At 41.5% G+C, this 72,089-nt stretch overlaps 2 protein-coding genes, 1 long non-coding RNA gene, 1 other non-coding gene and 1 pseudogene across 5 annotated transcripts in view; 2 read left to right on the forward strand and 3 right to left on the reverse strand.

The window, feature by feature from the left end:
* Window positions 1-26,949: 26,949 nt before the first annotated feature.
* On the reverse strand, window positions 26,950-27,717 carry LOC145056260 (18S ribosomal RNA; annotated as a pseudogene).
* Window positions 27,718-28,189: 472 nt separating this feature from the next.
* LOC145050747 (uncharacterized) lies at window positions 28,190-29,691 on the reverse strand. The gene is made up of 7 exons (XM_078998947.1): window positions 29,523-29,691; window positions 29,317-29,382; window positions 29,167-29,236; window positions 28,884-29,125; window positions 28,601-28,778; window positions 28,368-28,526; window positions 28,190-28,283 (listed from the first exon to the last, which is right to left on the reverse strand). The coding sequence occupies exons 1-7, from the start codon at window positions 29,689-29,691 to the stop codon at window positions 28,190-28,192; spliced, it is 978 nt and encodes a 325-aa protein (XP_078855073.1).
* Window positions 29,692-38,492: 8,801 nt separating this feature from the next.
* Window positions 38,493-42,190, reverse strand: LOC145050749 (uncharacterized). The gene is made up of 4 exons (XM_078998948.1): window positions 41,060-42,190; window positions 39,787-39,980; window positions 39,037-39,420; window positions 38,493-38,961 (listed from the first exon to the last, which is right to left on the reverse strand). Exons 1-4 carry the CDS (start codon window positions 42,188-42,190, stop codon window positions 38,493-38,495), a joined length of 2,178 nt encoding a protein of 725 aa, XP_078855074.1.
* Window positions 42,191-43,307: 1,117 nt separating this feature from the next.
* Window positions 43,308-43,414, forward strand: LOC145055990 (small nucleolar RNA R71). The gene has a single exon (XR_013685532.1). It is a non-coding gene; the product is annotated as a small nucleolar RNA R71 (small nucleolar RNA).
* Window positions 43,415-70,230: 26,816 nt separating this feature from the next.
* LOC145051799 (uncharacterized) overlaps window positions 70,231-72,089 on the forward strand; it is a 3,378-nt gene continuing 1,519 nt past the window's right edge. The window contains exons 1-3 of one of the 2 annotated variants that reach the window (XR_013683830.1): window positions 70,231-70,450; window positions 70,569-70,720; window positions 71,826-72,089. The exon at window positions 71,826-72,089 is cut by the window's right edge and continues 42 nt beyond it. This is a non-coding gene — a long non-coding RNA (uncharacterized LOC145051799). Of the gene's footprint in view, window positions 70,451-70,568 lie in introns of both variants that reach the window. The other variant, XR_013683829.1, reaches the window with a different exon arrangement.

Below are 72,089 nucleotides of genomic sequence, written 5' to 3' on the forward strand. Positions count from 1 at the left end.
CTTAGCCGAACGTTAGTGAAGCTAGATTCACATAGCGAGGCGCTTCGAGTTAGCGAAGCGCTGTAGTAGGGCCGAAGCCTTACTAATAAGGATATAATGCTGAGCCAAGGACGCTCCACCTTATCTATAGAAGCAGTCAACTGACTTATGAACGAACTCGCTCCTTGGTTTGGTAATGGCTTAATCTATAGATAGAAAGCCCTATGATGGGAAACTACCACATTAGGTTTGGAGAGAGATAGGACCGGTTATATAATAGGGGGAGCAGATGCAAGCTTTTTCTTTCAATAGTCGGCCAAATGACTACAGGATCATCGGTCTACTCTACCTCAATTCACCATTTTGAACCTTATATAGAAGGTTTTTCCGTAGATGCTCCTTCTACCTATACCGCACTTAAAGCACCTAAGGGAGAATTTGGTGTCTTTCTGGTCAGTAATGGAAGCAATCGTCCCTACCGTTGTAAAATAAGAGCACCTGGCTCTGCCCATTCACAAGGACTCGATTCTTTGTCCAAACATCACATGCCAGCAGATGTGGTCACCATCATAGGTACTCAAGATATTGTGCCTGGAGAGGTGGATAGATAGGACTAAGGGAATAATCTTGTTTGGTTCGGTAATGGAATCAATAGCTTGCCCGAACAGGACCCTAGCTTTATTGCGAGCCAAAAATATTGATAAATTTCCCTTCCATAGGGATCGTTGTAACATGAACTCATTTCTGCCTTTCCTCACCCCCGTCCTACCTTGTAACGGAGACTAATGGGTTAAAGGCGGTGAGGCATGGTCAAAGTGTAGGTTCGAATCCTGCTACCTTTCTTGTGGATCATCCTGAAACCACAGGATGATGGGAATAACAAAGCATAAATTTTGAAATGAGCACGTCAATATATGAATTGTTTCATTATTCGTTATTTCCGGGTCTTTTTGTTGCATTCACTTACAACAAGAAAGAACCACCAGTGTTTGGTGCAGCACCTGCATTTTGGTGCATTCTTCTTTCTTTCCTTGGTCTTCCCTTCCGTCATATTCCTAATAACTTATCCAATAACATCGAATTAACCGCAAATGCACCTTTCTTTTATCAAATCTCAGGGACATGGTCTAATCATGAGGGTAGTATTTTATCATGGTGTCGGATCCTAAGTTTTTATGGATTCCTTCTTTGTTACCGGGGTCGACTCCAAAGCCATAATGTCTCAAAACGAGGAGGCCATAGAGAAAGTCTTTTTTATTCCTTTTTCTCAAACTTCATGAAGAACTCCATTCTATCTCTCCCTAGTTACGAACAAAAAACTGGGGCTACGACCCAGTTGTACACTCCCTTCGTTCTACGAACCCTTGTTGATTCTGAACTTCGTTCGCGAAGGAGCCGGACTTTTGACAGGCCATCCCTTTTTATGCGTTGTTTTCCCAAAGAAGCTTTGTTCCTCTGGGTGCTAGGCGCTTCCGTGGTTCGCGAGAAGGAAAAATGACTCATCCTTTGTTGCATCTGGCGCGAGATGATAAAGAGAGAGCTTCGTCTATCGATGAACAGCGGATTGACGGAGCTCTTGGCATTGCTTTGTTTTTCTCTCCTTTCCTATCGGCGAGTTCCGACCCTTTTGTTCGAAATTTCTTCGTTCGTACTGAACCCCTCCTTTAATTTTACTGAGATCAACGTAGTTGTATGTAAACCCAGAGCAATAGCATGATGAACCAAAAAGTCCCCAAGACCTATTGTTAAGAATAGTGAATTACTATTCTCATTAATAGCATTTAACCAACCCGACAACCATATGCTTCGACCCGCATTGAATGTCAGGCCATTCGTTGAAGATAAAAGTATATCGGACCCATATGAAGTTTTACCATGAGCAGATTGTATCCATTGAGCAAATATAGGTTCGATTAAGATTTGCTTCTCCGGAGTACCAAAGACAAGCATGACATCATTATGAACATAAAGTCCCAAGGTATGGAAACCCAAAAAGAGGCTGGCCCAACTTAAATGAGATATAATAGCTTCTTTATGCTCTAAAATTCGTGCCAATACATTATCCTCATTCTGTTCCGGATTGTAATCCCTAATAAAAAATATAGCTCCATGAGCAAAAGATCCTGTCATGATGAATCCTACAATGTATTGGTGATGAGTATATAATGCAGCTTGAGTAGTAAAGTCTTGTGCTATAAATGCATAAGCGGGTAAAGAGTACATGTGTTGAGCTACCAAAGAAGTAATAACCCCTAAAGAAGCTACAGCAAACCCTAATTGAAAATGAAGCGAATTATTAATTGTGTCATAAAGGCCCTTATGCTCACGTCCCAATCGCCCTCCCGGAGGGATATGTGCATCTAAAAGATCTTTCATACTGTGCCCAATCCCAAAATTAGTTCTATACATATGCCCAGCAATAAGAAAAAGAAATGCAATAGCTAAATGATGATGAGCCATATCAGTCAGCCATAAACTTTGGGTTTGTGGATGGAATCCCCCGAGAAGGGTTAAAATGGCAGTTCCTGCTCCTTGGGAGGTACCAAATAAATGACTACCTGAATCGGGATTTTGAGCATAAAGATTCCACTGACCTGTAAAAAGTGGGCCTAACCCTTGGGGATGTGGTAATACATCTAAGAAATTATTCCATCGAACGTACTCCCCTCTGGATGCAGGAATAGCGACATGGACTAAATGCCCTGTCCAAGCCAAGGAACTTACGCCGAAGAGTCCTGATAAATGATGATTGAGACGAGATTCTGCATTTTTGAACCACGAAACACTCGGTTTCCATTTCGGTTGTAGGTGTAACCAACCCGCTATAAAAGATATGGTAGAAATTAATAATAGAAAAAGAGGTCCAGTATATAGATCTTCATTAGTTCGTAAACTGATTGTATACCACCACTGATAAACACCAGAATAGGCGATATTCACTTGGCCAAGAGCACCCCCTCGAGTAAAAGCTTCTACAGCCGGTTGACCAAAATGAGGATCCCAAATTGCATGAGCAATAGGTCTTACATGTAAAGGGTCCTGTACCCATAACTCAAAATTTCCTTGCCAAGCTACATGAAAGAGATTTCCGGAAGTCCACAGAAAAATTATTGCTAATTGACCGAAGTGAGAAGCAATCCCATCAATGGATACGGTAGAGGAACGAAAGTGGCCGGCGACGGTGTAGAGCTATAGCTATAAGGAGCGAAGCTCACACACACCGGCTGATGTAGGGTGGGATAAAGTTGCCAATGCGAGTCACGCGCAGAGTTGGACACTTTTTTTGAAGCGTGATGCTGATAAGTCCACTCGATAAGATACAACTTCCGGGGCCTTATGGGGGAGGGCCGACCTTGGTTTTAGCTACTGATGACGGGGCTGCATCGGGGACCAGAACAGGGGCACGAAGCTGCTCCGTGATATTCCAGATGAGTTGAAAGACTATGATCCCCTCCCTTGACATCCACTCGCCTTAATTGTTGAGTTGAAGACTCGTTTGAAGATTGCGTCATTGGGCCCATTTGTTTTGTACTCCGGTTTTGGGCCTGTCCAATCGTGAGTTTATTAGGTTTACTATATAAAGATATGCTTGCATGCATATTAGTGAATCGATTTAAGAGAAGTAACGATCATTACGATAGCGGTGTAGATTTCTTTATTGTTCTTGTAAACCTCCAACCCTCTACAGTTGATTTTCTTGATCGAGCTCTTCTGAGGGTTTATTTTATAATCATTCGACACATTTGATTCATCCTTGAGTTGTTCTTTATTTTGCGTTCATTCTTGCTGTTTAAATATTTATTTACCTGTTTAAGATCTGATCGATCTTCCAGATTAAGTTTTAATCTCATCAATTGGTATCAGAGCAGGAGGCTGTGTAATCGATACACTTCTTTTCTGTGAAAAGGTTTCAATTAGGGTTTTTTCGCAATAACTGATATTTATTGAGCCGTCATCTCATTATTGACATATCTTGATATTTATTGTTTTGCCCTAATCTGATTTATTACAAGTCTGATCTTTGAACAGGTTATTCGATCATAATGGACGAGTCGCAATTGAATCCCATCAATATTTCCAACAACATCGGTTCAACCACGAAGATTCCCATCCTATATACCCATGATTATGAAGTCTGGGCACATCACTTCGAAGACTACGTTATAGGATCTGAGGATAATTGATACCTCATATGGGAAGCAATCATTAATGGACCTTTCTCTCATTCTGCAACGTCGAGGATTATTAAAACTCAAAAGGAGTATAATGATCTACTGAAGGATGTCAAAGATATTGCGCAAGATGAAAAGGATAAATTCCAGTGTAATATCAAGGCATTACGATTGATCAGATTCACCCTTCAGTCCGACACCTTCAGGTTGGTAAGCTCATGCACGACGGCAAAGGAAGTTTGGGATAGACTTTGTGAACTGTACTCTACAGACGAGGATCTTGAACACTCTATCCAAACCTTGCTCTTATCTGAGTTTGGAGAATTTAGGCAAGGAGCCGAAGAAACTGTGACCCAAACGTTCGATCGCTTCAATCATCTTCTCAGCAAGATGATCAAACATGACATTGAAAGGAAGCTTATCGAGCAGAAGGTTACGTTTCTAAATGGTCTAAGGTCAGAGTGGAGAGCAGTGGTGTCTACAGTTATAGCCCAAGAGCAGTTTAAATCATATTCTTTGGCGAAACTGGTGGGTATTCTCAAGTCCCAGGAGAAGATTGTGCTGCAGGAAAAGAACGTTGTTTCAAGCCTAGGTTCGGTGGCCCTCTTGTCAAAAAGTAAAGCTGTGATGGAGGACGAAGACCTCAACCTGGAGGAGTATGACCTCACGTCGGAGGATTATGCTATGATGGTGTCTAACCCCAAGAGGTTCATTAAGAAGAGATTCCTCAGCAACAAAAATCGAAACTGGCAGGGAGTTATAGTTCATAAAAGGTTAACAATGAACCGAAGGTTGAAGAGCCCAAGAAGGAACCGAAGGCAGATGTTGATTCTGGAGTAAGCTGTTACTACTGTGGTGGGAAAAATCACTATGCTAAGGATTGTGTCCTCAAAAAGTTGGCTGAAAAGGATGAGGAAGCTTTGCTGCAGAAAAAGCTTGATGAGATAAGGAAGAAGAAATCTACCGCTAACCCTTCCATGAATGCTCTAATTGTGCAAGGTTCGGTTGCTGATGACGAGTTCGGTGGCGTGGAAGTCTGGTCAACCGACTCCGAAGACGATGAAGTGAGGATGCCTTCGCATGGAAAGGCCTGTGTGGCTAAAGAGGAGAGCAGTGGAGGCAGGTGCTTGATGGTGTCTGAAGTATCTCAGATGAGGGGATACAACACTGATGGTGGAAGCAATGAACCGAAGGAGCAGCAGGATATGTGCTTTACGGCCAAACCGCTCAGCGTGCAGTTCAACGAGCTCGATGAACTGATCAAGAAGGTACAATCGATTTTTGTTTCATTTAAAGTACCACAAAGCTCATATGAAAAAGAACTAAAAGGTGTTAACTCTCGAATCTCTCATCTAGATAGTAGTTTAACTCAAACTCGAGTCACCAATTCTAACCTGTCTGATCAATTAAGCAGGGCGTCTTCGAAGAGTGAGGAGCGGCGCATGTGGATCGAGTTGAAGGAGTCTGAATTAGTTAAAATAAAAGACGAAAACATTTATTTACAGAGAGACAATTTAAAGTTGTTAAAACAACGAAATGTTTTTTGTTTGATTGCAAAACGTCTTTATACTAATATTACTCAGCTTCACTTGGATTGTGAGATAGGACAAAAGATTCATTGCATGATTCTGCCCTTCCTTGAGTTTAAGGAGGATGAAATTGATGCTGAAGCCTATAATTATGAAAGTGTAATATCATCTGATGACGTCAATCCGACCTATATGTATGGACTGGACAAAATTGAATCTTTCATTAAATCCAAGGACCATAAAGATATGCTCAAAAACCTTTTAGATGAAAATGATAGACTTAAACTGAGAACCGAAACCATACAAAAATTTGACTCTTTAAACGCCAACTTGAGCTCAGAAAACAAAATTGATGTTGAAAATGCATCTGAGCTTAATGAGGATGACAATATGAGTGAAATTTCTGTAGAGGACACGGTTGACTGCTCAGAATTTGTGAAAAGCGAACCTAAAAACCACAAGAATCTAATTTCAGAAAATTCAGTGGAGTTCGCTCGAGTGTCCCAACAAAAGTCCCCGATCTTAGCAGAAAAAGCCGTTGTCTATCAAAAGGTTAGGACCACTCCAAATCAAGTTTACAAGGTCACAGGAGTAACCGAACATCAGACTGCTGAACTCACAGCAATTGTAAACGAAGACAATGCGGATGGCTGCGATGAGTTCTTCTGGTCAGCTCCAATTGATAATGCACATGAAACGGTAGGCTTATCAGAAAGGACCTCATGGATAAGTAAAGGTAGATACATACCAGATCCCTTGAACAAGCCAGATAATTTCGATGTGCCAAGTACCAGTGGTACGAAAGATATTCCTCTAGAAAATGGAAGTTCGGCAAAAGAAGACATTCCCTCTAGTTCCTCAGTTCAAAGTGAAACTTCCACAGTTCAAAGTGAACCAGCAAAAGAGAAACCGAACATGAAAGCCAATATCCATCATCAACCGAAGCAGATGAGGAATCAGAAACGTGAAAGGAACCAGAGATACAGGAAGAATCTCTCTGAAAGGAAACAATTCTGGCAATCCCAGAATGCATATTTCTCTCATCAGGACAAGAATCTGAAGTTTGAGAATAATCCTGTTAAAAAGCATGAGAGCCACAACAACCAAAAGCCAAGGTTCGGTTCGGAAAAGAATACCAACCGAAAGCAAAGGTTCAGTTCTGAAGATGACTCCAACCGAAAGCAAAGGTTCGGTTCAGAGAACGACTCCAACCGAAAGCAAAGGCTCGGTTCAGAGAACAACTCCAACCAAAAGCAAAGGTTCGGTTCTCAAATCAAAAGAGATCAAAACTCTAAGGTCAGTCCCACCAATAATCAAAAGCAAAAGGGTCACCTAGAGTCTCCAGCCAAGAAGTCATCCCCTTCTCACTCATCTAATTCTTCTACTTCTTCAAATTCATCTCGATCTCACTCAAAAGTTCACTCAACTCGTTCTCAAAAATCTCATTCGTCAGCTGAACAAAAGGGCAAACAGAAGGTTTCTGCATCCAAACCAGAATCTAAACCGAATGCACCTAATCCTAATAAAATCAAAGTTTTTACCATCAAAAATAAAGATGAAACAACACTAATAAAACGAATGTATCTAGTTGACATCTCTCTTACTATTCCTGTTCCTATGAAAGGCTCACGAGGACCCAAGAAACTTTGGGTTCCTAAATCTGCTTAATTTTTGCAGGTTATAAGTGACGAGCAGTTTGACGAAGAATGGTACATCGATAGTGGCTGCTCGCGTCACATGACAGGAAGGAAAGAAGAGCTCAGGGAATACAGGTCTCTTTCAAATGGTGGCAACGTCAAGTTTGGAAACAACTCTTTCGGCACCATAAAGGGATACGGAATGATTACCAATGGTGATTTTACTATAAGGAAGGTGGCATATGTGGAGGGATTGCAACACAACCTCATCAGTGTATCTCAGCTTGTTGGAGGTACAGGTCTTAAAATCTCATTCGACGATGAAGGCTCTGAAATTATTGAGAAGAAGACGAAGAAAGTAATTCTCAAATCAGAGCGTAAGGGTGAAATGTTTCCTCTAAACCTCAAACCCATCAAAGGAAACCCAGCTATATGCTTGTTATCAAAAGCACAATCTGACGAAAGCTGGTTGTGGCACCGAAGACTCTCTCATCTCAATTTTAAAGACATAAACAAACTTGTCATTGGAGGCCATGTTCGAGGTCTTTGATTGCTCAAGTTCGACAGAGATCATTTGTGCGCTGCATGTGAATTGGGGAAGCAGAGTCGTCAAAGTCATCCATCTATAATTAACACGAAAGTTGTTGAACCACTCGAATTACTTCATATTGATTTGTGTGGTCCATCATCTAAAGAAAGCATCGGTGGTAACAAGTATATTCTTGTTGTTGTTGATGACTTTTCGCGATTTACATGGGTGTTCTTTCTAAAGCTCAAATCTGAAGCGACTCATAAGCTGAAAGTGTTCATCAAGCAGATTGAGGTACAACTCAAGAAGGTCGTTCGCAACATCAGGAGCGACAATGGTCTGGAATTCAAGAACAGGGAATTTGAAGAATTTCTGGCAGAAAAGGGAATAAGTCACAACTTCTCAGCTCCCTACACACCTCAACAAAACGGAATTGTCGAAAGACGAAACCGATCTTTGTGTGAAGTTGCCCGAACAATGCTAAGTTTCGCTTCCTTACCTCTTTATTTTTGGGCTGATGCTATTTCTGCTGCTTGTTTTACACAAAACATGTCATATCTCAACAAGCGATTCACGCTCACACCATATGAGATTCTCAACAACAGGAAGCCTAATGTGAAATTTTTCCACGTGTTCGGCTCACGGTGTTTCATCTTTAACTCTAAAGAACACCGTAACAAGTTCGATGTCAAAGCCGACGAGGGAATCTTTCTGGGCTACTCTCTCACTTCCAAAGCATACAGAGTCCTAAACAAGCGTTCGAGGAAAATCGAAGAGACTTATTATGTGACTTTCGATGATAGCTATGTCAAAAAGCTACAGGCCAAAGAAGACACAGCTGGGGAAATCTTTCCTCAAACTAGCCACGTCACAGTCTCGATCGCTAATCTATACGAGAAATTTATGGAGCTATTTGACGAACCAGAGAAAGCTACTCTCTCAGAAGCAGGTGCAGCAGACAACAAGGTAGACCATATGAAACAAATTGTCGAAGAAGCTGCCAGGAGAATGAACGAAGGAGGATCGAATTCTGGTGAACCTCCATCCAATGATGCTTCAGTTGAGGGGGAGCCAAGCTCACATGTTGAGGGGGAGCCAAGCTCTACAACTGCTACCGAAAGTCCAACTCCAACCGAAAGTGCTTCACCAACCGAAGGTGCATCAACGCCTGAAAGCCCAGCACCACAAGAAACCTTTGAACCTCAAGTTTCTCATAGCTCATCAATCGAGGGGGAGCATGGTGATATGTCACTCGACTACAAAAGCCAATCCGAGCCAGAAGAAATGATCAGTGCTGAACTAGACCCAACCTTTGATCCAAACTATCCTCCTCTCACCAAATGGACCAGAGATCATCCTATCTCTCAAGTGGTTGGTGATGTCTCTGAAAAGGTTCTGACCCGATCACAACTGAAGGCAAAACAGACATCCTTATTTTCCAAAGTTGAGTTTTGTATGTTTAACTCTTTCGTATCAAAAGTTGAACCGAAGACAGTTAACACTGCTCTCGATCACTCCGATTGGGTTCAAGCGATGCAAGACGAACTGAATGAATTTGAAAGGAACAAAGTTTGGCGCCTCATTCCAACTCCTCCAGATGCCTCGGTTGTTGGTCTCAAATGGGTCTTTAGGAATAAAATGGACAAGGAAGGGAACGTGATAAGGAACAAAGCTCGTCTGGTGGTAAAAGGATATTGTCAGGAGGAAGGGATTGATTATGAAGAGACTTTCGCTCTTGTAGCCAGGCTGGAATCTGTACGAATATTTCTTGCTTATGTTGCCCACAAAAACTTCGATGTTTTCCAAATGGACGTCAAGTGTGCATTTCTTAATGGAGAACTAGAAGAAACTGTGTACGTGGAGCAACCTCCTGGGTTCGTGAACGAAAAGTATCCAAATCATTGCTACATTCTGGATAAAGCTGTGTATGGACTCAAACAAGCTCCGAGAGCCTGGTATGAAACGCTAACTAAATTCTTAAAGATGTCCAAATTCAAACAAGGTTCGGTTGACCCAACCTTCTTTCGCAAAAAGGAAGGTAACCACCTTATGATAGTTCAAATTTATGTCGATGACATCATCTTTGGCTCAATGAATCCCAGCCTAACAGCTGAATTCAGAAAGCTGATGGAGACTAAATTTGAAATGAGCTCAATGGGTCCTATTAACTTTTTCCTTGGTTTAAATATTAGACAGGGACCCGAAGGTATCTTTATCAATCAGGAAGCTTACATGAAGACTCTCCTTGCAAAGTTTGGTATGATGGGAGACTCCAAAGTCAAAGTCCCAATGGCATTCGGCACCAAGCTAACTCCATCCCTAGACAAACCGGCTGTTGATATCACGCTCTATCGACAAATGATAGGCTCACTGATGTATCTTACTGCTAGCAGGCCTGACATCATGTTTTCTGTGTGTTACTGTGCTAGATTTCAGGCAAACCCACGCGAACCTCACATGCTTGCAGCAAAGAACATTTTACGTTATCTCAAGCGAACTGCCTCCTTAGGTCTATGGTAACCTTCCAACTCAGGCTTCTTCGTTCAAGCCTATTCAGATGCAGACCTTGGAGGATGTGGACTCGACAGAAAAAGCACCACTGGCGGCTGTCAATTCCTTGATGGGAAGTTGGTGAGCTCGCAATCAAAGAAACAAACGTGCGTGTCGTTGTCTACTGCCGAAGCTGAATACATAGCTGCTGCATCCTGCACCTCCCAAGTGATTTGGATCCAGAGTCAACTTCGAGACTATGGACTTAATATGAAGAAGATCCCACTATATTGTGACTCTGAAAGTGCAATTAGGATCTGTCATAACCCAGTGCAGCACTCTAAAACCAAACACATAGAACTGAGGTATCACTTCATCAAAGATCATGTGGAAGATGGAAACGTTGAAGTACACTTTCTTCGAACCACTGATCAACTGGCTGACGTCTTTACCAAAGCTCTTCCTGAAGCATCATTCAACATAATTTTACAAGGGCTAGGTATGATGGAATCAGAGTCAGTACCTCAAACTACCTCTCAACCTCAAAAGTAAGAAGCGAAATTAACCGAACGTTCAGGTTCGGTTAAATTATCTAACTCGCTCATCACCACAAAGGTAGTTTTCTTGGTTGTATATTTCTTGTACAAAGTTTTTTGTATTATTGTCAAAAGTATATTCTGATTGCATGTCTCAATTCATTGGTTTTTCAAAATTTTCCAAAACCGAAACCAACCGAACGCTCGGGTTCGGTTTTTCAAAATTTTCCAAAACCGAAACCAACTGAACGCTCGGGTTCGGTTTTTCAAAATTTTCCAAAACCGAAACCAACCGAACGCTCGGGTTCGGTTTTTCAAAATTTTCCAAAACCGAAACCAACCGAACGTTCGGGTTCGGTTCTTCAAATTTTTCCAAAGTTTTTTTTTACTTACTCTTTCCAATTTTTTTCTTACTTATTTAATTTATGTGTTTGTTCGTTTATGGGGATAAAATTGTTGGATTACTTAAGTGTCCCTAGAAGTATGCTGCTGTATGTGTCCCAAGCCTCATAAGATTCTGAATAATAGCCTTAATGACTTGGTATAAACAAACCTTGTCTTCCCAATTAGGCTATCCCATTTATTCTAATCGTAAGCTACCTCACTCTTTTCTCACATGAGATAAGAATTTTCTGCTTGGTCCTTATTTTTGCAGCGGAGGTACTTTAGTTTCTTCCACCATCTCCATTACATTTCTCCATTACATTCATTTCATCAACGTAACCCTTGAGACTCTCAGAAATTACCACTGAGGTTTATGGTTACACAACAACTGTGTTTATGATCTCAGTTTCGTGCAACTACGAGCTGAGTGAAACCCAAAATTCAACACCAAATCTGAATTGACGGTGAACAATAAATTTGCTCAAGTTTTCACCAACGAATTGACGGATGTATCCTACTGAAATCTCAAATTTTATTTTTGTGTGATTCCCATGAAATTGTTAAACACCATAACATTTCTTTCCTTGGGATCCAGTTTTTAATTTTTTCTGAGATTTTATATTTTCCAAGCCAATTTAAAATTAATTCCTACCTACTTGTTCAACAGACTACACCGGTCTCACAAGTACTACTTTGTTCACTTTCTTTCTTATTTCAAGATAAGAATTGTTGAATCAAAGCGAAAGCCACCCTTAAGTAGCCTTATTAAAAGAAACCTTTCAACATTTATTAATAAATGTTTGATCGTCATTCAACGGGAAACCACACTAACACTTTGAGGTCTCTCTTGATCTTGAAGGAATAGATCCGTGCCCGGGATCATTTGTTTCTTGTCATTATTGACATCACAGTCATTCCTAAAAAGAGTTGCTTTATTTCTTTTCTTTTTACACTCTTCGCACGAAAATCTTTGATTTTCCAAAATTCCGTTACTAATAATTACAGGCTGTTTTATTGATTTGGTGATTAATTATAAAGTTGTGGTCAAAAATCATCCACGTGGGAAGTTAATTCAAAAGATGCCATTTAAAAGATAAGACGAAGGATTGCTGACTCAGGCGGGAGTTAAAAGGATTGAATTTCAAACGATGGTAAAAAGGGAACGCCCATACTTTTACTGACATCATGGACGCGTGTGCGAATTTCAAGCGACACCTCTCTGGCACTTAAAGGCGCGTGAGGATTTGAAACGGTATGTTCTGAAACGGCGCTTGTTGGGCGGCGTGATCCTAGGAATCTGACACTCTCTCTCCTACGTGATCGTCGCATGCCTTAACTGTCACGCATCTGTCATTCCGGAAACCTTTTCGTATTTCCATAGAAGATTTGAAACGATTTTTCTCTCTCCTTTCACCCACTATAAAAGGCAGTCTATACTCCCATTTACCTCTTTACTGCATCCGGAATTTCCAAGAGAGCAAAAACTACCAAAAGCTTCACTGTTCATCTTCTTCTTCTACCTTCAACAATGGCAGAATCATCCTCAGTCCATGCTACCTCACACATCCTTCCCATACGTTCTCAACAATGCTTGGTGATTGACCTCACTCCTCAGTTGTACGATTCCTATATGGCTCCGATCATCGAGTGCCTGAAGTACTCCCAGATCGCTCCAGCACTTTCCAGAGTTGAGTCTGTGCCCATGGAGATTCTATCGCAGGTGTATTCGACTGCACACTATGACAAAGCCGTCGAAAGGGTGTTCTTCGAGGTTGCTGATCACAAGACCTCCATTTCTCGACAACGATTTGGTACACTGCTAGGGTTGGCTGCTGACCCTTCAAGAATTAATCCGGAGACGATTCCGGTTGGGATGCTTTACAACATGTTTTATAACATGGGGTACACGGAGGTCCTCACCTCCGTCGCAAAGTTCAAGAAATCCTGCTTGCCGCCACAATGGAACGGCATGTTTACAGTCCTCTTCAAGGGCTTATCTGAACGGAGCTCCGGATCCGATGGTTCAAGTCGACTGTTCTTGTCGATTTTGTACGGCGTCTACAACGGCGTAAATCTTGACTATGGGTTGGTTCTCTGGCAGCAACTCATCCAGAGCCTTTCTTCCTCTTCACGACACTCTGAGGTGTCGTATGCCCGGTTCTGGACAATCATCACCAAATGGGCGATGAACAAATTCGATATTCCACCTGCTGCTGGTGCATCGATGTCTTCAATCGGTACTTTTCATACCACGAAGATCATCGTCTCTAATGCATCCAATTTTTCTTTCGTTGGTTCTATTCCGGAGACAATGTATGGCGATGTTCCCTCTGACAGCAGGATCATCAGGACCATTAAGGAGTTCAAGGCGTCTGGTCCTAGGGTACTTACACAGGAAATGCTCAAGTCAATCCATGACGCTGACACGCCTGTTCATAGGGGCAAAAAGGCAGAAAAAGGGAAGCAAGTGACCAAAGCTCCTAAAGGTCCTTCTCCCAGGAAGAGGAAACCAACCCAACCTGCCAAGTCCCCACAACCGAAGAGAAGGAAGACTCAACCGAAGCGAAAGCTTATTATTGCTTCCTCTTCGAGTGACTCAGAAGGCGAGAGTTCGGGTTCGGACGGCTCTCAAAGAGGCGAAACCCCTCCCAGAGGCAACACCCCACCCCGATCACCTACCCCAGACATGGAAATTCCTGTCTCACCAATTCCCTCACCTCCTCAAACAATCCCTACTTCCATTCCGACCATAAACCCCACTACCACCATCCCTAAAACCCCTTTCCCTATACCACCACCCATTTTCACAGATACCACTACAACAATTGCAAAGGTAACAACCAACGTATCTGATACGGGGGTTCATACCAGTGCAACCGAAACACCACCTGTAACCGAACCACCTCAAACCGAAACCCAGCATACAACCGAACCTACCCACACTCAACAACCACCTGAAACAACCCCAACCAACACTCAACCTGAACCTACCCACACCTCAACACCTCCAGCTTCCCCACCCCCTCCATCTCCAGATCATGCCTCTGATGGAGACAACCCCTTCCTTGGCGGTGAAAATATGACCTTCGATTCGGTCTACTTTAGTCCGTTTCAGGTTCAAAGTGACGATGAGGACGATGCTCCAGTAACAAAGAAGCATCTAAAGGAGCTAAACGAGAAGGTTGACTTACTTCTTGCGTCACCCTCTAACACTCAATCCTCTCTCTGTGAAGCCGCTCTTCAGAAGATTGTTGACGCCTTCTCCAGGGCTCAGCATGATTCTGTTGCTTCAGCCACAGCCGCCATTGATGCCTCCACAAAAGCCTGTGAGGCTGCGACCGCAAAAGTCGATAAACTATTCTCAGACGCCTCTTCCATGTTGAAGTCCTTACAGGAGAGTGCTGACGCCACAAAGGCAACGTTGGAACCAATCCTTCAACAATTGGCCATGTTCGTCTCAACGGAGTTACAGTCGTTCGCTACACTTCGCCAATCCATAAGCGACGACAACTCGGCCCTTCGTGCCTCCATTGATGAGCGCCTTGTGAAGCTTCAAGAGGATCTCGCTGCCGAAAACTCATTAATGGACGTTTTGGCAAATAAAACAACCGCCCTTAAGGTCAAGAGCACTCAGCTTTCAAACTCTCAGCAACAGATTGAAGCTCTTCGATCCGAACGGGAGGTTATAAAAACTTGTGTTTCGGATGTACACGCTACCCTATCCAACATCCTGGAAGCACACGATCCGATTCTCAATCATTCGGTGAGGCGAACCCTTGCTGAAAAACTTGCTCCTGCCCTGGACCTTCTTAGCAAAATTGAAGGCTTACCTAGTTTCGTGTTCGATCCGAAACAAGGGGGAGAAGCGAAGTCCGGATCGAAACCACCTCCTTCCTCAAAAACTGCTCACACAACCGAACCACCTTCGACTGGTCAAACTTCGGGTTCGGGTGTGAAGGACAAAGGAAAGAACATAGCTGAGGAAGAAGAAGATGATGATAAAGAAACCATTGCTGACTTGCTTAAACGCAAAAACAGTCGCAATGTGAAAGATGATATCAATCGTGTGGCGCGCGAAGCTGAAGAAGCCGAACGAAAGAAGAAAGAAGCCCACGATCTCCTCGAGAGCAGGAAAACTCTTTTCCCTGCTTGGACTCGAGAGAGACTGATTAAGGAGGCCATAGATACTCCTAGCATCCTATGGCTCGAACCGGTGATATCCTTCGACTGCAATAATTCTGTCGATTCGCATTTTGATATGCCGTTGACTCAAAAGGCGTTTATCTTCCACGCCTTCTCCAATATTTTTGAAGTCCCTCATCCTAATTCTGAGGTCGATAAGGAGCTTATCGATTTCTATCTGAAGGCCGCTCAACCACAATACCAAACATGGAGCGCTCAGAAGATCGTGAATGTTCGGGTCTTAAAGCCTTATACCGAAGGAAGATTCATCAACGTTCGGTTCAGGGTGATAAGAGGGTCTGCTAGAACCGAACATCTTATATCATTGGCAGATCTACCGAACCTAAACCCTCATGATTGGATCGTTTTGCACAACATCCTTTTGACGAATGAAGCTGAATATGGTCCAATTATAGACCATCTCAAGAGGATGATTGTTTGTTACATCATGGAGGTCGCCCTAATGGATCAGGAGATAGCCACAGTCTTCAAGAAGAAACCGAAGATAGCTCCTGTGGGATCGGCCAGTGCTCTAAATCAAATGAAGATGGTCAAGATCGACCCAAAGCGTAATACGGTCATGTTCACTAGAGCAGAAGGACAGAAATGCCTCTTTGCTTTAGCGGATAAACATCTTTATACCACTGCTTGTCTTGAGCATGTGATGTTGATCATCCGGCGGTGTAAAGAGAATGCAGCAGATGATGTCAAATACTTCAACGATATGATCCAGTGGTACATCAGATTCAAACGGACAATACTTGCTCTTGTCTCTCGTCTGTTTCAGACTGTGAAGAAGAAGGTACCTGCTGCTGCTGCTGGCCCAAGTAACAAGTGAAGATCTCACTCCAATTGACGCAAAGGGGGAGATTGTTGAGTTGAAGACTCGTTTGAAGATTGCGTCAATAGGCCCATTTGTTTTGTACTCCGGTTTTGGGCCTGTCCAACCGTGAGTTTATTAGGTTTACTATATAAACATATGCTTGCATGCATATTAGGGAATCGATTTAAGAGAAGTAACGATCATTACGATAGCGGTGTAGATTTCTTTATTGTTCTTATAAACCTCCAACCCTCTACAATTGATGTTCTTGATCGAGCTCTTCTGAGGGTTTATTTTATAATCATTCGACACGTTTGATTCATCCTTGAGTTGTTCTTTATTTTGCGTTCATTCTTGCTGTTTAAATATTTATTTACCTGTTTAAGATCTGATCGATCTTCCAGATTAAGTTTTAATCTCATCACTAATGAATAAGCAGGAGAAAACCCATAAGCTTTTATCCGTGCCATGGCCTGCCAAAAGTAGAATCGGGGGAGGCTTTGGAAGAAAGGTTATGAACTAGAGAGGGACCTCCCTACCCCACGGCAGATTAACTAGAGGAATGCCATGTGATTTTTAAAGGAGGCGGTTGAAAGACTGGCCTTGAGAGGACATTCTCTTTCTTGAGCTTTCGTGGGTTATAAGATCGACTAGCACATCCAGGTTACTCTATCGACAGCCCATCCAGATGAAGGATCAAGGAAATCGGGATCAGCTGCCTTTACTTTATTTAAGGGGGTCTTGAATCTCATGTCATCAAAAGTAGGCAGGCTTTGAACAACCAGATAAGAATCAGTTCCACTTTCAAGGGCTTTCGTCCATCTTTCGCGCATCAATCTCCGGATGCAAGCATTGATCTTGAATGGTGCAGTTATCATCTCTCTTCGGAGGCACTACCTCCAGACATGCCCGACTTCCTCAACCTATCGGTCGAGTCACTTCCTTCCACTCGCCTTACAAGGACCTACTGGACTATCGGCTTTAGATAGTCATCTTCCTCCCCCTATCCTTCCTTTTCACTCGCTTCCTCTCGTCTTTGAGTCGAGTAGCTCTTCTCGATTGCTCTCAACCGCTTCTCCTTGAAAAGGAAAGGTAGGAGCACTTTAACGACGGAATGTACATATGCGCGCGAAGGTGCCGGACAATTTAAGGCTCTTTTTGCCTTCAGTATAGCCGGGCAAAACATTGACTAAGCTGATTTAATTTGCATGAGAGGGCTTCGGGACAATCGAGGTGTCAAACATCCTCATTTTGTCTGTTCGCAACTTTCTTTCAATTGTTGGCCGTTGTCCCTGTCGGTGGACCACCCCCCCAAAAAAAATTCCTAGATGTGGGCACTCTTCAGCCTGAGGACAATCTCTCAAATACACATTAAGATGTTGACCATTTTTCTTTTCTTTGCTGATTCCTCTCAATGAAATTTTCCATGTTGCACTAAGTTACTTACGGATGTATGCATGTAGTCCGGGAACACTTTGGGGAAAACACCCATCCAAACAACTCCAACAAGAAAAGGTATAAATATGAAAACTTCTCTACCATTTAGATCGGAGAATTTATGAAGGAAATCCGGTTTTAAATTCCCAGAAACCACACGATTATATAGCCAAAGGGAATACGCCACGCCTAAAATCATCCCAAGCGCTGCTAATGTGGCTACTAAGCTATTTCTTTGGAAAGCTCCTACTAAGATGAGAAATTCCCCGATAAAGCTGCTAGTACCAGGCAAACTCATACTGGCCAAAGTGAAAAAGAAGAAAATGGTAGAGAAATTCGGCATGGTGCTCACTAAACCTCCGTAATATCTAACAAGTCGAGTCTTATGTCGGTCATATAGAACACCAACACATAGAAAAAGGGCTGAAGAAACCAGTCCATGACTTAACATCAGTAGAATGCTACCTCCAATTCCCTGTATGTTCAGACTAAACATACCAATAGTCACCAGATTCATATGAGCTACTGAGGAGTAAGCAATGATCTTCTTAAGATCGATCTGTCTTAAAGTGGTCAGGGAAGTATATATTATAGCAATCGCGCTTAAAGTATAAATGAAAGGAGTGAAACAAAGTGTCGCTTCAGGAAACATGGGTATTGAAAATCTTAAAAAGCCGTTGGTTCCCAATTTTAAAAGAATTCCCGCCAAGATGACAGATCCTGCCGTAGGTGCCTCTACATGAGCTTTGGGTAACCAAATATGAACTGGTACCATAGGCACTTTGACGGCGAAAGAGGCGAAAAAAGCAATCCATAGAAAGATTTGGCGCCGCTCACTAAATTTTGTGGTTAATAAAATTTGTAAATCGGTGGTTCCTGTTTGGAAAAGAAATTCATCTGTAATTCTTCGATTCCTTGGGGTCGACTTTCAATTAAGATTTTTGGAAATCCCATATAGATTATGATTTGGATCAGGTCGATTCTTTTTTGAATCTCTGTACGTGCAATTCCCTCGATGCCAGAAGATGTTTTCATATTTTTTGTACATAATTCTGCTTTTAGGCCATGTAGAAGGAGATAGCTCGACCATTTACTAAGCTCTTTTCGAAATGGTAAGACTTTCCTGCTATATGAGAATGACCTCATTTCAAATGCTTCGCCTCTTTTCCATTGTTCCTTCCTCCTTCGTGCCCGATCCGGTCAGTAGGTGTCAGTGAAGTGAATGTTGTATGCTAAGAGGGGAAAGAGCCTTTATGCCTTGAGCCTTGAGCGAAATCATTGACCTTACGCCTGGTTTGATTAGGACATTGCCGCATTTCATCTCATAGAGGATCTAACTCTTTCTTTTCAGCTTAGCCGAACTACTTGGCTCGGATCAATTCACTCTTTCTTTAGTCAGATCTTCTTGTTTGCCCGCTTTGATTAGGCTTCCTTTAACGGATTTGATCGGCATTTTGTGCCTGTAGTCCTGCTGAATTCGACCTTTTATCAGGGTAGTGTAGTAAGGTTAGAGGCGCAAATAGAACAGTTGGCCCTGTTTCTCTTTTTTGATCAATTCGATTGCAGTCTCCGAAGTCCTTCTTGATCGATGCTCCCCATTAGCATTAGTGCTAATTAGCAGCCGCTTTTTTTGGAAGGCGAGATACTTATGTGTGACTGCGGATTCCACAGTAGCAGTAGTTCTAGCTCTACATTAGGAGCTGGGGGCCTCTATCTAAAGGAGGTACGGACCCCTCCCATAGTACGATACGATGCAGCTGAAAAACTTAATAGGCTACCGCGGATCGCTTCGCTTTTGTTGCGGAGCTCACTGCTTTTGGAGTAGTGCTTGCAGCTTGCTGCTTTCTGTTCAAGCGGAGCTCGCTGTCTACTCCATGAGTCGGCGACTAACGCAAACATGCTATCGTTAACCATGCTACCACAGAGAAAGTAAAGCTGGCTCTTCCAGCTCTCGTATCCGAGGAAAGCTAACTTCATTCCTAAGCGTCTTCTTTTCTTGGTGTGATCGTATCAGCATACGAATCCGGAGTGATGGCATAGAAGGAGCTGCAATTGAATCAAAGAAAAGGTTGTTGTGCTAGAATCCACTGTTACAGAATAGGCAGCTATAGAATCAGCTCGGTCCTTTCTTCCGTTATGCCTTTAATAGCTATCCGATGATCCTATAACTACCACAACCTAAGGGCTTTCTCTCTTTCGCCTATATTGAATTCTGCTACTACTTCTTCGAATCAAATAACTGAAATCTATCCTTTATCTTTCTCCTATGATTCCCAATATCCGTGGGATTTCATCTAAAGCCTTTCTCTTTAGTGACTCAAAAAAGAACCTTAGCGGATGGATGAAAGAAGTAACTGAAAGCAAGGATAATATCTTCTTTATCCCATCTAGGTATAGGGATAGATTGAATATTCCAGCGGTTGGTTGAAAAGATATACAATTATAAGAATAGACTGATTGATATAGCATCTCACTAACTTAATCTCATGACTTTAGAATATCACTTTGTGAAAGTGCTCTCGATATGCCACAAACAAGCCATTAGTGCAAGCTGGTATTTAGCTCACTCCTTAGATAAGCTATAGCTCCCTCTTTCTCGGTCAACCAAAAACAATGTAAAATGTATTAAATACCTATTCTTTGTTCTAATCAGCAAGCGGCATACGACAGCTTCGATAGCATCCTCTCCTCTTTCTGCGCCAAATCCTTACTTTAGAATGTAACGAATGAAGCGAAGAAAGGTGAAAGAGCTACAGAAGCAGGCAACAGAAGAAAGAGCTACAGAAGCAAGACTAAGAACTAGCTCGGCTTATGGATTAGCTAGCTAGGAGTTTTTCTGTATATTCGAGACTTTATCCCTCGGTTCTAAGTGCAAGGCTTCCTTAGCTGCGGTAACCCTGCTATGCAGGAATTCTTACAGTTATCTCAAATCTAAGCTTGGAACGACGAACCGGGAACAAGCTTCCTTCGTTTTTGCTTACCTGCTTAACCATTAGTTTTTAAGGATTAGCAGCACCGTCTACTAGCTAGAGCTGTGAAACCTGAGAGAGCCGGGTGGGAACTCAAGACTAAGGCAGTAAGAAAGAGCTAGGATTAGTAGTTTGAGTTGGTTAGGCGGGATGGGATCGAAGAGACTGTACCGAGAACCGGCTAACTGCCATGAAAGCAGAGAGAGCTAATGAGCAACGGAGGACAGAGGGAGAAAGATCTTGAACTCTTAAGCTTCATCCCTGTATGCATATTCCTATACCAAAAGCAAGATAAGCAATGAATATTTAATGGATATAAGATAAGGAAAGTAGCTTGGACCGAGAGCAAAGAGAACCCCTCTAGTCGAAAAGAAAGAATCACTCACCTCACGAGGCTGGGTGGAATATAAGAGAAATTTCGAATCAAATACGAACGTATTCTTAAAAGAAAATTCCCAGGTATTGGTTACAGACAGGACAATCGAAGCTGAAAGGACAGACATAGATTGACCTACTACTAAGAACCGAACAATCGAGAGACCGGAGAGATATTGGTTTAATCACAGACCAGACAGATAAGCATTTGTCAAAGCCCAGAAAGCCACCAACCATCGAAGCATTAACTGTAAAGCCTAATGGGGAAGAATCCCTCTTCCACATAAACACAGAAAGGAAAGTCAACAGTCCCAGAGCCTATTCTTTCACAGAGCGCATTCCCGCACCCGATTATCTAGCGGCTCTTTCTGTGCGTGGTTCTCTTTTATACTCTTGATCTGGGAAGCAGGCACTCTTCTATAAACCTTCGAGAGGGTTCGTAGCCTTTCTAACGGTTTTCAACCTCACTCAGGGCGAATCTAAAAAAGTTTTTTTTAAGTGTTCATAAATCGTCTATGAACAAATTCAAGAGAAGACATATCCATAGGCAGCAAAAGAAGACTTTCGCTAAACGAGAGAGAGCTTCACAAGAGAAATAAGTCGATTCCTTATTTTCTTCTATTATAGGTAGTGTGCACAGGAAAGAGAGAAGAACGACAATAAGATATCAACAGCCCCAAGGAAGTCAACCTCAGAAGGCAAGAATTTTTCTATACTCCTCACTGGGATAGAAGGAATTTACCTGACATAAGCGAAAGAAGGAGTTGACTGGTATTACCGGATCACAGTCCCTAGCTATCTTCCAAACAGATCTCCTTTTTGCATTGCCTTTTCGATAGCACAAGTAAATGTCTGGTGCGCATAACCGTTGCCATCTACACTTGGAGAACGGGACCGGAAAGAGCCTATTCGAGAATAGTAAGAGCAGGCAATGAATGTACTTGCGTCCTCTTCTTTTACTATTATACCTGCCCATGGAACTGTGCACAACCGATTTGTAACAAGCAAGAAGAGCGGATACGTCGTTCTTTCTCTTTCAAAGAGTGCTCCCGATGGCTAATGTATTGACCTCTTAAAGCATTTCAACAGGCGTGTACAGATAAATGTATCTTTAACCACTTTATAGCCTTGGCAGATTTGCTTTCTTTCCCGCTTTCGACTGGGTTCAAAAGGACGATGGAAGCGAAAAGATCACACCGAAAAAGCCGGAATCGGTGTATTGCCTGGGGATGATAGCCTTGTTGATTGCAAGTGCTATCTTAGATCCATTTTGACAGGTCGGTTTAGTAAGAAATTTTTTCAAGAGAAGGAAGTTTTAAGCAAGGAGACTCATCGAAGAAAGGGTTGTGACTATATGGATGTATCGAAAGACGGATGAAATAGATTCTCATAGCCTATCCCTTGTCTTGTTTCCTGCCTACGTTCCAACCAGTAGTAAGCAGCTAACCTTCCTGCCCATCCGGGGTTATCTCTGCTCGGTTCCGCAATCAATCCCATATCCATCCATTTGAGGGGGGTCAAATTCTGCGCTCTTATAATTTCTTAGATAGAAGGGTTCAAAAATCGTATACTTTTTCGATGCCCTCTATCGGCGATAGTTCGGCGGACTACTTTTGCAATGTCTGTCACATGAAGAAGCTCAGCAAGCCTTGCAAGAAGTAGATGCTTTACTAATGCATAATAATAGTGGTTTGCTGGGTTGGTTTTGCTCTCTACCTTCTCACGGGGATGGAAACAAGAGAGGTCAACTGGAGTGGAAGCCAAACGAAACGACAGAGCCGAAAATCTTTGATCACCCGAAGAACCCTTACCTTGATGCCTACAGAAAAATTGATTTGACAGTGATGGCAAGAATCCGAGAAAGACTGTTTTTTCTTTTTCTTATTCTTGTGTTGTTTCTGAATGGCATCATAGCTACACGAGGGAAAGCGATGTTGCCTACTCTGCTCTGCCGCAAAAGGGGGCCGCTTTCTTCCCCCCAAAAAATGCCAGTTCCACCATCAGGGCCCAGCAAGCACCATAATTCTATTCCGAGGCTGCGTTTCATTCCAGCAACAGTAGTCTATGGTTCGAAGCGCCTTTTCCTTAAGCATTTCTTTCTCCATCTAAGGTTAGGGAGGAACCTGAGGGAAAAACCTCTTTCTTACCGGAAGAAAGAGGGAGTCGCCCGTCCCGGGAAACGAAGTATGCTTTGGTGAGCGAGAAGCATCCATGTATAGGGGAAGGGGCGGTGGGCTTAGTAAATATAGTATATAGTTCCACTTGGTGAATAGTGCCTCGGCTCGGTTGAGTCATTTTTTTCGCTCAGCTCGCAGCGGACTTGTTCTAGTAGAAAGAAATTTTGATCTAGGAAAAAGACATAAGATTTTTTCGCTAGAGCTCATCACTGAAGAATGGTGGCTTTACTTTTTGGAATTAGAGAATAACTTCTTCGCGTGAGCGGCGTACGTACAACCTTCCCCTCTTAGTCCAAGAAGAGCTTCTCCTCCTTCCAGGCCCTAAAAACCTTGCTTCCTAAGCATACTGATAAAGAATTAGCAGAGTCGTCTCCCTCCTCCTAAAAGAGAGAAGCGGGCTAACCCAAGAGAGAGACCAGCCATAATTGCTCTTAAGGTTAGTTAATGGCTTTCAAGGGCTGAGGGACATTAGCCACTCTCCTGCTCGTACCTCGCTAATAACCGTCAACAACCAGTGTTGCAACAACTCCTAAATCAATAGGGCCATAAAGACTAGTCCTACTTGCCCTAGATATTAGTTAATAGCTTCAAAGACCGGCAGGAAGTCATACAACCTAGCTCTCCTTACTTCATAGGGGTCGGATAGAGGGTCTAGTAAACTAGATGAGTCATTCGAGAGGCTTCAAACTTGGCTAAGCCTTCACATAAGCGGGACTGCTTGCATGTCCATCATTAGATTTGCGGGGTAGTGGAGGGAGTGCTTCCTCTCCTTAACAGTCGAGCTCTTTCTTTCCTCTCAAGGAGCATGAGCGGAACGGAACAGTATCAAGTCTATTAGTCGGAGAGGTGGTACCGTCGAGCGAGTTGGGGAGCTCGACTAAAGCCGACCTGAGAGAGGCCTACAACCATCGGTCTAGAAAGCTAGTAACTCTGATCTAGGACTAGGAAGGGAAGGCAACTACCCGAGTTCAGGGTCTATTGGTTTAGAAGTTCTATATTGAAGTTTCGTAGTAAGATATTTCAGTTAGGTAGTGCTTCTTCTCGAATACCAGACTGAGATCACTGATGACTCAACCGCGAAGAATGAAAGAGTTGAGCACTCGACCGCATTGTGTCTCTCTCTTGTTGCGGATGACTATACTTCCACTGCCAGACAAAACTAGTAATAAAGATATGGAATCCGCTTTTCCCATAACTGCTTGACTCCCGGGCATCACTTGAAGTTTAAGCATAAGGACTTGGGCCTTACCTGAACACAAGCACTCGTACGATTGATTCCATCAATAGGAGCTATCTTGTGCCTACTTCTTGCCTACTATATAGTGGCCCCTACGGATACGCCTGCCCCCAAAGACTTCCACAGCACCAATTCCGACTACTTCTGCGTCTGCCACGTCTCTAACGAATTAGCCCTCGAGCTTTCAATGCTAGAGCCATTCCCGCGGGAGAAGAACTTACTATAATAGGGAATCTAGCTTGAAAGACTTGATCGGTAGTGCCAGTCATTCCCTACCTTGCTTGTTCAACTTCTCCTATATTGATTCATATAGCAGAGGGAAACTAGTAGGGATATAAAAGCAATCAAATAAGGCATTCTTCGCTAGAGAAGAACACACTAAGTTTTCTTTCTCTAAACAGATAGAGTTCCGGGATAAAATTAAGCCTAAGCCTGAGTTCAAGAACCTCCCGACTAAATAATTGTTTCATAAAATTCCTTTTGGCACTCACTCTCTATCATGTTCACTATCCCTGATAATAGATATACTAGGTATTATCCCCTAAGTCGCTGGGGGCTAGGTCCCCACCTGTTGTTCCTATCACATAAGCTACCTTACCTGATTCTGACATTCGACTTGAAAGGAAAGCATAAGGAGCCTCAGCATCTTTTCCCTACGTGACAGAAAGAGATAATTTCGTAGTTAAGGCACTTCCCGATCTAGTAGCTATTTCCGCTGCTGCATTCACGGAAGCATTTTATACAGCCTCTCATGAGACAAGAAAGCAGAAGCTTCTAGAGCCGTATCCTAACCTGATTCAGAAACAGAACGTGACGGGGGCCTAGTTGTTGATGAGTGAACCCCATCCGATGAATGAGTGGACTTGGACGCTGGGTTCAGAGGCGAGAGCGATAAACGAAGGCATTCCATGTCCCCTTCCTTGTTCAAGTTCCGATTACTTGAGTTCTAATCAATCTAGTCCAGACTGCCCCGGCATTCGGTTCATTTATCTAAGAAGGAGATTTCTTATCTACTATACTGCTATGACTGCCAAAAAGAAAGCTTCAGCAGCTACATCACCAGTTTCAAATGCACTGGAGCTCTTTACCTCTCGGCTTTACAATATGGATTTGCCAACATGAGCGCCACCAGAGACAGATTGAGCTCACTCTTTTCCCACCGATGATAGACTTGTTCAAGCACTATAGACATCCGTTTCCAGACTTGTCTTCGACGCGGGCAGGGTTGCTTTCTAGACAGACGAGTATGCTCTTTCTCTTCTTGATATTGATGGGGCATCTTTAACTGGCGTATCCAATAGTGTCGCGCAAGACTTGACCGCGTTAGGGGCTTCTTCCTCCGCCTTTAGTGCGACTCCCTAACCTTATTTTCCAGATTCAACTAGAGCTCGAGACCTTCTTTTCCCATCAAAAGGTATAGATGAGGAATCTATCGAGTGTGCCACTAGTGGTCAATATCCATCAACTAGAAAATCGATCTTTTATAGGTGGGACACCAAAAATGAAAACAGAAAAAGCTATCAAAACAGAATAAAAAAGAGACTCCTCAATGGGCGGAGACTCAGCCTCAAGAAATTCTGTTAGTGAGAGACGACCTGGCAGCCTTGCTATGTGATTACCGCCTTTAGAAAGCAATTAAGACAGAATGGGATGAATGACTGAACGAGCAGCCAGGCATGGGCATAGGAAAGAAGTTCCCTTATATAATGGAATCATTGAACTAGGCTAGGAAGAAAGATCAATCAATTCTATATGCGCTTTTGCCATCCGATCCGATGACCCCCTTGATGCCCTTTATGTTCTCTCTCTTGCCATAGAGTAAGTGTGCCGTTACGGGCCCCTATCTAGTTGCTTTGTCTCCGACTCACCGGAAAAAGAAGAAAGAAGGTATGGAAAAAAAGAAAGCATTCACTCATCTTTTATATCTTGCATCTATAGTATTTTTGCCCTAGTGGATTTCTCTCTCATTTCAAAAAAGTATGGAATCCTGGGTTACTAATTGGTGGAATACTAGGCAATCCGAACCTCTTTTGAATGATATTGAAGAAGTGAATGAACGAGCCATGTTCCTAAAAGGAGGGACCATCTTTCTTTTCTTCCCTTTCCCTATCCCTTAAAAGCCCGGTTGGGCGCTAGCGCTTGACTAATAGAAAGTCAGGCTCTTCTGCTGAGCGAAGCTGCAAGCCTACCCTTCTCGAGCCTACAACAATAGCTTATGCTTACCAAGCCTCAAAATAGGGCTACAGCAAGCAAAGCAAGCTTTCCCCCTTCGTTTGTTGTGGGTCGAGCCTCACCGCAGGCACTGAATGAATGAAATGAGTAGAGATCTTCCTTTCCCCTTGCTAATTACCAAGAACTTTGTTGCCACTAGTGGCGAAGAATAATTTCACCATAAAAAAAAAGAACTCGGAGCCTAAAGTAAGTCTACAAGAAGCTGGCAGAGCTTTAGCCATTGGACCACATCGATCTATCCTACCTAAACAGTAAGCCTTTTCTTGTTCATTCTTCGAATGAGGCTAGTGGGGACTAATTCCTTACGGCATGGACTACCAGGGTATCTAATCATGTTTGCTCCCCATGCGTTCGCACCCCAGCGTCGGTAGGGACCCAGAGAGCTGCCTTCGCTTTTGGCGTTCCTTCGTATACTTACGGATTTCACCCCTACACACGAAATTCCACTCTCCTCTGTCTCACTCAAGTGAATTGGTTTCGAGAGCATTCCGCCACTTTTTGGCGACTTTCACTTTCAACCCGATTCACCGCCTATGTGCCCTTTACGCCCAGTCATTCCGAAGAACACTTTCCCCTCCCCCCCCCCCCCCCGTCTTACCGCGGCTGCTGTCACGGAGTTAGCCGAGGCTTCTTCCTCGAGTCTTGTCATGATCGCGCACTCGACGAAAGAGCTTTACAAACGGCATTGCCCTTCTTCACTCACGCGATATTGTTTGATCGGGCTTTCGCCCATTGTCCAAGATTCCCCACTGCTGCCACCCGCGAGAGTCCGGGCCGTGTCTTAGTCCCAGTGTGGCTGATCATCCGAAAAGACCAGCTAAGCATCATTGGCTTGGTCAGCCTTTACCTGACCAACTACCTAATACTACGCAGGCTCATCAAACAGCGCTTTTTAGCTTTCTTCAGGATTTGGCCCGAACTGTTCGGCAGATTCCCACGCGTTACGCACCCGTTCGCCACTTTGTTCTCAACTCTTCTCACCTCCTGGGCGAGACAAGCTACCTTTAGCTAGGAGTTGTGCAAAATGAGACTTTCAGGGAGATAAGGCAGGGAAGCCATTAATGGTATTTCATTCGAAGTGGTGTATTTCAAGTTAGAGAGTTAGGGAATTCAATCTTGGTATTGAAAGTGCGGAATCGTATTGCCGAAGTGGGCTATTTGGATAGGAATGAAATAGGTTTTAGAAGGTACAAGTATTGAAAGAAATCCTGTTTACAATGAGTTCTCAATCGCAAGGTCCTACCCGAGTTACAGAAAGTTGCTGTCGGCAAAGAAGTCTTACCAAGGATAGCCACGACTTTCATTGAAAAAGGATAGGCCACTCGCTGAGCGCCCTAATCAATGACGATAGGTTTCGATGTGGGGGTTTGTACGAGGAATAAGAGGCATATGCAAGAGCAGGTTGCACGAAAGGAACTGACATCTCATCGGAATAGGAAGCGAATCCACTCTTCTATGTGCTAGACGTCGGCATTTCCCCTCTTAGCATACATCATTCACTTCACTGACGCCTACTTTCAATTTGTTCTAAAGCAACTCCAACGTCATCTTCTTCATCATCTTCAATATCAAATAGAAATTCAATTTTAGAAAAACTTAAACTCAAATAAAAAACAAGAATAACAATAATATTGATAGAATAAAAAAAATTATAACCTTAAGAAACTTGGGATTCAAACATTGTTGATTCATTGTAGTTTGGTGGCTCATCTTCAACCATATTCTCCAATTCGGTATAACTTGGTTCACCTTCCGTTATTTCATCAACCACCCAAAACTCAATTTTATCAATGCATTCATAATCAATTGGGTCATAAGACTTTTTGTGATCCTTGAGCCTAGAAAAAAAAATATTAATATACTTTTAAACATAAATAAAGAAAGGGAAAAAAAGTTTGAAAGTATAAGTTACCTATTTTGTAGACGCGAGTTATAATGAACATAAACAAGGTCATTAAACCTTTGATGCTCCAACCGATTCCTTCTTTCAGTGTGGATTCTCTCAAAGACACTCAAATCCTGCTCACACCTGGAAGAAGAAGCTGTTTGGCTTAAAATTCGAATTGCAAATTTTTGCAATTCCAGAGCATCTCCACCATGTAATTTCCATCATTCATCTAATTGAAAAATAACTAAATAATATAATAATCTTTTTACTAAAATTCGCCATTAATGAAAATTTTAACAAATGTTACCTGGGCGAGTAGTATTACGAGAATAAAAAGCAAGTGTTCTACCAAAACTACCTTCATGCTCATGAAACAACTTTAGTTGGTCCATAAGAGTTAGACCACTGACAGTACCATCACTACCGTAACGCTCAATCATATCCATAACCCCCACAACCACCTCTGGTTTCTTACAAAAACTTTCTTGATCATATTGAAAGATCGGATTCAACCAATAAGCCGTAGCATGATGACTCTTACGCAACATCCTATCCCAACGATTTTTAATGATGTTAGTGTAAGATGGTACAACTCTTTGTTGTTGTGAAAAAGTTTCTTAGTTCCTTTTTTTGCCCTATACATCCTTTCGTATACATAACCTATAAAAAAACATCACTAAAAATAATAAAAATGATAATATATTTGTAAACATCACTAAAGAATATAAAAAAAGTTATACCTAAAGCCGGCTTCTCATCCGAATCACAAATCCGTAAAAGTCTCAAAATTGGAGTCATCACTTTTACTATGATACCACAATTATTCCAAAAGTTTTCATTCAATATGATAAGCTTAACTTCTTTTTCTTTTTCCAATCTAATCACTTTTTTTTATAATCCGGGGAGGTGATCATAGCTTGCAAATCATGTTTGTGATCACACAAACTCTTCAATGCGATAAATGCAGTACCAAAACGAGTGACACCCGGACGAATAATCTCAGTCCAACCTAGTCTTTTTCTTAACCAATTTAATGGCCATTTGTGGTTATAAACAAAAATTGTAACTCTCGATGCAAGTGTAACCAAATCAGCAACTTGAGGCAACTCCGACATATCCTTCATAATCAAGTTCATGCAATGAGCTGCACAAGGAGACCATAGAATAGACGACTATTTCTCACAATACTGTAACATCCCAAAATTCAAGCCCAAAAATTTCATTTTTGATTAGTTAATTCATAAAACATTCATTAGAAAACATTGTATAAACACGTCATCTCAAAACCAAGTAGCATATTTAAAACCCACAACCATGAACAAATGTCATATCAGAGTACAATCCTAAAAAACACCATGCGGAAAATCATATGTGTGCGTGATGCCATGCTACGCCGCCTTCTCCTTCCCCTTGGATGAAGAGGTACCTGAAACCAAACACTGAAACCATAAGCATAAAGCTTAGTGAGTTCCCCCATCATACCACATACCATACAATACCATCGGTATCTTTCAACCGGTAATCATCATCGGTATCTTTCAACGAGTAATCGTCATCGGTATCTTTCAACCAGTAATCGTCATCGGTATCTTTCATCCGGTAACTGGGGACTATTCCACCCCCTACCACTAGCATACGATAGCAAGATAAAAGCACACTTTCAGACATATCCGGGTACTGACCTACCCCTTGGTCCTAAGGACCATTATCAGGGAAACTATCCCTATCATGTAACATATCATACAGATATAACTCATAACCAAACGCATACTAGACCAAGATAAATTATCACAAAGACAATTATCCTCTAAATACTCCTCAATGGTGGGTCGGCATTGTGGCCTTACACCCACCCCTACTGGAAGGTAACTCACCTTGTATCTGCTGAACTGTGCGGAAATCCTCTGACTGCTGCCACTGCTGCTCCGGTAATCCACCGGCTAAAATTCCCACAAAATATTTAGTCAAAAGCTGACATCTACCCTTAGGGTAAAATGACCATTTTACCCCTTGACCAAATCAAAGTCAAAGTCAAACTCAACTTCCAGTTGACCTGACTTGCCGAGTTGACTCGTCAACTCACCGAGTCCCTATCCTTCCATCAGACCTCATTCCCGTCTCTACTCGTCGAGTTAGGCGATGACTCGACGAGTTTTCCTTCTAAATGAACACCGACTGAATCCACATCCGACTCGCCGAGTTGTATGAACAACTCGTCAAGTTCATCATCAACTAATACACATGTCCTGACTTGACTCACCAAGTTGTATGAACAACTCGTCGAGTTACTCTTCATCCTATGAACATGTTCTGTCCTCGACTCGCCGAGTCGATGAACAATTCGCCGAGTTCCATGAAGATTGTCTTGGACTCGCCGAGTCCGTTCATGCACTCACCGAGTGCCATGAACTCCCATAACACTTTGCTTAGTCCAGAACACCGGGTCACTCCCCGGGACTCCTAAAACCCTCCCACACTCAACTGGTCCTTATAACCCTCACTAATATGGGACCAAAACCCTTAGACTCGCCGATTCTATCACATTCCTCACTAAAAACTTTGATTGTTTATGTATAACACTTAACCAAATGATATATCTAGGCCCCTAAACTCAATCTAACACGTCAAGTTACAAAATTTACGTGCATGCATGGGACATTAGAGCTTAAAAGGCTCTAAAATGGTTCTTTTGTTGCATGGGGCCTTCCTTGGTGCAAAAAGCAACCTAGATCTGACTTGTGGCTCATAGAATGACATGATACAGAAGCCCAAACCCCCAACCATGTTTGCAAACATGGTTGGCCTCAAAAAAAGGCTTATAAAAGCCCTAAATCACCCCAAAGAGGGATCTAACAAATGAATGAGCAACGTTCAGACTTTATACCTTCTAAAGGTTGAAAATGATGAACCAAACGAATCCTTCAGTCCCTTCTTGATCCTTCTATGCTCTTCCTTCTTCCTTGAGATCAAAACTCACAAGAATCACTCCAAAAGCCTTAGATCTTCACAAAAACGGTTAGGGTTTGCTATGAGGATTGTTTGGGAGCATAAAGGGGGAGAGGAGGGTGCATAAGGTCATTTAAATAGGGTGCAAACCCCTAGATTAAGGTTTTTGCCCAAACAGCGGCTACTCGCCGAGTCCGGGACTCGACTCGCCGAGTCCGCAACTTAATCCCCGCGCCTCATCCCGCTTTTACTCGGCGAGTTAGTCCTTAGACTCGCCGAGCCCAAGGCCAAAAATGCAAAAATAAATGAAGATTTAATAACATAATACATACCAAGAACTAGATGCTACAAATCTCCCCCACTTATTCTAGACTTCGTCCTCGAAGTCTGCCGCTCGATCCTGAAACAGCTCGGGGTAGTGCTCCATCATCTCACTCACCGGTTCCCAAGTCCATTCCGACCCCTTCCGGTGCTGCCACTGCACCTTCACGAGTTCTACTCTTTTGTTCCTCAGATCCTTCGACTTCCGGTCAAGGATCGCCACAGACCGCTCGATGTAATTCAGGCTGCCATCAACCTGAATATCCTCCAAGGGTACCACCGTCGTATCGTCCACTAGGCACTTCCGCAACTGAGAGACGTGGAAGGTGTTGTGGATCTGACTGAGTTTGGTTGGCAGATCCAACCGGTACGCCACCTTGCCCACCCGGGCTACAATCCTTAACGGTCTGATATACCTTGGGCCCAACTTGCCCTGCTTCTTGAAAGGATGACGCCCTTCCATGGCGACACTTTCAGGAGAACCATATCCCTGACCTGGTATTCCAGGTCTGATCGACGCTTATCGGCATAACTTTTCTGCCGACTCTGAGCAGTCTGAAGCCTACTACGGACCTGCTGAATCTTCTCTGTCGTCTTGAGCACTACTTCGGTGCTCCCCAAGACTCTCTGGCCAACTTTGCCCCAACATATCGGGGGCACCTCCTCCTATATAACATCTCGAAGGGACGACAGTCGATACTCGCTTGATAGCTATTATTATACGAGAACTCCGCCAACGGGAGGTAGGTATCCCAACTACCTCCGAAATCTAAAACGCATGCCCGTAGCATATCCTCCCGAGTCTGGATGGTCCACTCGCTCTGGCCATCCGTCTGCGGGTGGAAAGCGGTGCTAAAATACAGACGAGTACCCAGCTCGTCATGAAACCTCTTCCAAAACCTGGAAGTAAACCGCACGTCTCTGTCTAAAATCACCAAAACTGGCACTCCGTGCCACGCCACCACCTCCCTAATATAGATATCGGCCAATTTCTCGGCCGAGATGCTCTTCTGAATCGGATTAAAGTGGGCGCTCTTGGTCAATCGATCCACGATGACCCATATCGAATCCATCCCCCACGCGGTCCTGGGAAGTTTCGTGATAAAATCCACCGTAATATCTTCCCATTTCCAAAGCGGGATATCCAACGGCTACATCTTGCCATGTTGTCTCTGATGCTTAGCCTTGACCTTCCTGCAGGTCAAGCACCGCTCCACGTACCATGCCACATCCTGCTTCATGCAGGGCCACCAATAGTCCATACGAAGATCCCTATACATCTTCGTCGCCCCGGGATGAATGGAGAATTGGGATTTGTGCGCCTCCTCCATCAGGACCTGGCGCACTCCTCCATGATAAGGGACCCACACCCTAATGTGAAGAGTCAATAAACCCCGGCTATCATAGTCGAAATAGGAAACCTGCCCCACAATCTGCTCACTCTTCCGATGTTCCTCCTTCATAGCCTCCTGCTGAGCTTCTCGGATCCGCTCCAGAAGCGAAGTCATCACTGTCATCCTTAGACAGATATCCCTGATCGGCGCTGCCTTGCGTCTAAGCACATCGGCCACGACATTGGCCTTCCCCGGATGGTAGAGGATCTCACAATCATAATCCTTCACCACATCAAGCCACCGACGCTGTCTCATATTTAGATTTGGTTGGTCCATGTGTGTAAAATGCACTTGTTTTATTCCTACTTTTTATTGATAAATTTTGCACACAAAGGCAGTGAACCTATCTTTTAGTGGTATAGTTGGATAAATAGGGTGTCGATCTCAGGGAACAGGAAAATTAAACTAATAGCTAATTTTAACTAAGCAAATAATGAAAGTAAAAAGGTTTTTTCTCTAGTTTTGCAAGACTAGAAACTTAAACACACCATAAAAACACTTAATTAACTAAGTAACTAAAGCAAACAACTAATTCACCAAATTTGATAAAGATGTTTCTATTTAGGTTCAACCAATTCACTCCTATGGTTATTTTGAATTTATGATAAATTAATTGTTATTGGCTACCAACTATAGTGGTTAGGTTCATGTTCATTACTCCTAACGCTTAGACAATTAATTAATTCAAGCGATGATCAAGTGTTTAAACTAATTAATTCCCTATATTAATGATTTGGATTAAATAAGATTTGTAGTGGTTAATCAAATTAATGGTTCAATTAACCTCTTGTTTGTTGGTTTCTCAGACAAGCTCACACATTAATCTACCCATTATCTTGTTAATCTTAGTTTCATATTCATTATTCCTAAGCATATGATTAAGTGTTCACATAGACATATGAGGTTAACAACTAAGAGATGTTTATGCAGCTTAATTGTCTTCCAATTAACATAAAATAGTTGTGATTAATACATAAGGTTCTTTAACAAACTTAATTTAATAAATCACTAATAAACAATCAATCAAAAGCTAAGAATTAAACCATAGGAGTTACTTGGTATTCCCCAAACAGAAACAAAAACATATTTAGCTCATAGTTGCAGTAAAAACAAACACAAAAACAGGTTTAACTAAGCTAAACATACTTAATTCCTAAAGCTAAGTGGAATGATTAACCTAGTTGCCTTGATTCTTCAAGAGATTGAAGATTAGAGTTCCCCAGCGCCTTCAAGGGTTCTCTAATCCCAGATGAATCTCCAAAAAACGCCAGAAAAGTAGTCTCATCGGATAAAGGCTCGGTTTTTATAGCTATCTCAAAACAGGGTGTACTGGGCGAGTGGCAGACCCAACTCGCCGAGTAGGTTCTTAGTTATCCGTCTCAAATTAGGAGTCGTGACTTATCTTCTGGAATATTCTAATGAACTCGCCGAGTAGGCTCGTGTACTCGCCGAGTAGGAAAGCTTTTGTCCCTCAATCTTCATTCTTTGGTCTCTAATTGCTTCCCCTTGTTCCCTTTCACTCCCAAGCATGTCTTTTGGACTGAAAACAAAATTTAAACAGTATTAAGTACCTTTTGTCCACATTATTCACATAATTAGTTAAAAATGAATAAAAATGTATGCTAAATAATTAACTAATTATGCACATATCAAAATACCCCACACTTGACTTTTGCTTGCCCCCAAGCAAAACTAAATTTTAAACATATTAGAACCACATATGACAACTCCACTCTAACCCAGCCATTATGCCAAGACCGCAACGCATGCATTTGTGTCTAAAATTTTCCTAAGCACCCCCATACTCCAAATACTCACAATCCTCATAAACATTCGCCCACTCACCCCGAACTATGCCCATTTTATGCATCCCTCCGAATCCATCCGCAGAAAACCTCTTACCCTCAAGGTATTTTTAGTTGAGCAACCCAAGCATACATAATCTAGAATTACAATTTATGATACCACTATGAAGCTCTTTTGAATTCTTCACTTCCTTGATAATTTGATCTTTGATCTCTTTGAATTCACCACTTTGTTGTTTGATTTTTGGTATCTTCAACTTTTTGAATTTCTTGGAATTTTGATCTTTTGATCGTCACTTTATTTGCTCCAAAATTCTTCAAACTTTTCTTGCAATTCTCTCTCTCTCTCTCTCTCTCTCTCTCTCTCTCTCTGTTTTTACATGTACCTCTCTTTTTTCCACTCAAAAACCTACATGCTTAAGCAGGGGCGCTCAACCTCAACCTTTATTGGCTAACGATAATATTTTTCCTAGATACATTTCAGGTTTAGGCTGCTAAACATATTGCATCCCTCAGGCTGAGCGGGGTCGTGTTTTTGTCCCATGATTTCACTGGAATAAGGAAGCCACAAATGCACTAGAACGTGTATAGGCTCAACTAAACATTTAGGTTTTTATGCAATTATCAACACAATTCTAACATGGAATCCTAATTTGCTTTTACCAAAATTTTCTAAATTAAGTCCTAAGTAATATTTTTGGTATGCAACAATTTTTTTAAAATTAGCCTAAATTAAGATTCTAAATTTTCTAATATATGACCAACCCCCTACCCCACATTTATTTTATGCAATGCCCTCATTGCATATTATACAAAAATAAAAATACAAATATAGAGAGAATTGGAACAAACTCCCCTGGGGTAGCAGTCGATAGGTTGATACTCTTTTCTTCAGCTCCATCTTCACTTGACTTTAGCCATGGGAACAGCTCATCCATGACTTGGGTGTCATGCATCTCGTGTGGTTGACAGCTCGAAAATTTCACGGAACAAGCTTCTTAGAAAAATCACCAGTAACAATTCTTCACAAAAAGTGGATAAATGCTGCAGTGAAAGTGCTCAAAGCAGTTCTGGAAATCGAAAATTGCAACTCTACTCGTCGAGTAGTGATGTGTACTCGGTGAGTATCTCTTGACTTGGAACTATATCGTGTAATATCCCATGTACTCGCCAAGTAGAATTTGTGCACTCGGCGAGTAGGCATTGTATTGCGAAAACTGATCCAGCTCATGCTCCTTTTGACTCAGGTTTTGAAATTGGAAATTTCACTAACCCTCACTCTAAATCCTTCAGCAGCAAGACTCTCCATTACTCTCGACTCTAACGGACTCTATCCTAAGGACAAAACTTTGTACTTTTCTTGAAAATCTCTCATTCCTTACTTGACCCTCAACAATTTAGTATGCTTCCTAATCTTCCATCCCTAAAAAATAAACAACTAAAAGTGAAAGTAATAACCATCCCAACTAAAATAAAAAATCATCCAAGTTTTAACATTTGTTCCAAACATAACATCATAAAAACACAAAACATAAATAAAGTCTTCAGTCTTCTTCTTCCATATCGGCTCCTCCCGCGCCACTTCCTCCTTCTTCATTTCTTCTCCTCATTCTCTCGTCCCAACTCATAATGTATGGATAGCCGGGTCCGGGTCTTGGGGCAATGTTCATCTGTTGGAAGAGGTATTCAAAAGATTGATTATTATAATTAACCCCTCGTCCAATATCGTCCAAGTAGTACCGGTAATCCACTTGGTTCCAACCATCGTTGTCCTCTTCCACCGGCATAACCGGTGGGTCTTCTCGTACCCGCTCGCTACGTTGTCGTACCCTCCTTCCCGGCTCCTCGGGGATTGTCGGCTCGTCTGCATGTGGAATGGAGAATGAATCACCAAACTTCTCAATGATCTGTGCCCTCCTATATAATGTAGTGTTGAATGGTGGAGGGTGAATGATCGTGAGTGCCCTAGCTTGTTGCAAATCTAGGACCCCAAACGACCTGGCCAGCCTAGTAACAAACATGCCTCCATTGATTTTGGAGTTAACTTTTTCCTTAACTGCCCCTTCAGCAAGAAATTTGGCAATGCAATAGGGGAGATTGCAGAAAGCGTCGGGAGTAATAATACTCCATAGATAGAAGATATCAAGGGTTAGGACCTTGTCCCAATCCTTCCGCATGTTGATGGTGCTGGCTACGAAGCGGTGAATAAGGCGATGGATCGGCGAGCGAATATGACCCTCCTGAGCGGTGGAAGGAATATACACCCGGTTGGAAATCGTGTAACACCATGTAGAGGCTCTTGTATCTTGAATAATTGTAACTAACCATCACATGTGATGGTGGTATACCCCAAATTGCACTCCTTCACCAAGTATGGTGTGATCTCCTCCTCCAAACCCACTTTTCCCAACCAATCCCAGTCAACAGCGTTGGGCAAATGGATTTCCTTATGTTTGAGCGCCTCCAATCTGTTTTTGTCCCGAGCTTGGGATGATTTGGAAGTAATTTGTTGAAATAAAAGCCACAGGATATCACTTTGGCTCCCCCCCCCCCTAGAAAACTACCCCCTTCTGGCCATGATACCTGCGTAAAAACATCAAAAGCACACAAAAAAACAATACCCAGTAATTAAAAACGAATGAAACAGGTCTTAATAGTCTTCTAATCGCCGAGTACACGACCTACTCGGCGAGTAGGATGAACATCGGGAACTGTTTGGTGCCGATCATGTATAGGCTGTCCAAAACTCCAAATTCTTCACAGGGCTTTGTTGTAATGAGTTATCTAACCATAAATCCAAAAGAAATTCCTCCTAACATTACCTAAATCATGGCTAAATTAAAACCCTAGAATTTGAAGAAACCCCCAAATCCAAATTTAAGCAAAATAGGGGCAAATCAATGATAAAGCATGAACCTTTGATGAGTTTTAAGTGTAAAGATGTTACCTTTTTCTTTGAAAGATGAAGATTAAGTGGAAAATTGAAGAAATTTGAAGAAATCGCAGAGGGTGCTTGAGGATACGCTGCGCACGGCGAGTATAGGGGTTAAATGGGTGAAAACCCTTTTTTTACAGATTTATATCTCATTCGTGTAAATTGGCTACTCGCCGAGTAGAAAGGCTCTACTCGCCGAGTAGGAATGTCGTTACGCGTTTTATTGGGTTACTCGGGCAGGTACTCGCCGAGTATACGTGCCTACTCGGCGAGTAATCCTTGCAGATTGAAAAAAAATGTGAATGTTTTGAAAAATTAATGTATTTTCTCATTTTTTAGCCATCCACCCCACACTCTAGGCATTGCTTGCCCTCAAGCAATTATATTCTTAAAAGAAGACGAAGGAAAAAAAATAATAAAAATAAAGTAAAGGAAAGAAAATGCAAACTTGAAACTCGGGTTGCCTCCCGAGAAGCGCTTCTTTTTAGGGAGTCATTAGCTGGACTCCTCCCCTTCTACGTGGTTGCAATCCCTTCCAGCAGCAGCAACTCTTCCATTCCTTCATTCCGGGGGACTCCTTCTTCATACTTTTTGACCCTATGGCCATTGACCTTGAAAGGTGTGCCATCTCTTGAAAATAGCTCTATAGCACCATGTGGAAACACCGTCTTCACCAGAAAAGGACCATCCCATCTTGACTTGAGTTTTCCCGAGAAAAGCTTTAGTCGTGAATTAAAGAGCAACACTTTTTGGCCTTCATGAAATTCTTTATTTTCTTTGATCCTTTTGTCATGCCACCTCTTGGTCTTCTCTTTATTGATCAACGAGCTAGAGTATGCATCATTTCTAAGCTCCTCAAGAGCATTCATTTGCATCAACCGGTTACTTTTGAGTTCCTCCATGTTGAAGTTACACATCTTTAAGGCCCAAAATGCCTTATGCTCTATTTCCACCGGCAAATGGCATTGCTTTCCATAAACTAACCTATATGGTGTAGTACCAATAGGTGTTTTGAAAGTTGTACAAAAGGCCCAAAGTGCATCATCTAGCTTATCCGACCATTCCTTGCGATTGCTCCCCACCGATTTCTCCAAGATTCGCTTTAAAGCTCGATTTGTCACTTCGGTTTGTCCACTAGTTTGTGGATGATAGGATGTAGAAAACTTATGGGTTACCCCATATTTCTTTAACACCTTCTCCAATTGGTCATTGGCAAAATGGGTGCCTCGTTCACTTATAAGAGCTTTCGGGACTCCAAATCGTGAAAATAACTTCTTTAAAAAACGCACCACCACCCGACCGTCATTAGTTGGTAACGCTTGTGCCTCCGCCCATTTGGATACATAATCCACCGCCACCAATATGTATTTGTTTCCTCTAGACATGGGAAATGGTCCCATGAAGTCGATTCCCAACACATCAAACACCTCGCACACTTGGATACTATGTTGTGGCATTTCATTTCGAGATGAAATGTTTCCCACTCTTTGACAAGCATCACATTCTTTGACAAATTGGGCTGAATCTTTGAAAATTGTGGGCCAATAGAACCCAATGTCAAAGATCTTCTTTGCAGTGTAGTGTGCTCCATGATGTCCACTCGTGGGCCTGCTATGACAATGCTCTAATATCTTTCGGCTTTCATTTCCGAACACGCATCTTCGTATGATCCCATCCGCGCAACTTCGGAAAAGATATGGTTCATCCCAAAAGTAATATTTTATCTCGGAAAAGAATTTCTTCTTTTGTTGACTTGTGAGATCTTTTGGGATGTAATAGCTAGCTAAGTAGTTAGCTATGTTTGCAAACCATGGTTCTTCTCCCACGGTCACCATAATATACTCGTCTAGAAAATCATCGCCAACTCTATCTTCGTGCAATTGCAGGTTTTCAAGCCTTGACAAGTGGTCAGCTGCTACATTCTCCATTCCCTTATTGTCTCGTATCTCTATGTCAAACTCTTGAAGAAGTAGCACCCATCGTATCAGTCTTGGCTTAGCATCCTGTTTGGCAAATAAATACATGATGGCAGAATGGTCAGTAAAAATGGTTGTTTTAGATAAAACTAAATAAGGACAGAACTTGTCAAAAGCATACACCACAGCTAATAATTCTTTTTCCGTGGTGGTGTAATTTTCTTGGGTTGGGTTTAGAGTCTTGCTAGCATAATATATGGGTCGAAAGTGCTTATCAACCCTTTGACCAAGGACAACTCCTAATGCATAGTCACTAGCATCACACATAATCTCAAAGGGTAAACTCCAATTTGGTGCAACAATGATCGGGGCATTAGTTAATTTTTCCTTTAGAAATTCAAATGCCTCTAAACACTCTTTAGTAAAATTAAATGGTGCGTCTTTTAATAACAATTGTGTTAGAGGTCTAGTTATTTTGGAAAAATCTTTTATGAAACGTCGGTAAGAACCTGCGTGTCCTAGAAAACTTCTAATGCCTTTCACATTAGTTGGTGGGGGTAATTTGGAAATGGTGTCAATCTTTGCCCGATCCACTTCAATTCCCATTTTGGAAACCTTGTGGCCCAAAACTATACCCTCCTTGACCATAAAGTGACATTTCTCCCAATTGAGGACCAAGTCGGTTTTTCACACCTAGCAAGCATTAAGTCAAGATTTGTGAGACAATCATGGAAAGAAGATCCAAAAACTATAATATCGTCCATAAAAACTTCCATGAATTTTTCCACCATATCGTGGAATATGGCTGTCATACACCTTTGAAAAGTCACGGGTGCATTGTATAGCCCAAAGGGCATGCGTCTATAAGCAAAAGTCCCACTTGGGCAAGTAAATGTGGTCTTTTCTTGGTCCATTGGGTTTATGGGTATTTGGAAATAAGCCGAGAATCCGTCTAGAAAGCAATAGTAACTATGGCCCGATAGTCTTTCTAACATTTGATCAATAAAAGGTAAGGGAACATGGTCTTTACGAGTGGCATCATTTAATTTTCGATAATCGATGCACACTCTCCAACCGGTAACCGTTCGTGTCTGAATTAGCTCGTTCTTTTCGTTGGTTATGACCGTCATCCCTCCTTTCTTGGGCACCACTTGGACCGGACTCACCCACGGACTGTCGGAAATGGAATAGATAATTCCTACATCTAAGAGTTTGACCACTTCCTTCTTGACTACTTCTTGCATATTTGGGTTTAACCTTCTTTGGTGTTGTACAACCGGCTTTGCTCCTTCTTCCAGATTGATCTTGTGGGAGCAATAGGATGGACTTATTCCCTTGATGTCAGTGATGCTCCATGCTATGGCCCGCTTCCGCTTCTTCAACACTTGCACGAGCTCTTCCGTTTCAGAATTGGACAGGTCAGAGGCTATGATTACTGGATTTTGGTTGCCTTCTTCCAGGAAAGCATACTCCAAGTGTTCTGGTAAAGTTTTGAGCTCAGATTTTTGGTTCTGACTGTTGGACTCGCCGAGTGCAGGTAAGGTACTCGACGAGTTTGTGGCTGCATTCACGAATTCTGCCTTTTCTAAGGAAGAACTCGGCGAGTAGATCGGCCCTACTCGGTGAGTAGGGCTATCAATTTGCTTCACCAATTCTTCAAACTCAGCTTCTTCCAGCAGCCTTTCAATTTCCAATAAGTCTTTTTCTGGATCAAATTCTTCATCATCAGTTGTGAACTTGTTGGAATCTTCACTCATGCATTCCTCCAATAATTCGTCAAGCATATCAATTGAGAATGTCGTGTTGTCACTGTTCCTTGCATACTTCATAGCTTGGTCTACCCCAAATGTGACTGAATCTTCTTCGACCCGCAAGGTGAGCTTCGAGTCCCTCATGTCTACTATAGCACTTGTCGTGTTGAGGAAGGGCCTTCCAAGGATGATTGGAACTTGTGGATCCGCCTCCATGTCTAGAATGATAAAATCAGCGGGAAAGACGAATTTGTCCACCTTGACTAGTAAGTCTTCGCATATGCCTCTTGGGAAGGTGACTGTCTTCTTTGCCAAGTGAATGGCCATGCGAATTGGCCTTGGTTCCGGGAGATCCAGCTTCTTAAAGAATGAATATGGAATTAGGTTCACACTTGCTCCCGAATCGGCTAAAGCATGAATAGCAGCCAAGTTGTCAAATTGGCAAGGTAAAGTCAAACTCCCCGGGTCACCCTTCTTCTTTGGTAGCTTATTTAGCATAGCAGCTGAGCGGTTTTCATTGAGGACTACCTTCTTCACTTCTTCCATCTTCCTTCTATTAGTGAGAAGTTCCTTAAGGAACTTTGCATATTTGGGCATTTGCATGACGGCTTCAATGAAGGGTATGTTAATTTGAAGAGTCTTGATATGATCTAGAAACTTCTGGTACTCCTCTTCCTACTTCTCCTTCTTAGCTCAGGCTGGGTATGGCATTGGAGGCTGATACGGCTTTTCAGGGATCTGTTTGTTCGAATTTGGTAGTGTACTTGCCGAGTCCATATGTGGTACTCGGCGAGTAGGGCTGTCAGATTGTAAGTTTTGCTCTTCTGCTTGATTTTCTGCCTCCTCCTTCTATGATTCCTTGGATGCCTCGGTCTGAATAGGTGTCAGGGGAGTGATTATCTTCCCACTTCTTGTTGTGACTATGTTTATGTGCGCGCCTCATGGATTATTTTCAGTTTTGCTAGGAAGTTCGCCCGGTGACGTTTGGTTGATTTGTTGAGCAAGTTGCCCAAGCTGTGTTTCTATATTATGGATAGATGCATGTTGGTTTCTAAGCATGGTCCTTGTTTCTTGAATTGTAGCATCATGATCACTATGTCTTTTTTCTGAAGCAGCTACAAATTTGGTGAGCATTTCTTCCAAGCTTGGCTTTCTCTCTTGTACCGGCTCCTCCTTTTGGTAGAAACCTCTTCCTTTTTGCCTAAACCTCTCCTCCTTGGCCTTCTTGTACTCTTCATAAGGGAGCCACTCTTTCTTTTGTTTGCGCCAGTCTTCATCATATCGGTCTCCGCTTGAGTAACAAACTTGCACCTTCTTATTGTCATTCTCATCTAAATCACAGTCTCTAGTGAGGTGAGGCCCATTGTAGTTTTCACAACCCACCCGAATAGCATGGATCATTTGATCCATTTTATCCATCCTCCTATCCATGGTTTTTAGCATAGCCATGACCGCGGATAAGTCTTCAGTAGCTGCATATGCTGCTCCCCTAGTAACATCATTTCTAGGGTTGTGGTATTCTCTAGAGTGTTTAGAGAATTCTTCAATCAATTCCTTGATTACTGGGGGCGGCTTCTTTGTGAGCGGGCCTTGCGAGACAAGTAACTGCCTAGTTGTGACATTGACTCCATCATAGAAGATGGAGACTTCTTGCTGGCTGTTTAGGTCATGGTGTGGGCAGTTTCTTAGTAAGCTCTTGTACCTCTCCCAAGCTTCATATAGCGACTCTCCAGCTTGTTGTTCAAAGTTAGCAATGGCCTTCTTCAACTTGGCTATCTTGGAAGGTGGGTAAAAGTGATCAATGAATTCTTCTTTCATCTTTGGCCCATGTGATGACTGATCCGGGGGGGGAAGTGACTTGAGCCAGTCTTTTGCAGCACCTTTGAATGTCACCGGAAGCATGCGAAGTAGCTGAGTCTCGCAAGGCACATTTCGAACATTGAAGTAATCAGCTACGTCATTGACTTCATCCAAATGCTTGTAGGCATCTTCGTGGTCTTTTCCATAAAAAGGTATTTCTTTAAGTAAAGCTAGGATATGACCCTTTAGCTCGAAAGTAGCAGTCGCGGGAATTGCGGGTTGCACAAGTCCCGGGCTAGTGTCGTCGCGCATCCTCTTCTTCCATTCTCCCATAGGGATTTCATCAATGTTAGCCATTGTGATAGCTAACTCTTCCTCGGAATCAGATTCGTGCTCGTATGTAGGCTCCTCTTCTTCCTCGGTCTCGTACTCAATATCTTCCTTAACCGGTTCGTCGATTACTAAAGAAGCGATGGATGCTCTTGATTTGCTGCTCTTCTTTTTTCCAAAAACAGTCTTCCAATTGGACAAACGGTGACTTCTTTGGTGTACTCGAGCTCTCCACGTCCTTTCCTTTGTTCCTTTTCAATGCGGATTCGGGATCTTCAAACGGGGGTACCAGCGGGGTGTTTGATCCTTCTGTCATGAAAGCCCTGAAATAAACAAGATAAAAACGTAAAAAGAACAAAAAAAGTGTACTAAAAAAGTCGAAAATTAATCTGCCAAATACACTTGTACTCGCCAAGTAGGTGCGACTGCACTCGGCGAGTATCAATGTAATTTTAAGGAGATTCTAAACTGAATATTAAAACTAAAACAGATGCTAAAACCTAATTACTAACTAATAAATTGCAATAAATTAACTTTATGCCAGTAAACTCACACAAAGGATCGAAAAAATTAGGGATTAGATTAATTATTTAGAACCGTTCCTCGGCAACGGCGCCAAAAACTTAATGTGTGTAAAATGCACTTGTTTTATTCCTACTTTTTATTGATAAATTTAGCACACAAAGGCAGTGAACCTGTCTTTTAGTGGTATAGTTGGATAAATAGGGTGTCGATCTCAGGGAACGGAAAAATTAAACTAATAGCTAATTTTAACTAAGCAAATAATGAAAGTAAAAAGGTTTTTTCTCTATTTTTGCAAGACTAGAAACTTAAACACACCATAAAAACACTTAATTAACTAAGTAACTAAAGCAAACAACTAATTCACCAAATTTGATAAAGATGTTTCTATTTAGGTTCAACCAATTCACTCCTATGGTTATTTTGAATTTATGATAGATTAATTGTTATTGGCTACCAACTATAGTGGTTAGGTTCATGTTCATTACTCCTAACCCTTAGACAACCAATTAATTCAAGCGGTGATCAAGTGTTTAAACTAATTAATTCCCTAGATTAATGATTTGGATTAAATAAGATTTGTAGTGGTTAATCAATTTAGTGATTCAATTAACCTCTTGTTTGTTGGTTTCTCAAACAAGCTCACACATTAATCTACCCATTATCTTGTTAATCTTAGTTTCATATTCATTATTCCTAAGCATATGATTAAGTGTTCACATAGACATATGAGGTTAACAACTAAGAGATGTTCACGCAGCTTAATTGTCTTCCAATTAAAATAAAATAGTTGTGATTAATGCATAAGGTTCTTTAACAAACTTAATTTAATAAATCACCAATAAACAATCAATCAAAAGCTAAGAATTAAACCATAGGAGTTACTTGGTATTCCCCAAACAGAAACAAAAACGTATTTAGCTCATAGTTGCAGTAAAAACAAACACAAAAACAGGTTTAACTAAGCTAAACATACTTAATTCCTAAAGCTAAGTGGAATGATTAACCTAGTTGCCTTGATTCTTCAAGAGATTGAAGATTAGAGTTCCTCAGCGCCTTCAAGGGTTCTCCAATCGCAGATGAATCTCCAAAAAAAGCTAGAAAAGTAGTCCCATCGGATAAAGGCTCGGTTTTTATAGCTATCTCAAAACAGGGTGTACTCGGCGAGTAGCAGACCCAACTCGCCGAGTAGGTTCTTAGTTATCCGTCTCAAATCAGGAGTCGTGACTTATCTTCTGGAATATTCTAATGAACTCGCCGAGTAGGCTCGTGTACTCGCCGAGTAGGAAAGCTTTTGTCCCTCAATCTTCATTCTTTGGTCTCTAATTGCTTCCCCTTGTTCCCTTTCACTCCCAAGCATGTCTTTTGGACTGAAAACAAAATTTAAACAGTATTAAGTACCTTTTGTCACACCCCCAAACCAAGGATGGCGGAAACGTCCGGGGGTGGAGGACTTCATGTAGAGTATCACAACAACGAGTATAATAGTGCTCAAAGTAAATACAACCATCATAAATATAATTGAAAAAGTTACACCAAAGTATATGTTTACATGATTCAAATCAATTACATTATGATACAAAATGAGCTGTTCGACGATTTATCGTCCCATCCTCAAAACGTGGTTGATTTCCTGTTTCACTGAATTCCTGAGAATACAAGTAGTTTTGAAAAGTGTCAACACAAAGGTTGGTGAGTTCATAAGCTTTTGACAGTAAGAGTTTGAAAATTGATCTTTGTAAAGAGATGTATGTTACCAAGAAAAATCCAATATTTTCCTTACAAAAGTTATGTAGTCCTAAATACTAGGACCGAAAATGAACAAATATTTGTCATACTTAAAGATATAAAAGTGGTTTTAAATCGGCATAAAACCCTTTCTGATGTGAGAAAAATCTCATAATGAATGATGTGTAGTCTTAAATACCAAGACCAAAAGTATACAATAAAGTATGTAATTGTTGATGTAAAAAGTGATTTTAAATCGACATAAAACCCTTTTTGATATGAAGGCGTATAACTATTTTTCCATACTTAAAGTAATTTCAGTGAGCTAAATAGACATAACTCGCTAATTTAAAGTTAGAACCCGTAAATCTTATGATTTGTTAATACCACATGTGAGCTATCATAACCATACTTGACATAGACGGCCTCGTAATACGACGTTCTTCAGGCGTCGCCGTTAAATGACACTTGTCACCACAGACCTGTCGGTCTAGCTGTTGCAAGCAGCTCTGGTGTGGGTTTGTCAAACCCAATATAGATCTATACACAACTATCACGTTCTCCCTACAAGAGACTCTGGTTACAATTTACAGGACTTTTTGACTTTGTTACTTTGGAAGTAACCCGAAGGGAATGACTCACAAATTTATTCATTAACAGATTTACGTGAATTAAACTGAAAACCTTTGGTAAATAAGTTTGAGAAGTAAATGATACATAAACTATACCTATTATAGTTTATCCAAAATGTTTGTAATGTATAAGAATTCTTTTATGAATGCCTTAATGCTATGAATCCATAAACTATGCTCATTATAGCTTAATATACGTGTTCTAAATGAATGAATAATCTTATCATGAATGACTATGTTTCAGTTTATGATGATAAACTAACAAGGAAACACATTCAATATTTAGAACTTATCGTTATACACTTTGCTCAACATAATACAAAGTGTTATGAAAGTTATAAGCTGTTAACAAATTTTCAACATTTCTACACTGTTTTTGAAAAGTCATAGAAAAATCATACGAAGTTGAAAACTAAATCCGTAAATTCTGAGAGTTCCCAAAATGTGTCTAGTTTACTCATAATTTTTAACATGATTTTTAATGACCTCCAACTTGGGTGAAAAAGTCCATAATCACAGACTGGTCCGGATTGGTGTTTGAAATGATAGGCAGTTTTGTAAAAATCACCATCAATTGTAGAAAAATCGTATGGAGATGTTCAAGTAGTCATTTTAAAGCTAAGAACTGGAACTACTTACACCTAAAACAGTTTTTCAAACAAAAATGTTTAAGTTCTCCAAAACAGTCCGTGAATGGAGTCCAACTTTTCTGATGAAAGCTGTTAGAAAATTTTAGTTATGTTCTTGGTGTTTTAACTTGTAGTCTCCCCCTAAAAACTTAAGAAAACATAAAAATGTAGGGGTATGAACTCACCTTGAGTGATTTCAGTAGGTAAGTGTTGAAGAAGAGAAGTGTTCAACCCAAGAACAGTTGAAGAATCACTTGAAGATTCTAAGATCTAACAAGGATGTGATGATGTTTGTGTAAGCAATCTATGATTTTGAGTAGGAGGGTGTGCAATAATCATAAGAAAAATGATGATACTTACTAATTGTAGGAGAAAAGTCTTGGAATATGCCTTGAAATTCTCGAATTGGAGAGAAAGATGAGAGAGTTTGGAGTGTGGTTCTTGGTGAAAAATGAGAGAATGAATGAAGTGTGAGGAGAGAGGGTGGATGTTCCAGCCCTAAGAACGTGGGAATGGTTGAAAATAGTGAGAAAGGACTTATGAAGTGACTAGGGATGGGCTGGTGGTGAATAGTGACATGGAGTGGGTATGGGAGTGGTTGCTTGTGTCATAAAATAAGGTAAAGTCAACACTCTACCTTTGTACTTCACCCACTCTCTTTTGGATAAGGTTTTATCCTTAAAAACATGATTAATTAATAGTTAAGGGTCCTTATATGTCAAAATAAAGTTTTGGGTGAAAATCCCGTGTTAAAACAATTAAAAACGGGCCTAAAATGCGAATTTAGTCGAAAACCGGGAGAAAAAGCATTCCCAGCGAGACCTCTCGGTCCTAGGCCGATGTTCGGTCCCTAGGCCGAGGTTCGGTCCTTGCTGGTGCTGAGCCGGAAGCGAAGTGCGAACCAGAAGAAGAAGGCGAAGGCGAGGGGCTCAGTCCGAAGGCTCGGTCCGAAGGGTCAGAAGCGAAGGTTCGGTAGGTCATCAGAAGCGAAAGTGGTCAGACCCGAAATGTGCCGAACGTTCGGGTTCGGGTGAGGCATGTGAGGTTCGGGCCCGAGAGGACCTTTCGGGTTCGGTTCAGCAGCCTTCGGCTCAGAAGGGTTCGGTTCCTAAGAGGACTTTCGGGTCCTAAGAGGGGTTTCGGTTCCTAAGAGGACTTTTGGGTCCTAAGAGGAGTTTCGGTTCCTCAAGCCCGTTTTTCGCGTAGACTTCCGCTTTTGGGCTGTTTTCGCCAAATTTGAGGGTCGGAATGCCCCGAGTGATTATAGAAAGTTGAGAGAGATTTTGAGAGAGATTCCACATTCTTAGAGAGATTTGGGAGAGATTTGACATTCTTGGAGAGATTTCTCATACAAAGAGATATGTGGGAGAGATTTCACATTCTTAGAGAGATTTGGGAGAGACTTGACATTCTTGGAGAGATTTCTCATACAAAGAGATATGTGGGAGAGATTTCACATTCTTAGAGAGATTTGGGAGAGATTTGACATTCTTGGAGAGATTTCTCATACAAGGAGATATGTGGGAGAGATTTCACATTCTTAGAGAGATTTGGGAGAGATTTGACATTCTTGGAGAGATTTCTCATACAAAGAGATATGTGGGAGAGATTTCACATTCTTAGAGAAATTTGGGAGAGATTTGACATTCTTGGAGAGATTTCTCATACAAAGAGATATTTGGGAGAGATTTCACATACTTAGAGAGATTTGGGAGAGATTTGACATTCTTGGAGAGATTTCTCATACAAAGAGATATTTGGGAGAGATTTCACATACTTAGAGAGATTTGGGAGAGATTTGACATTCTTGGAGAGATTTCTCATACAAAGAGATAAAGTGAAAACGATTGAGAGCGGTTTCGAGTGTGATGAATGTAAGTGTCCGGCTTCACAATGCAAGGTCCGTAAGCCCCGTTAAGCCTTGTTTACGGATCTTGCATACTCCCGATGAGTATGCAACATTGTTTTATCGGTTTGGCTCGCCACGTACCACAGTTTTAGGTTAAGGAGATCTAGATGTACGCACTTTTTGAGTTATGATCTCTCATTAGAATAGAGAGTTGTTTAGAAATTACATAACGTAAACTCTAGTACCTACGGGCAAATCGAGTTGACCGGTTTGACTTGTTGACTTTAGTTGACTTTGACTTGACCGAAAGTTGACGGTTGTCACACCTTTTGTCCACATTATTCACATAATTAGTTAAAAATGAATAAAAATGTATGCTAAATAATTTACTAATTATGCACATATCATGGTCCGTGTAAATCGTACAACGAACCCCATAGAGGTAATGACGCCAAATCTTGAGGGCGAACACAATAGCCCCCAGGTCCAAATCATGCGACGGGTAGTTCGCCTCGTGAAGCTTCAGCTGCCTCGATGCGTAGGTGATTACATGCCCTCTCTGCATCAATACCGCTCTCAAACCTGCGATGGATGCATCGCAATACACAACAAAATCCTCCATGTCCTCTGGCAGGGCTAAGATTGGCGCCTCGCACAATCTCTGTCTCAACGTCTCAAATGCGGCCTGCTGCTCGGGCCCCCAACGATACACCACCGACTTCTTAGTCAGTCGGGTGAGCGGAACTGCTATCTTGGAGAAATCCTGAATGAATCTCCGATAGTAGCCTGCCAATCCTAGAAAGCTCCGAATCTCGGATGGAGACCTCGGAACCTCCCAATTCATCACGGCCTCTACCTTGGCCGGATCTACCGAAATCTCGTTCTGGTTGACAAGGTGCCCAAGAAACTACACCTCGCGCAACCAGAACTCACACTTGGAGAACTTAGCATACAAGTTCTCCCTCCTCAAAGTCTCCAGAACCTCCCGCAGATGCTCCTCATGCTGCTCCCGTGTCTTGGAATAAACCAAGATGTCATCAATAAATACTCTCATAGACCGATCTAATATCGGTCTACACACGCGGTTCATGAGATCCATGAACGCGGTAGGAGCATTGGTGAGCCCGAAAGGCATCACCACAAACTCATAGTGGCCATAACGCGTTCGAAACGCAGTCTTCTGCACATCCTCCTCACTGACCCTCATCTGATGATACCATGAACGCAAATCAATCTTGGAGAACCAAGATGCTCCCTGAAGCTGGTCAAAGAGGTCATTAATCCTTGAGAGTGGGTAGTGGTTACTCACTGTTACCTTGTTCAGTTCCCGATAATCTATACACATCCGATGCGACCCGTCCTTCTTTCTCACAAACAGAATCGGGGCTCCCCATGGTGAACTACTCGGTCTAATGAAACCCTTGTCTAACAGCTCCTGCAGCTGTGTAGACAACTCCTGCATCTCAGGAGGAGCCAACCGATACGATGCCTTGGCTATCGGAGTCGCACCAGGAACCAGGTCAATCCTGAATTCCACCTGTCGTTCTGGAGGTATCCCCAGCAACTCCTCGGGGAATACGTCCGCAAACTCTCGTACCACAAGTACATCGTCCACCGTCGCCCTACCCGTTTCCCGGGTATCCATAACATACGCGACATAACCTGCGCAACCCCACTGGAGGTAGCGCCTAGCTCTCACTGCTGAACATAAAGCTGGTCCTCGCTGCGGCCTCTCGCCCTGAATCACCAGCTCTCCCCCACTTGGGGTCCTGACCCGCACCAACTGCTGCGCGCAGTCGATCACTCGCCCCATTAGGGCTGAGCCAATCCATGGCTATAATCACCTTGTTCCCACGCAATGGAATGAGAACCAAGTCTACCATGTAGTGCTCCTCAAATAACCTAACCACACAATCTCAAAATACCGTCGATGCCCGCATCGAACGGTCGTCTGCAATCTCTACCCCTAGAGGGCAATCCAACATGCCCGAAGACTTGGAAAATCTCTTGCTAAGCGCAAGAGACACAAATGATCAAGTAGCGCCCGAGTAAAAAAAACCAGAACCGGGATGCCGTTCACATGGAACGATCCTGTCACCACATCGGTGCAATGCGTGCCTCCTTGACTGTCAGCTGAAATGCTCAGCTCCGCACTACTGGAACCTCTGCCTTGACCTTCCGGCCATCTGTAACCCACGCCGTCGCTGAGACTGGCACTGCTGCTGACGCTGCTGTCAATCTCGGGCAATTGGCCCTTTTGTGGCTCCTCTGATTGCAATGGAAGCAAATCAGGTTTGTCATCTGTATCGCAGGGGCGGGGGCAGTACAATCCCTGCCAAAATGCCCCACCTTGCCACACTTATAGCAGCCCGAACCCGGACCAGTGCGACAAGCTCCCTCGTGTGACCGGCCGCATTTCCCACAGTGGTCCCGTCCTGCCTGGCCTTTCGGCCTACCATCAGATACCTTGGGCTTCTTCCCCGAAGCCCCAGTCGTCAGCCCCTCCACTGCCTTCCTCTTCTGGACGTGCTCCAGATCAATCTCCCTCTCCCTAGCCCTGGAAATCATGGAATCCAAGGTAGGGCAAGCTGAAAAACTAACATGCTCCCGAATGTCAGCTCGTAGCATGTCGTGGTAGCGGGTCCTCCTCATATCCTCATCACCCGCATACTGGGGCACTAGCAATGCCCTCTCCCGGAACTTGGCGGTGATCTACGCCACAGTCTCCATAGTCTGCCTCATATCCAAAAACTCGTTGGCCAGCCGATGAAGCTCCACAGCTGGCGCAAACTCCGCCCTGAATCTGGTCACAAAGTCCGACCAAGTCATAACTTCTACAGCCGAGGCTACCAATGAGTCGCCAACAGACTCCCACCAATCCCTAGCCCTGTCTCGCAAGCATCATGCTGCATATCTCACCTTCGACCCCTCTGGGCAGAAGCTCGTCAGCTGCGCAGAATCAATGTTTGCAATCCATCTCCTAGCAGCAATGGGGTCTTTCACCCCATGGAAATCCGGGGCACCACTCCCACGAAAGTCCTTAAAGGACAGCGTGCACGTACCCATCTGGCTAGATGCGATATCACTCCTGAATGATCGAAGACGATCCTCCATCAGCTCAACAATCCCCTCCTTGATCAACCCGAAGATGATAGGGGTCGACTCAAGGATACCTCTCGTGATCTCAGACGCGATGAACTCACGTAGCCCGTCATCAACCTGCTCAGATCCCGAACCCGAGCCTGACCCTGATCCTGATCCGGAACCTCCTGCTCCAAGTCGTGTGGTCACCATATTGAAAATTCATGCATAAAGGTCAGGATCATACATATACCCGAGAGATCTAACACACTTCCCAAGGTTCCCGATTTCGTCTAGGCCCTCCTTGATTCGAGTACGGGTCCTCTGCTTTCAGTAGTACGGGCCCATACTACCTTCCACATCTACCCGTGCTTTCCTCAAGGATTTCTTTGACTTCACCAGGTCCCTTTACCGATACCCCTTTCCACTAACCTCATCCTAGGCTTCCCTAGGGCACTCTCCAGCCTACTCTCCGCCCTCATCTGCATAGGAGCCCCTACTATTTCCCCCTAACTAACTTGCAGGTACTGTTACATAACCTATACAGGCCATCCTTCTGCTGACTAAATAGCCCTAGCATGCAACTCATACAATAGGCGTATAAGGCATCCTCCTAGATCCTTAGCCCTAACTAGCATGCGATCATCAAAATCATATATCAGGCACACAAGGCATCTTCCTAGATCCTTAGTCCTATTCTAGCATGCAATTCTGAATAAAGTCATATAGCATAACATAACATGTATGGGTATCTTGGGGAAAACTTACTTGAGCCCGGCCAGTCGCATGCATCACACACCTTGTCTTTCGTAAAATTCTTTCGCTTAGATTTTTAGAAAACCATTTTATTGTAAAAAAATCTTTTAGCCCCTTAGTTTGAGTCCAGACACCCCCGAGGGCGTGTCCAAATCCCTCAAACCAGGGCTCTGATACCAACTTGTAACATCCCAAAATTCAAGCCCAAAAATTTCATTTTTAATTAGTTAATTCATAAAACATTCATTAGAAAACATTGTATAAACACGTCATCTCAAAACCAAGTAGCATATTTAAAACCCACAACCATGAACAAATGTCATATCAGAGTACAATCCCAGAAAACACCATGCGGAAAATCATATGTGTGTGTGTGATGCCATGCTATGCCGCCGGCTCCTTCCCCTTGGATGAAGAGGTACCTGAAACCAAAAACTAAAATCGTAAGCACAAAGCTTAGTGAGTTCCCCCATCATACCACATACCATACAATACCATCGGTATCTTTCAACCGGTAATCATCATCGGTATCTTTCAACCGGTAATCTTCATCGGTATCTTTCAACCGGTAACCGTCATCGGTATCTTTCAACCGGTAACTGGGGACTATTCCACCCCTACCACTAGCATACGATAGCAAGATAAAATCACACATTCAGACATATCCGGGTACTGACCTACCCCTTGGTCCTAAGGACCACTATCAAGGAAACTATCCCTATCATGTAACATATCATATAGATATAACTCATAACCAAACGCATACCAGACCAAGATAAATTATAACAAAGACAATTATCCTCTAAATACTCCTCAATGGTGGGCCGGCATTGTGGCCTTAGACCCACCCCTACTGGAAGGTAACTCACCTCGTATCTGCTGAATTGTGCGGAAATCCTCTGACTGCTGCCACTGCTGCTCCGGAAATCCACCGGCTAAAATTCCCACAAAACACTTAGTCAGAAACTGACATCTACCCTTAGGGTAAAATGACCATTTTACCCCTTGACCAAATCAAAGTCAAAGTCAAAGTCAACTTCCAGTTGACCTGACTCGCCGAGTTGACTCGTCCACTCACCGAGTCCCTATCCTTCCATCAGACCTCATTCCCGTCTCTACTCGTCGAGTTAGGCGATGACTCGACGAGTTTTCCTTCTAAATGAACACCGACTGAATCCACATCTGACTCGCCTAGTTGTATGAAAAACTCGTCGATTTCATCATCAACTAATACACATGTCCCGACTTGACTCGCCGAGTTGTATGAACAACTCGTCGAGTTACTCTTCATCCTATAAACACGTTCTATCCTCGACTCGCCGAGTTGATGAACAACTCGCCGAGTTCCATGAAGATTGTCTTGGACTCGCCGAGTCCGTTCATGCACTCGCCGAATACCATGAACTCCCATAACACTTTGCTTAGTCCAGAATGCTGGGTCACTCCCCGGGACTCCTAAAACCCTCCCACACTCAACTGGTCCTTATGACCCTCACTGATATGGGACCAAAACCCTTGGACTCGCCGAGTCCAAGAAGTAGACTTGCCGAGTCTATCACATTCCTCACTAAAAACTTCGATTTCTGATGTACAACACTTAATCAAATGATAGATCTAGGCCCCTAAACTCGATCTAGCACGTAAAGTTACAAAATTTACGTGCACGCATGGGACATTAGAGCTTAAAAGTCTCTAAAATGGTTCTTTTGTTTCATGGGGCCTTCCTTGGTACAAAAAGCAACCTAGATCTGATTTGTGGCTCATATAATGACATGATACAGAAGCCCAAACCCCCAACCATGTTTGCAAACATGGTTTGCCACCAAAAATGGCTTATAAAAGCCCTAAATCACCCCAAAGAGGGATCTAACAAATGAATGAGCAAGGTTCAGACTTTATACCTTCCAAAGGCTGCAAATGATGAACCAAACTCGAAACCTTCAGTCCCCTCTTGATCCTTCTATGCTCTTCCTTCTTCCTTGAGATCAGAACTCACAAGAATCACTCCAAAAGCCTTAGATCTTCACAAAAACGGCTAGGGTTTGCTATGAGGAGTGTTTGGGAGCATAAAGAGGGAGAGGAGGTTGCATAAGGTCGTTTAAATAGGGTGCAAACCCCTGGATTAGGGTTTTTGCCCAAACAGCGGCTACTCGCCGAGTCCGCAACTTAATCCCCGCGCCTCATCCCGCTTCTACTTGGCGAGTCAGTCATTCGACTCGCCGAGTCCAAGGCCAAAAATGCAAAAGTAAATGAAGATTTAATAACATAATACATACCAAGAACCAGGTGCTACAAATACACCATAAAATTGATAAGGGTCGTTGTCTTGTATCACTCCATCCATCTCCCATAATTATACAACCATTTTCTGCCCAATAACGTCTATAAGAATCAACTATAAGTTGTACAGATTGTTTCGCATCTTTCAACAATGTCACACGCATAGCATGATATGAAGGCCCTGTGTATCCATGACCCATACTAGCGACTTTACTCATTGCTATTTGAAAAAAGGGAGAATTCACGGCATTCATAGGTATGCGAGAATCATAAAACCACATAGCAAGAGCTAAATCCATTTCATGCCATCTTTCCTTACTTTTCAATGCTGCTTTAAATGACTGTTGAGATGGATCATGCATACCCTATTTGAAAAAAGGTGGCACAGTTTGTGTTTGGGAGGTAGGAGCTTTTCTTTTTCCATCTTTTTTTGAGTTGTTTGTTAGGTGATTACTTGAACCTCATCATCATAATCATCAACATCATACAAGTTATTCATCCCCGAAGTATCAACGAGCACACCAGCATGTTTGTCTTTTGCTTTTTTGGCATTTTCATCCAATGAACTTTTCATGAGAAACTTTATGTCTCCGGGACAACTCGGACATGATGCAATACTACCGGGCACTCCAGCAAGGTGTTGTTTCATTCTATTGATACCTCCACCATTTTATGTTTTTTTACAAAAGGTACAAAAATGTGACTTTTTTCCAGCTCCATCTCGTAGTTCAGTAATATGCCTCCAAGTTGGATCCTTTTTTGATCGAAGATTTGGTTGAGTAGAAGCTTCTGAAACCAGATGGTATAGTATTCGATTGTGCTTCAGATGGATTAGAACTTGGATTGGAACATGAACCAGGAGTACTCATAATCTATAACACAAATACAAACAACCAATGTTATAGTTGAGCACATGCTAATAAAAAATCTAATCTAAAATCTGATAAGTGCACAATATAAAAAATCCTAAATGGAATGCTAGAGTGATACTAACATTAAGAAACAATGCAATGGCAATGTAATACTAACAATCTAACAATATGAAACAGACAATCAAAAATCTGATCTACAGTCTGATAAGTATACAACAGTGAATTACAATCTAACATTAAGAATCAAACAATGCAATGGAAATGTAATACTAACAATCTAAAAATCCCAACATAAATTACATGTAATATATAAGAATGTCTCTTATTGCTGTAGAATTTCCACATTCAGATGCTAAGTTGCATAAAGGGTAAGAAAGTAAGAAAAAGTGAATAAAATCCTACAAAAAAAAGAATGGAATCAAGTAACCAAGAAATTAAAGCTTCTAATTTCTCTACTCGGTGGATTGCTCGTCGCCTCGTCAGTGGTGTAGCAGAAATCGGAATTGGATAGATTGGAGAACGAAGGTGAAGCAGAAATCGGAATGGAATGATCAACTGATCACAAGTTGAATGTGAAGCTGGAGAGTTGTGATTGTAATCACAGACTATGGAGTGATCGATCGCCTTGAGTTTGGAGTTTGGGTGTGCGACTGTGCGTCTGTGCCGTTTAGCGATTTGGGATTTGGGATCTGGGAAGGGTTTCTGATTTTGTCCGATATTAGTTTAAAGAAAACAAAAAAAAAAGTAAAAACCGGTTCGAAAGCCAGTTCAACCAGCCCGGTCCGACCGCGGTTCACAAAAAACCACCGGCTTCTTGCGGTTTAGCTCACTACCGGTTTTCAGAGACTAAAGAACCGGAACCAGCACCGGTTCCCGGTTGAACCGGCCGGTCCGGTCCGGTTTTCAAAACAGTGGAATTAGTTTAGACATTCATATGAGCTATCTAAGGAAATGTGTATGAGTTTGGGAAGCTTAGATAAAGGCTTATCGAAGCATATCGTATTAGAAATATGAGCTTGGGGAGTCAATAAGTATTGATTTCAAGAAGTTTAACTATTTTCTGAATACATGTCAAAGCTAGTGGGAGCAAAAATGTTATACTTCATTTCAAATCTAAAAGCTTAGATATAGAAATTTTAATTAAATTTAGTCAAAAGACATATATGAATGTTATGTTGAAAAGGTTTAACATAGGGGCATTCTATATATGACAGTATTATAGCAAGAAACTAGTCAAGTATCACATTTTTCATTATGAATCGTGTCCCATATGCTTCGGGTATAGGATCGATTGCATATGTTGTAATATTCGAACGTTCTAAATTTTCCAAATGCCTAAGGCAGTAAGAGGGAAAAAGGACTAGAACCGGATTTGACTAAATTAATTAAACAGCTGTCAAGGACAATCTAAGTTTCGCCAAGGATTGGTCACTTGTGGGCAGTTGGAAGTATAGTAACGAATGGATCATAATGACATTATTATGATTAGATATGATTCTATTAATAACAAGTTGTCATATGGCAAATATGGAAACATTTCCATATTGGGAGTTGGATATCGAGAATCTATGTCTAGATTAGAAACTTTTATGCAAGAAGGATGTTCAAAGGAATGTACTTTGAATCTATGGGATTTCCTTGTAGAAATATCCAATAGAGCACTTTGTAATATCATTGGAAAAGTCTTGGTGGCTTTGATGTTGTGACATTACGAAGGGATCATTACATAAAATGTTAGAATCTAACATCTTATAGTAGTGGCGAGAATCTTGTATTCTTACAATAACGATAAGGATTAGGAGTTGTGAAATGAGCATCATTGGAAATGTTTTCAATTGATCTATTTCACAAAGTATGAACCATAGGAAAACAGAGTGTGCATGCTTGGAGCATGGGACAACTGTTGTTATAATTGAAGTAATAATTTTGATTATTTGAAACATTATACAATAGATAATGAGTAATCAATATGGTGATTAAATAAAGGTGTTTTATTTATACTCAAAAGTATGGGGCCATATTGGATTCGATTATTCTTGTGTTTCACTTTGCATGTTTTGACTTCCCGAATAATAAGATTATTCAAACCATCCACACTCGATAAATACTTTAGAAGTAGGTACTAAAGCTAGAATGTCATGAATCTGACTGTAGATTGTCTAAAACGTTTTAGACATAGCAAAAGTCTGTTGTAGTGTTCATGAGTTCTCCTGAAATAAGATTTGAGTATTGGATTAAACCCACGCTCACTTGAATAACTTCATGGATTTTATCACGGGTGATTAGTGAGATGATAATATCTTATATTCTTGAAATGGAGATGTGTGAGCTATAATTTTCAAGTTGGTTGCACATTGATAATATCTAAACGCACCAGTAACTTGGTTTTACAAAACATATTGTTGTGTGTGATTTGATGAGTAGGTACAAGCGAGCATTTGAGTCGAAGTTTATTCGTTCCTTTTACCCAAAGTGGGATAAAAGTGATATTTGTGGGCCCCCGCGATGATTTAGTGATGACACCCCTAAGCGCTTGGCCAAACCGGGACTAAGTTGATGTGTTCAATTGTAGTCTGTTGTCAGTCGTCTTAAATCAGAAATCGGGAAACAACACATGAACAGAGAGTATGATTAAAATATGTGTCTCAGTTCATACGATATCTGGAATGGGGGAATATATGATCCCTTATCTAAAGGACGTGTTACTAATAAGATCAGAGTTGACAACGGCTTTTGAAAGCTACGAATGTTGATCAGGTTCTGATGTCGTACTTGTAGAATAGTTATTAAACTTATCCAAGTAGGAAACTATTGGATTAGGTGTCTAAGCCCATAACTATTTTGGTATGTACTTGACCCGATTATAAGCATGGTCCTTTTGGGTTGCCTTCACTCATGCAACTTGATAGGATGACAAGAGGAGAGAGAGTAGAATTTATTATATGAATAATAAATTGGTACTCGAAAATGGTTTTATTAATATATTACAAGTTTAATATATTATTTGGAAATCATATTATTTAATTAGTATTGATCATAAATTAATTTGGTATTAATTTGGTGATCAGAAGAGACTGATTAAATAAAGGGGACTAATATTGCAATTAACTGTTAGTTGCTAGTTGGGCTGATGGACTCCATGGAGTGGAGCGAATGAAATTTATGGGGAAGCCCATAAGATTTCGTCCAAGGGCTCTAAGGAAGGAATACATGGGCTGCTTAGGCCTTAAGCAGGCATTAGGGTTTCCTTCAAAAACCCTAGCAGCACACACAGCTATATAAGAAACCCTTTACATAGGATTTTCGGCCCCATGAGTTTTATGAGAAACCTTAGCCGAAAATCCTTCCCTCTCCAAGACATCTTGTTGCATTGAGTGTTTGTGATTCCATTATAGGTGCAACAATTGAGGCACTAGGCTTTTAGAAGTCAAGATCAAGAAGGATTGTGGTTGTTATTGCTACATACGATCAAGGTAAACTTTCTAACCCTAATTATATGTGATTTTTAGATTTATATGCTAGTCAATTAGGGTTTATTGCTTTGGTATTACAAGTTGTATGTGTAATTAGAAAAACCTAGATCAAAGAAATTAGGGTTCCATGAACACCATAGGAGTGACATTATGCTCATAACCCATCACTCGGCGAGTTGAGTCAACCCAGGATGTTGACTTTGACCTGAATGTTGACTTTGACCAGAATGTTGACTTTGACCAGGGTGTTGACTTTGACTTTGACCTTGACCAAAGTTGACCCTTAAGGGGTTATGAGTATTAAAGGTTAATTAAAGGAGATATTTATGTGTAGGAGTTGGAGTGGAGTTGATTTCAGTGCCGATGATAGTTCAACTACTTCACAGCATTTGAGGGGAGTTACCTTCCAATAGAAGTGGGTCGAAGGCACCAATGATGGCCCACTAGTAGTTGATTATAATTGAGATGATTGACTTTGTGATAATTGTTTGGTATGCCACTATCTATTATGATTTATGTGATATTATGTGATAGTGGTAGGAGGGGTAGGTTAGACCCCGTAGCCGGTGGAGACAAACCGGAGGGTAGGTCGAGCACCCAGCTATGCTTGACAGTATGTTATTCTACGTATTATGTGGTAGTGGTAGGGGTGAAATAGTACTTGTAGTCGGTTGAGATAAACCGGAGGGTAGGTTGAACACCCAGATATGCTTGGCAGGGTAGGTCGAGCACCCACATATGCTTAATACCGTAGGTCGGGCACCCATATATACCTGACAGGGTAGGCCGGGCACCCAGATATGCCTGGAAGTATGTGATTATGTGGTATGATGGGGCAACTCACTAATCTTTGTGCTTACGGTTTTCAGTTTTGGTTTCAGGTACTTCCTCTTCGAAAGGAAAGGAGTCGACATGATTGCAGCGCATCACACTACATTTTCCGCACATGATATCTTTGGGATTTATACTCTGATATTGTTTTAATCATGACATGTTTTGACTATGGATACATTGATTTTGATATGAGTTGATTCTATGATGTTTTTAGTCAAATGGTTTTGTAATTGTTTAATTTAAAATGAAATTTTTGGTCGTAAATTTTTGGATGTTACACAACTGCCCTGCTATAAACATGGCCCGAAATTCCCTTCCTTGGTTGAACCAAAGACCACCAAGGTCCAATCCAAAAGAGAGCGAGTAATCTCCTATGAGATGAACTCCCCCTATTGCGCCTCGATCGGTTCAATACCCATTGCTGAACCAGAACCAGAATCTGAACCCCATTCCTGAGTGCTCCACACCGTACCGAAACAACATGCAAGATATCCAAATGTAAATCCTCATCACTAAGGCTTCTTAGGTTCTCCAAGATTCTCCCTGATTCGAGTATGGATCCTTTTCTTTTAGTAGTACAGGCCAAATACTACCTTCCATACCTATCCATACTTTCCTCGAGGATCCTCCTGAATCTCCGAAGTCACCTTCTCAATTCCATACACCAGTACTTGCTAACCCGCGCAACCAAACCACGGAAGCAATCCCTATGCTTTCCTAGGTTCCCAACCTCACCCTGCCATCAGTTGCTGAAGAATTCTTCATAATGTCAGTTAGCTACCTTATGAACACTATCGCATGCAACAAAGCTTAGATAATCCTTCGAGTATTAGAATCATCCCTACAACGGTTACACTCAAACGAGAGTTGCACAATAGTGTCAAATCCGTCACTTTGAGATTATCCAACCTTTGCCACATGTGACTTGACATATTCACTCAATAACTAACTCAAATAACTTATGAGTTCCACAAAGCACAAAGCAAGTTGCATTCATGTAGTATCACTCCAATCAGACATAATGCAACTCATACTAGGAGCTCCTACTCCCGCTACTGATTGTCTTATACCTATAATCATGCCCAAACCAGCATCCAATGATTCCTATGCTACCATGTATCACATAACAGGCCAACCTACCACTGGCTAATCAGAACTAGCTTGCAAGTCTACAAGCTCGTATAATAGGCATACAAAGGCATCTCTCTTAGCATTCTAGCATGCAAAAACTAAGCAGATCCTTAGCCCTAACTAGCATGCGATTCCACATATTCATAGATAAAAGCGTAACAGATAACATGTATGGGTATTCTGGGAAAACTTACTCGAGCTTGGTTGAATACACGCATCACACCCTTTTCTTTGATTAAAAGTTACTTTGTAGTTAAATGTCTATTTTTAAAAAAAATCACCAAACCCTCAGTTTGAGTTCAAGCAAACTCAAGAGTATGCCCAAATCCCTCAAACCAAGGCTCTGATAACAACTTGAAACATCCAAAATCCAAGGTAAAAATTTCATTTTTATTTTAATCAAAACACCATTGTAACTTCTTCCAAATATTGAGATGCATCTCGATTAACACAATTATCAGAGTCTAATCCCAAAGATCAAATATTGCGGAAAACACGGTTGTATGCGCTGCGATCGTCCTGAGCTCTTCCATTGAAAACCGGAGTACCTTTAACATAAATTGAAAACCGTAAGCACAACACTTAGTGAGTTCCCCAATATACCTCATAGCATACATAACTAAGCACATAACGGGGCCTACCCACTGAGTTACGGACCTGCCCATACTCGACTGAGATACGGGCCCCACCTATACTTGGGTAGAAATGAGATACGGGCTCCGCCCACACTCGCATAATGGGCCTCACCCAATAAGATACGGGCCCCGCCCACACTTGCATTTTCACAATATAACATAAACATTCAACGCATGCGGAAATCATAAAGATAATAACATATTCTACAATCATCGGTCCCCGCCCACAAACAAATCATATATGCACAACCTGATAATAGCATATGGAATAATCATCGGGCCCCACCCAACATACATATCGATGCATACACATGCAAGACTGACGCAGACAACTGACATCCTAACATAATAACCAAGGGTCGGCATTGGTGCCTTCGACCCACTAAAAACAGTGAGGAGACTCACATCGAATGTTGAAGCTTACTGCAAGAAATCCTTAATTGCTGCCCTGGCAACTCCTTGAGCTAACAATGCCAAAATATCACCCAATTAGCAATTGGGTTCCAAACCATGATCCAAAATCCACACTTGGGTTAAAATGACCATTTTACCCCTGGCACAAAAATATTCATAACTAAACCCCAAACCCAATACTAACAAGATCCAAAACCACAAAACCCATAAAAGCCCACTAATGGCCTAATTTTCAAAATTTAACCCAATCCCATATGGATCGTATCTTAAGCCCATATTTTCCTCGAATACAATTTAGGTTACCTCAAACATCCCTTGGGACAAACTTGGTCAAAAGCATAACTCAAAAGTCAAAGTCAACGCCAAAGTCAACGGTCCAGGTGACCCAACTCGTCGAGTTGGTCCTACAACTCGCCGAGTTCTTCACAAACCGCAGAATCGCAAAGAATCGATCCAACTCGCTGAGTTCCCTTCAACTTGTCGAGTTTTCCCCTCCTTTTCATCAGAATTGGGACAATCCCAAACCAACTCGCCGAGTTCTATTATGAACTCGTCGAGTTCTTCAGTCAGCAAACCCACTTAATCTATTAAGCCACTTAATCATCAAGATAAGGCATCAAATTGCATATCTGGTCCCTTAAGGCTGTATTGATGAGTAAAGTCTCCAACTTTACTCTTCTATAAGGCTAGAAGAAGCTCAAAAACACAAAATAAGCTAGAAGAAAGGCTTAATGGATGCATGGAGCCCTTAAGACCATAAAGTTGGCACCTTTATGGCAAAAGAGATCCCTAGGACCCTAGATCTGAAAGGGTTTGTCCCAATGAGATGTCCAACTCCCATAAACCACTCCATTTAGACCAAAACACGAAAAAGAACCCTAAGAAGGAGATCTATGAATTCACAAAGCAAGGTTGAGACTTTTTACCAAAGAAGTGTTGAAAATGAAACAAGCATTCGAGATCTAGTAGCTCCTTCTTGTATCACCAACTCTCACCATGCTTCCCTTCCTTCCATTGGCTTCAAACACACGACAAAAGCACTCAAAATGGCTCACAACACCTAAAAATTCCTTAGGGTTTCGAGGTTAGTGTTTAGGACAATGGTGTCTAGAAATGAGGCATATAAATGGGGTTTAAGTTGTTTAAATAGGGTGCAAAACCCCGAAACTAGGGTTTCCCAAACCACGTCCAACTCGTCGACTTGGTCTCCAAAAACACGCGTGACCAACACTTCCAACACGTCCAATTTCTTCCCCCAAACTCGACGATTTGGCCTTTAGAAATGAGGTTTTATTTCCATAATTGACCTTCTAGATTCCGTATGTTACAACTCTCCCCCAATTAAATTAGATTTCGTCCTCGAAATAGCTCCTTATTAACACTCTATCAAAATAATCAACCTGATGATCAAGATCGGAAATTATACGTATAAAATAACCTTCCCAAGGATAACGAAACCCAAACCGAAGCATCTATCACGAAAATAACACCCAAACCTTCAACCGTTGCAAACTGCCTTAACCTTCTAAGACCTGAAATTTATAATGACATGACTTCCCGACAGATCGCCCGTGCTGAAACAACCCATGGCCTCTCTCAACAAATAGAAAACCAATCATAACCCTTCCAACTCTGATCGTACAACGGCCTATCCTGATCTGTTAAAACCATCCTTAGAAAAATTCTTCAAGCTAGGTGAAGAACAAATACTCAATATTATTAAAAAAAACCAGTCCTATCTCGCTTGATTTCTAAAACCTACAATCTCAATGAGCTGACTCCCTCTCATACGCATCACATCGAACTTCCACCAAGCCGACCCTATAGAGTTTTGAACCAAATAAATGATTCAAAGGGGAAACAAAATCACCGACCATATAAAACTACAGAACACCTATACTTGACAAAGGGTTCAGATAATCTTTCGAGTAGAAGATTTATCCCTACAATGATTAGAATCACACGAGAGTTTCACAACAGGGTCAAATCAATTACTCTGAGATTATTTAATCCCACTGCAAGTGACTTAACATTTCCCAATCAATCAGTTACTCCACCACTCACGAGACCCAATCACTAACACTACCCAAAACACTAAACTGCCTGAAACACTGAAACTGCCCGAACATGCTGTCTCATGGCTGCTTTCCAAAATCCATAGAGACCTCCCCGGTCCCAATTCATCATCCAGTCATCTAAAATACTAGATTCCAGCCTGGTTGTTGAGCCAAAAGACTCCCACACAGTCGCTCCTCGCGACTTCTGACAGAAAGCCTCACAGTCAATACTTACCCAGACCATCTCGACTCAAACCTCATGCTAAACTGAATGCTACAGGATCAACTGTAGTTTTTTCCTCATACCCGGTCTCCCATGACCTACCATAACCTGGTCGCAAACATATCGCGGCCCTCCAACAGCCTTGCGAACTGACCCACCCTGGCATAAACCATCTGAAGGGAACCACGATCAAAATTCAGTGTTGCCATGATCTCACCACTGAACAAGGACTGGTGAATGCTATGGGTCACCCCGCAGTCTTACAACACTTACACTTACCATAATCGCAACCCAATGCCTTACCTCTAATCTATCAAATCGAATACACCTAGAGTCGAGCATACACTTGAACGAACGCTCCTCTCCTAACAACGGTGGTGCTTGAACACACAAATTCTTCTATTGATAATTTTCGATCTTACTAGGACAGATGATAAAACCCCATAACCCTGTCTTCACTAGAGAACTAACCCAATAACCCTGACCATAGATCCTCCAAGCAATACTCCTGAATTGATCCCAACAAAAACCCAGAACAGCAACAGAACACATCGAACCCACTCAACAAGATATGACCCTTGATAACCTAGAAAATATCAGAGAATCAACCCGAGATACTACTTATCCAACCCAAGCAAAATATAAAGCAATACCGACTCCCGATAACAACCTAGAAGAAAACAAAAGATGACAAACCTGTAAAACATCCGAAGGAATCCTGACCCTCCTGAGAACATGGTACAAAACTCCTCTATCGATCCCAAATGACAAGACCTAACCACAAGATCCTCTTTCCTGAAGGATTATAGAGATCCACACGCTTTGGGCTCCAGATGAGCCCCCAACTGCCCTGCTATAAACATGGACCGAAAGGCCCCGAGATGACCATCCAAGGATCCGAAATTCTCTTCCTTAGCTAAATTAGAGACCACCAAGGTACAATCCGAAACATTGTGAGTAATCTCCTATGATATGAACTCCCCCGATTGCGCCTCGATCGGTTCAATACTCGTTGTTGAACCGGAACCAAAATCTGAACCCCATTCGTGGGTGCTCCACACCATACCAAAACAACATGCAAGATATCCGAATATAAATCCTCATCCTAAAGGCTTCTTAGGTTCTCCAAGACTCTCCCTGATTTGAGTATGGATCATGTGCTTTCAGTAGTACGAGCCCAATACTACCTTCCACACCTATTCATACTTTCCTCGTGGATCCTCTTGAATCTCCTAAGTCACCTTCTCAATTCCATACACCAGTACTTGCTAACCCGCACACCCAAGCCACTGAAGCAATCCCTAGGCTTTCCTAGGTTCCCGACCTCACCCTACCATCAGGTGCAGAAGAGTTCTTCATAATGTGAGTTAGCTACCTAATGAACACTATCACATGCAATAGAGCTTAGATAATTGTTCGAGTAACAGACTCATCCCTACAACGGTTAGATTCAAACAAGAGCTATGAAATAGGGTCAAATCCGCCACTTTGAGATTATCCAATCTTTGACACATGTAACTTGACATATTCACTCAATAACTAACTCACATAACTTATGAGTTCCATAAAGCACAAAGCAACCAACATTTGTGCAGTATCACTCCAATCCCACATAATACAACTCATACTAGGAGCTCATACTCCCGCTACTGATTCTCTTATACCTACAATCACACCCAAACCGGCATCCAATGCTTCCTATGCTACCAGGCATCACATAACAGGCTAACCTACCACTTATAAGCTCTTATAATAGGCATATAAAGGCATCTCTCCTAGAATTCTAGCTTGCAAAAACTGAGCAGATCCTTAGCCCTAACTAGCATGCGATTCCACAAATTCACAGATAAAAGCGTAACAGATAACATGTATGGGTATTTTGGGAAAACTTACTTGCGCTCGGCCGATTGCACGCATCACACCCTTTTCTTTGATTAGAAGTTCATTTTAGTTAAATGTCTATTTCAAAAAAAAATCACCAAACCCTCAGTTTGAGTTCAGGCACACCCGAGAGTATGACCAAACCCCTCAAACCAAGGCTCTGATACCAACTTGAAACATCCCAAAAAAAATCCAAGGTAAAAATTACATTTTTATTATAATCAAAACACCATTGTAATCTATTCTAAACATTGAAAAGCATTTCGATTAACACAAATATCAAAGTCCAATCCCAAAGATCACATATTGTGGAAAACATTGGTGTATGCGTTGCGATCGTCCCGAGCTCTTTCATTTTAAAACTGGAGTACCTGAAACATAAACTGAAAACCGTAAGCACAAAGCTTAGTGAGTTCCCCAGGATACCTCATACCATACATAACTAAGCACATAACGGGCCCTACCCACTGAGATACGGGCCCCGCCCACACTCGACTCAGATACGGGCTAGGGATGTCAAAATCCCTTGTGGGACCCCGCTCCCGCGGGACCCCGATACCGTACGTGACTAAATTTTAAAAAAAAAAACGGATCGGGAGTGGGGGCAGGGGTAGATTTAAACCCCGTTTATTTTTCGGGACCGGGGTTGGGACTCGGTATTTCTGTCCCGTACTCCCGCGGGGGCCCCGGTCGTACATTTATGTAAAAAATATATATATATTTAGTATAAAATACATATACAAAATAGATTTTCTAATTTTAGTTTTAGTGTAGGTTTCACTTTCCCGTTTCCAATTAATGGATGTTGAAGATGTAGCAAATTTATCATATATTTTTGGACATGTAAGTATTTTATATTTTTAATGTTGGATTTGTCGTATTTAATATTTGTAAGATTGTTGGAATTGTCGTTTTGTAATGTTGGATTCATAATGTTGGATTTATAATTTTTTAGTTTCTAAAAGATGAGGTTTTAAGCTTTTAAAATTATTTAAAACAATTTTTTTAACCTAAAACAAAGCAGTTTTTTAGCAAAAAAAAATCGAATTTTAAGCCTATAAACCGGGGGAATGGGGGCGGGACCGGGGGCGGTGGAGGTAACCGAGGGCGAGACTAGGGTCTATATAAACGGGTGATCCAGGGGCGGGACCGAGGGCGAGGGCAACAACTAATTTCGGGAGCGGGGGCGGGGACAACTATTTCTGCTCCCGTTTGGTCCCGTTGACATCCCTAATACAGACCCTGCCAACACTCGCATAACAGGTCCGACCTACTGAGATACGGGCCCCACCCACACTTGCATAGACATAAAATCATATAAACATTCAACACATGCGAAAATCACAAATACAATAGCATACTACACAATCATTGGTCCCCGCCTACATACAAATCATATATGCACAACCTGATACTAGCATATAGAATAATCATCGTGCCCCGCCCAACATACATATCAATGCATACATATGCAAGAGTCACGCAGACAACTGGCATCCTAACATAATAACCATGGGTCGGTATTAGTGTCGTCGAGTCGCTAAACACAGTAAGGAGACTCACCTCGAATGTTGAAGCTCACTGCGAGAAATCCCTAACTGCTGCCTTGACAACTCCTCAAACTAACAATACTAAAATATCACCCAATGAGCAATTGGGTTCCAAACCATGATCCAAAATCCATACTTAGGGTAAAATGACCATTTTACCCCTAGCCCAAAAATATTCATAACTAAAGCCCAAACCTAAAACCAACAAGATCCAAAACCACAAAATCCATGAAAGTTCATTAATGGCCCAATTTTCCAAATTGGGCCCAATCTCATATGGGTCTTATCTAAGCCCATATTTTCCTCGAATACAATTTAGGTTACCTCAAACACCCCTTGGGACAAACTGGGTCAAAAGAGTAAGTCAAAAGTCAAATTCAACGCTAAAGTCAACGGTCCAGGTGACTCAACTCGTCGAGTTTGTCCTTCAACTCGCCGAGTTCTCAACAAACCACAGAATCGCCAAGAATCGATCCAACTCGTCGAGTTTTCCACTCTTTTTCACCAGAATTGGGACAATCCTAAACCAACTCGCCGAGTTCTACTATGAACTCTTCGAGTTCTTCAGTCAGCAAACCCACCTAATCTATTAAGCCACTTAATCATCAAGATAAGGCTTCAAATTGCAGATCTGGTCCCTTAAGGTTGTATTTATGAGTAAAGTCTCCAACTTTACTCTTATGCAAGGCTAGAAGAAGCTCAAAAACAAAAAATAAGCTAGAAGAAAGGCTTAATGGATGCATGGAGCCCTTAAGACCATAAATTTGACACCTTTATGCCAAAAGAGCTCCCTGGGACCCTAGATCTAAAATGGTTTGTCCTAATGAGACGTCCAACTCCTACCAACCACTCCATTTAGACCAAACCATGCAAAAGAACCCTAAGAAGGAGATCTATGAATTCACAAAGCAAGGTTGAGACTTTTTACCAGATAAGTGTCGAACATGAAGCAAGGATTCGAGATCTATCAGCTCCTTTTTGTATCACCAACTCTCACCAAGCTTCCCTTCCTTCCAATAGCTTCAAACACACCACAAAAGCACTCAAAATGGCTCACAACACTTAAAAATGCCTTAGGGTTTCGAGGTTACGGTTTAGGAAAATGGTGGATGGAAATGAGGCCAACAAATAGGGTTTAAGTTGTTTAAATAGGGTGCAAAACCCATAAATTAGGGTTTCCCAAACAACGTCCAACTCGTCGAGTTGGTCCTCTCCAACTCGTCGAGTTGGTCTTCAAAACAAACACGACCAACACGTTGAGTTTCTTCCCCCAAACTCGACGAGTTGGACTTTAGAAATGAGATTTTATTTCCATAATTGAACTTATAGATTCCGGATGTTACAGATCATCTTTTGGGTCAATCCCTGGAATTAGTTTTCATGATGGAGATGATCATGAAAAATATCACTCCTCGATTGTTTTGTGTTTTTATAATCTTGGTTGTTTTATTTTTAAATTTCATTGTTTTTTATGTAATTTTTACTTATTATTTTAGTTTTTACTATGTACTTATTTTAAGTAACGAAGTAATTATATTTATTTAATTTTTGGGTTTATTAATCATTATTTAATTCATTCTATTTATTTTAAAATTATAAAGTTCAAAATTAATTTTTTGTTAAATGAACAATAGTGAAAGCTGATAATTTTCTGATTTTTGATGACTTTGAATGAATGAAAAAATGGCATGACACAAAAAAATAATAATGGTAAAATGTGATTACAGCCACTGTTCTTAAAGTGGAAAAAGTAATTGCAAACTCCTAATATTACTAAAAGTGGCATATATATATATATATATATATATATATATATATATATATATATATATATATATATATCATTATTATATATAAAAACCCTTTTATTATCCTTATTTCTATATTTGATTCATAGGGTTCCAACAACGCCACGTATCCTACATTCATTCGGAGCGACACAACGTTCGACACAACGTTCTGGTGCTGTTGCAACCCTTCTGTACAATTTCAATGCTGCCATGTCATCCAACCTTTGAACGACGCCAATCAAATTGGAGGAGTAAATCGACATTTTTCTTCAACAGCTTCCTAAAAGCGGTGCATTGAGTCAACACGATCTCTCATACACACTTATTGACGAGAAAAGGGTATATATATACCCTTTTCTCTCCATAAAAGATTAATCAGTTTCAATTGTTTTCAAGTTTTCCTTATCAATTCTCTTTTTCTCATCGGTTTTTATCATAATTATTGTTTTTTCATCAGGGTCTTAGTGGAATGCTCTAAAGTGGGAGCAGTTCAGGTCCGAAGACAAAGAATTTTCTTCGGATTACAAGGTCTATGGGTTTTTCTCGTTACCCACATTATTATTACATTTTGTTTGATTTGTTAAAATCACCAAAGGAATGGATTGTCAAGTAAGAATTCATTTTATTCTTAATTTTTAAATTTCATTTTAATGTTCTTTTGAAACCCTTGCTTTTCTGGGTTTTTGATTTGTTCAACTCATTCAAATTTCAAGTACTATGGCGATAGGGTTTCAAATAATCTGGTCTTATCTCCTTCAGATCGTAATATAGGAGAGTATGCTTTTTTATTTCTTGCTTTTGGTCGTTGAGAATTCTCTAAGGCCTTTAATCGATCCTGCATCATGATTCTTTATTTCTTTTCTAAACTTGGTGCTTTATAATTTCAATTATATAAATTTTGTTCAAGAAGGTTAATATTTATTTTTTCATCTTCCATTTGTTTGAAGACGGCATCTTTTGTATTTTGTCATATATTAAGGAAGTTCAGTTCAGTTTGTGATTATGTTGGGGATTTTGGAAATATTGAATAAGGTTTAGGAACAAAAAGTTTAGCATGACTATTATAACATTCCATTACTTAGATTGCTTGTGTGGATGATTCAAAGAAAATCAATGAAATAAAGAACGAGTTTTTTGAATTTACATTTCAAAGCGTCTTTTCATGTGATTTGTAATACGATTAGTAAAATTCTATACCATTCCTTGGTTTGGTGTCAAGATGTTATGAACTGATTACATATTTTGGATTTTGTAAAGTGAAATGTTTTAAAATTGTTCTAAGTAAAATTTTCTGATAGGGTGAAGATAAGGGTTTATATAAACTATATATGTTAATTGAAGATTGGTTTGCTAAATATACAGTTATCATTATATTCATTAACATGAGAAAACTTAAGACCATGAAAAATAATTTATAAACTCATGATTTGATAGTATTTTTTGGACTTAATTTTCCTTCATTGGATCTGTCACAATTAAAATACCAGAAAATAAAGTTTTTAAGAGATTATACAACATGTATGCATCTTCGTTAAGCAATGTTTGATGAATAATTGGTTTAATTCCATGAAAAAAGTAACAACAAAGATTGCAAATGTAGAAGTTAGGCACTTTCTGATTTGTACATATATAGAAGCTTTTGTTGGACTTGGTAGGACAGTGACATGTGACTTTAACCAAAATTATATATCAAGGTTGCTTGTGATGGAAATAGGGGAGGATGATGAGAAAGTGGTTCTAGAGTTTGAAGGGTTGATGATTCTACTGGCACATTTGTGCATGGAAGTTTCTTTTGATCTTTGCCACCACAATGCTTTTTGTTTATGGCGGTTTGAAGCTTGGTCAATCCATTTTGATGTAAAACAATTGTTATTATTCAATTCCTTTAAGGTTTTTTTTTTTTGATATACTTGGTATTTGTTGATTATGGTCAAGAGGTTAACTCTATACTACCAAAGGAAGTTGTGAGGAAATCCTA

The sequence above is a fragment of the Lactuca serriola genome, chromosome 5 (genome assembly GCF_051521515.1).
Source record: "Lactuca serriola cultivar US96UC23 chromosome 5, Lser_US96UC23_V15, whole genome shotgun sequence".
In the NCBI taxonomy this organism is placed as follows: Eukaryota; Viridiplantae; Streptophyta; class Magnoliopsida; order Asterales; family Asteraceae; genus Lactuca; species Lactuca serriola.

Excerpts from the sequence above, each read along its gene's own strand:
- LOC145050747 (XM_078998947.1), bottom strand. The coding sequence starts at position 29,691 with ATGTCGGAGTTGCCTCAAGTTGCTGATTTGGTTACACTTGCATCGAGA. Across the intron at positions 28,779-28,883 it reads TCGTAATACTACTCGCCCAG|ATGCTCTGGAATTGCAAAAA; the intron begins GTAACATTTGTT and ends TACATGGTGGAG. Across the intron at positions 28,527-28,600 it reads AACTCGCGTCTACAAAATAG|GCTCAAGGATCACAAAAAGT; the intron begins GTAACTTATACT and ends TTTTTTTTCTAG.
- LOC145050749 (XM_078998948.1), bottom strand. The coding sequence starts at position 42,190 with ATGGAAGAAGTGAAGAAGGTAGTCCTCAATGAAAACCGCTCAGCTGCT. Across the intron at positions 39,421-39,786 it reads ACCGTGGGAGAAGAACCATG|TATCCAAGTGTGCGAGGTGT; the intron begins GTTTGCAAACAT and ends GCCACAACATAG. Across the intron at positions 38,962-39,036 it reads GGGAGCAATCGCAAGGAATG|GTTAGTTTATGGAAAGCAAT; the intron begins GTCGGATAAGCT and ends TACACCATATAG.